Source organism: Apostichopus japonicus, chromosome 16 (genome assembly GCF_037975245.1).
Source record: "Apostichopus japonicus isolate 1M-3 chromosome 16, ASM3797524v1, whole genome shotgun sequence".
In the NCBI taxonomy this organism is placed as follows: Eukaryota; Metazoa; Echinodermata; class Holothuroidea; order Aspidochirotida; family Stichopodidae; genus Apostichopus; species Apostichopus japonicus.
The window spans coordinates 23,268,998-23,329,945 of NC_092576.1; the positions used below are offsets into that span (position 1 = coordinate 23,268,998).

At 37.4% G+C, this 60,948-nt stretch overlaps 2 protein-coding genes across 4 annotated transcripts; one reads left to right on the forward strand and one right to left on the reverse strand.

Moving 5' to 3' along the window:
* Positions 1–29,351: 29,351 nt before the first annotated feature.
* LOC139982845 (CCR4-NOT transcription complex subunit 11-like) lies at positions 29,352–46,044 on the forward strand. 3 transcript variants are annotated; one of them, XM_071995957.1, is made up of 12 exons: positions 29,352–29,370; positions 29,405–29,500; positions 32,055–32,163; positions 32,813–32,947; positions 33,577–33,693; positions 34,473–34,636; positions 35,344–35,503; positions 36,007–36,216; positions 36,761–36,910; positions 41,041–41,145; positions 43,152–43,202; positions 43,717–46,044. In XM_071995957.1, the coding sequence occupies exons 2-12, from the start codon at positions 29,448–29,450 to the stop codon at positions 43,858–43,860; spliced, it is 1,398 nt and encodes a 465-aa protein (XP_071852058.1). In that variant the 5' UTR covers positions 29,352–29,370; positions 29,405–29,447; the 3' UTR covers positions 43,861–46,044. The 3 variants fall into 3 exon arrangements, with proteins under 3 accessions (XP_071852058.1, XP_071852060.1, XP_071852061.1); XM_071995959.1 differs by having other exon boundaries at positions 35,377–35,503; XM_071995960.1 differs by lacking the exon at positions 32,813–32,947.
* Positions 46,045–50,543: 4,499 nt separating this feature from the next.
* On the reverse strand, positions 50,544–59,518 carry LOC139982590 (uncharacterized). Its single transcript, XM_071995512.1, has 4 exons — positions 59,378–59,518; positions 53,915–53,993; positions 51,800–51,990; positions 50,544–51,286 (listed from the first exon to the last, which is right to left on the reverse strand). The coding sequence occupies exons 2-4, from the start codon at positions 53,958–53,960 to the stop codon at positions 51,143–51,145; spliced, it is 381 nt and encodes a 126-aa protein (XP_071851613.1). The 5' UTR covers positions 53,961–53,993; positions 59,378–59,518; the 3' UTR covers positions 50,544–51,142.
* Positions 59,519–60,948: the final 1,430 nt, after the last annotated feature.

The following is a 60,948-nucleotide window of genomic DNA, read 5'->3' on the forward strand; positions in this document are numbered from 1 at the left end:
AAGCTGATAAGAACAATTCTTCTTCAATAGACATGCAACAAACGACAAGTAATGAAATTAATATCTAAGTAGAAGAGAAGAGAAAAGACCATGACTTTTTAAGCAAATTACAGGGTATACTAATTATGGATTACCTTCTTGAACTATAAAAAATTGAAAGTTTATTGAAAAATTTAGTCATATTTCTTTTAAAAAAAACTTTGATTGCTGAAGAAAATCACAGTGTTGTACGCAAATTTGGGCCCGGATGACCGTTGGCCCCAAATTCTTACCACTACTGTTCAAGTAACACTATGACCAACATTCTTCATAATCCAATGCAAACTGCACGAAAAGAACCTTCGGTAGTTACATACAACTTACTGCAAAAGATAAGTAGATGATCTTTGACATCCATATTTTGAACTCACCATAATTATGTCTCCATATTAAGTGAACACTATGACCTTGCATGGTGATGATCACTCAGGGTTGTCACCACGCCGGGCGGCGCCGGGCGGTGCTACCCAGCTCTCAAAATTTCCGCCCGGTACTCAAGGTCAATTTCAGCCTTACCGCCCGGCACAAATTAGCCTACAGTACCGCCAATAAGTAACTTGGTAAAAATTAGCGCGATTCAGTGCAAAAACGCAGCTTATCTGTAATTAACCCCGCTCCAAATAAAGGAACGCTACTTTCCCCGCACTCCAAATAAAGGAACGCAAATTCCCCTCGCTCGCTATTCACCACCGACACAATGGGAGTGAACCGATCGATACAACGCTATTCATAGCGTGGAGGTAGCGTAAGCCGATCGCTTGTAACCAACACACGTTATATGCAATTGTTTATTGTAAACATCCAGAGTAGCGGCCTACGAGCACGAGTACGAAGTTTACGAACTTTGACTGAAAGAAAGTTTTAAACGAGAATAGTTTCATGTTGAAGGGCAAAACCTTTTTATACATCTTTATTTTATTCCCCGATATGTTCTGGTTACCAGAAGTAATAAAAAGCAAGAAGGAAACTTCGTGCCTTATCCTTTCGGGGTTACATATTATTTTTAGTAGTAACATTAGGCCTCGCGTTTTGTGTGGACTTTAGGCACATTAGGCTAGGAAACGTTGCACTGAGTACTGTTCGAAAAACATGTCGAGACAAGACTCGGTGCCAGTGGCGGCGGAACCGGGGGGGGGGGGCTTGGGGGGCTCAGCCCCCCAATGAAAAAGGTTGAGGGGGCAAATGCATGATAAGCCCCCCCCCCCCCAATATTTACCAATGCTCCGAAACGTGCATCTGCCCATTTTTCAATGCATACTTGTCGATCTGTCCGATGCACACGTATACTATATAGGTGTAATAATTTTTGTAATTGCTGGGGAACCCTGGTCCCTCGGCTCGTCCCCTGGCTATAGACCACATTGTCACTCCAACCGCGTCTTCACGCCCCGTGAAAAGTGGAAGCAGTGAGTGTGAGTACCGGTAAGCGTAACACATCTTCGTCTTAGGCCAATGACTTGCCTCATTTCAGCCAGTTCTCCAACATCCCCTTACTTAGTGGCGGAGCGTCCATATATACAGTCAGAGGCGGATCCCCCCCCCCCCTCCTGACGGACTCAAATGGACTGCTGGCGCCCTTTTCAGCTTTCACTACTTTTAACTTATTCGCGATTATTGACTATTTTATTGCGCTCTTATATACCTATTGACATTTGTCATATTCTGTTGGTGTAATTTTCCGATAAAATGGCGACGACACCTATATATTCTCCGTTTATCTGCAAATTAGCAAGGCCCGGAAAGGGTCATTTCCTGCAATCTAGGGAGTAACTTTACTCAAAAATTTTCTGTACGCTCCGCGCCAACCTGTGGTGGCGCTCCGCTTAGATAGTGTCGAAAGCGCCCCGACAGACCATTCTTGCCCCCCCTGACCAATACCCCTAGCTCCGCCACTGCCGTTACCACACTCAAAAACGTCTTTGCGAGTACACTTCGAGTAATAGCTCTTAAAACACCATCGAATATACAAATTACAATGTTTTTACAGACTTTTACGTGCAATCTGAGAAATTGCAGGCTTGAGACCCATATTTTAGGGCTAGGTATTCGCAGCATAAAACACTCGGGAAGTGCCGTTTCCGGCCATCTGGGGGTTTGAAAAAACCCAAAATTTTCTTGTACGCTCCGCGCCAACCGATGGTGGCGCTCCGCTTAGATAGTCTCCACACATCAGCCCCCCCCCCCCAATAATTTTTCCCGTTCCGCCGCGCCTGCTCGGTGCATTGGATACTGTTCGCTGTTTAGCTATGCATGTAGAGACGTTCCACTGCCAATCGTTTCTTGGCGATTTGCCAAGTTTAACTAAGAACAAGTGATTCACGCACATTGTAAGAATGTTGTACAGTACTGTAGCATGCAAATCATCAGACGACAGCCTGCTGTACCAATGATTTCCCGCGTACACTGCCGTACAAGTAAAATGTGAATTCCTTTTTGGGGGGATTTAATGGTCATGCATACTAAATGAGAACAATGTGCATTTGGAACAATCACAATGGGGTGAGTGATGAGGGGCTCTAAATACAAAAAAATACCAAAAAAGATCCCAGGAAAATTCAGTGATCCACATGAAAAAACAAAGGTATCTCAGAAGAATTATGAGGATCAAAACCCTTTCTAAATGCCACCATTTTGCATGTATAGGGACCATCAGGATTTGAAAAATTTTCAAAAGGGGAAGGGGACACCCCTCCCTTTATACCCCTCCCCCAGGGCGCGGATCACTGTCACAAATTACCCGGCTCTAAAAATGGTCTGGTGACAACCCTGGTGATCACCCATATAGGAGAAGCATTTTGAGTGTGTTCACACAATTAACCCAGATGACCTCTGTATAACCTTTGGCATAAACTTACTAAACACCCATATGACCCACTACTCAAGGACACTATGATCTATGAATCTTTCATTGATGTGTACACATGCTCTAACTTCACTGGAATGAAAATTTAAAAAATAGCTCTTTCGACTTTTAACTATTGGTGTATCATTTAGAGAGACCTGAATCCAGGTCAACAAAACGTACCTACACAAGTCTGTGTAATCAACAACCGATGAAACCTCAAGTTTTTTGTTTCAGTCACTATCGGTTTAATCCGTACTATACCGTTAACCAACTCCTTTAAAGGGCATAATCAACAGGCATGCAGTTACCTAAATCTTGTTTTCTATCGTCGGCTAAATTCTTCAATCTCCTTTTATGTTCCAACAAAGGTACCCTCGTGATGTTTCAGAAGACATATATTGGATATGAAGGGATCAACTTGTATTTTATAAGTTACAAACGTCATATAATGAACAAAGGGTGTATGCGTGTTCCCTTTAAAGTGCACTCAACCAATGATAATGTTTCTCTACCACAGATCTAACAACTGCTGAATACAGATCTGATAAGATACACTCACCATCAAAAATACAAAAGCAGGAGCACTAATTCAATTAGTACATTTGTATCCATGCATGATAAGGTTATTTATCCCAGGTTGTGATGATCACTCTTGTTCCATGTTCTGAAGTTGCCCTTCATGAATTTTGAATATGTATTAACCAGGTAATAACGCCAGGGTTCTCGCCAGTCCGATTTAACCGGGCGGGGCTCCAGGTTTGAATTTGATTTTGGCTCTCGCCGATCGGTTCGAAAGTTGTGCGCCCTAGCTGTTTGAAAGTTGGGTGCCTGGTTTTATAGCTGATATAAATAATCAACGTTAGCAAGTACTACTGAAACATTTTGACATTTTTAATGTGAATAAAACCATCGACTAAATATTCACACTTTTCAGTTCACTCTTCCTATTCCCAACTGCAACCACGGCAAATAACACATTCCAGGTATCACGTAAGCGCTTCAGTATAGTGATATCGCGACACAAACGATCCCTGCTTTTACACAGCAAAAGGTTGCGAACGAAGTTTGTGTTTTCTGGGTACTGAGAGATGCCAGAATGTTTGTATTTAAACATCGTACATAACCTAAACCAGGGCAGGAAAAAAATGAAGTCACAACTGAATCATCGTGACACACACAAAAAAAAAATAGTCATTCAGTTTATGTAGCAGTTTATGTAATGTTGACTCTAGTCAATGGTCAGCTGACTATTTTTCTTTATACTGTAGAGTATAACTAACAGCAATGTCCAGGTTATTGCCATACATTTGCAAATTTAAGAAATCATAGCTTTGTAAAGTAGCGCGAATTTCAAGTGGCTTGGCTGCTGGAAGAATCACCAAGACTAGTTTATTTTGTCTTTATTATTCGGCAGTCATGTATAACTCTAAGTTATTGAAAAATATTTGAGCATTTATAAATCATTGCTCGAAAAAGTCAATTTCAAGCAGTTTGCCTACTTAGAAAAGACGAAAATCGCGGAGCTTCCGGGGGCTTAGCCCCTTGGACCCACACAACGAACTTTGCCCCTTGACCACACGCCGAGAGTGCGATCGCTACGCTACGCGATCGCGCGTATACCTTTGGCATCCGAATTGATCATCGGCACTTGAGACCACCCGGTTTGACAAAAAAGCGGGCGAGAACCCTGCAGGTTTTAATTTTAATGACAAATTCCAAAAGTAAGATTGATTTGTAAGCCAAAAACTGTGTTGAAAAACCGTATATAAACTGTAAATGGGACTTTGCGTCGAGTTTGGGTGTTAACACCCTAAATGATACCGTCCCCCGAGGTTTGTTGGTATGGGGTGATAGAGGGTGACGTCAGCTACTTTGGGGACCCCAATGATACTGAGTTACAGATTTGATTTGTTAGCCAAAAATCGTGTTGAAAAACCGTATATAAACTGTAAATGCGACTTTGCGTCGAGTTTGGGTGTTAATAACACCATAAATGATACCGTCCCCCGAGGTTTGTTGGTATGGGGTGATAGAGGGTGACGTCAGCTACCATGGGGACCCCAATGATACTGAGTTAGAGATTTGATTTGTTAGCCAAAAATCGTATTGAAAAACCTCATTTAAACTGTAGATGATACTTTTCGTCGAGTTTGGGTGTTAATAACACCCTAAATTATACCGTCCCCCCGAGGTTTGATGGCATGGGGTGATAGAGGGTGACGTCAGCTACTTTGGGGACCCCAATGATACTGAGTTACAGATTTGATTTGTTAGCCAAAAATCGTGTTGAAAAACCTCATTTAAACTGTAGATGATACTTTTCGTCGAGTTTGGGTGTTAATAACACCCTAAATGATACCGTCCCCCCGAGGTTTGATGGCATGGGGTGATAGAGGGTGACGTCAGCTACTTTGGGGACCCCAATGATACTGAGTTACAGATTTGATTTGTTAGCCAAAAATCGTGTTGAAAAACCGTATATAAACTGTAAATGCGACTTTGCGTCGAGTTTGGGTGTTAATAACACCCTAAATGATACCGTCCCCCGAGGTTTGTTGGTATGGGGTGATAGAGGGTGACGTCAGCTACTTTTGGGACCCCAATGATACTGAGTTAGAGATTTGATTTGTTAGCCAAAAATCATGTTGAAAAACCGTATATAAACTGTAGATGATACTTTTCGTCGAGTTTGGGTGTTAATAACACCCTAAAGGATACCGTCCCCCGAGGTTTGTTGGTATGGGGTGATAGAGGGTGACGTCAGCTACTTTGAGGACCCCAATGATACTGAGTTACAGATTTGATTTGTTAGCCAAAAATCGTGTTGAAAAACCGTATATAAACTGTAAATGCGACTTTGCGTCGAGTTTGGGTGTTAATAACACCTTAAATGATACCGTCCCCCGAGGTTTGTTGGTATGGGGTGATAGAGGGTGACGTCAGCTACCATGGGGACCCCAATGATACTGAGTTAGAGATTTGATTTGTTAGCCAAAAATCGTGTTGAAAAACCTCATTTAAACTGTAGATGATACTTTTCGTCGAGTTTGGGTGTTAATAACACCCTAAATGATACCGTCCCCCGAGGTTTGATGGCATGGGGTGATAGAGGGTGACGTCAGCTACCATGGGGACCCCAATGATACTGAGTTACAGATTTGATTTGTTAGCCAAAAATCATATTGAAAAACCGTATTTAAACTGTAGACGATACTTTTCGTCGAGTTTGGGTGTTAATAACACCTTAAATGATACCGTCCCCGAGGTTTGTTGGTATGAGGTGATAGAGGGTGACGTCAGCTACCATGGGGACCCCAATGATACTGAGTTACAGATTTGATTTGTTAGCCAAAAATCATATTGAAAAACCGTATTTAAACTGTAGATGATACTTTTCGTCGAGTTTGGGTGTTAATAACACCTTAAATGATACCGTCCCCGAGGTTTGTTGGTATGAGGTGATAGAGGGTGACGTCAGCTACCATGGGGACCCCAATGATACTGAGTTACAGATTTGATTTGTTAGCCAAAAATCGTGTTGAAAACCCGTATATAAACTGTAAATGCGACTTTGCGTCGAGTTTGGGTGTTAATAACACCTTAAATGATACCGTCCCCGAGGTTTGTTGGTATGGGGTGATAGAGGGTGACGTCAGCTACTTTTGGGACCCCAATGATACTGAGTTAGAGATTTGATTTGTTAGCCAAAAATCATGTTGAAAAACCGTATATAAACTGTAGATGATACTTTTCGTCGAGTTTGGGTGTTAATAACACCCTAAAGGATACCGTCCCCCGAGGTTTGTTGGTATGGGGTGATAGAGGGTGACGTCAGCTACTTTGAGGACCCCAATGATACTGAGTTACAGATTTGATTTGTTAGCCAAAAATCGTGTTGAAAAACCGTATATAAACTGTAAATGCGACTTTGCGTCGAGTTTGGGTGTTAATAACACCTTAAATGATACCGTCCCCCGAGGTTTGTTGGTATGGGGTGATAGAGGGTGACGTCAGCTACCTTGGGGACACCAATGATACTGAGTTACAGATTTGATTTGTTAGCCAAAAATCATGTTGAAAAACCGTATTTAAACTGTAGATGATACTTTTCGTCGAGTTTGGGTGTTAATAACACCTTAAATGATACCGTCCCCCGAGGTTTGTTGGTATGGGGTGATAGAGGGTGACGTCAGCTACTTAGGGGACTCCAATGATACTGAGTTAGAGATTTGATTTGTTAGCCAAAAATCGTGTTGAAAAACCGTATATAAACTGTAAATGCGACTTTGCGTCGAGTTTGGGTGTTAATAACACCTTAAATGATACCGTCCCCCGAGGTTTGTTGGTATGGAGTGATAGAGGGTGACGTCAACTACTTTGGGACCCCAATGATACTGCGTTACAGATTTTATTTGTTTGCCAGATGTGGTTTTGAATAACAGTATATATATGCTACGTTTTACTTTCAGTTGCCGAGTTAATTGTTAATAACCCCCTGCCCGACATCGTCCCTCACGGTTGTTGACATACTTTGGTAGAGTGTAATGTCAGCTTAAACGTTCACCCCACCCTTCTTCATGTTTCCCATTAAGCTTTGTTTCCAAATATATTATCTTTTACCCTAAACTTACGCTTTTCGCTGATATTAGGGGCAGGTCTGATATTTTAAGAGCTATAATTTTGCTTTACCACGATAATGAGTTAGGCCATACCCTGACTTTGGGGATATTTTATACCCCGTTCCATAATTACGAGTTTGTCGGGTTTGAATCTCTTATAATAAATTCTTTAATGCATGGAACATCCAAAAGCCTGTCTTTCCCTCCTAATTGCAATCGATTGAAAGCATTCGATCATTCAATTAGCTTTAAACACATCATTTTTGCCACATGGCTCATTGCGAAGGCCACTACACAACTCCGTAGTATCATTTGCACTTTCTAGCATTTTTTGGTCGCCCTTATTGGTCGCTCTTATTGTTCGCTACTATTGGTCGCTCTTAACCTGTTTGAACGTAGCAGCCACTAAGAGCAGCCACTAACAGCAGCCAATAGTGTATACATCAACGTTACACGCCGTTGGCCACTGATGTTTGTACACTGTGACGAGCGCTGGGTACGCTGTGGCGGGAAAGTTGATCCCCAGCAGCCACTAAGGGCAGCCTAAATTAGCGGACAATAACAAGACTGCTACTTTTTCGTACCTGTTTTAAAGCGATAATAATTAACGCTATGAATACTGTAAAATGCCAATAATTGCACCATATGAGAGATGAGTTGTTGCTCTTTCATGTAATATAATTTTGGAATTTAATGGTGGACGAAATCTGCATCCATATTGAACTGAAACTTGTGATCCTACCAAATCTTGTGGAGAAAGGCGTAAATGGCGGCAATTTTTATACCATTTTTTTTCTTTTTTTTTCAAATGTCTAAACAATTAATTTATGAGAATATGCAACAGTCAAGAGGGGTACAATGACGATGTTAAGTTATTCCTCTTACAAGTGGTATGAAAAAAACAGCCAGTAACACTTTGATTTATTGAAATTCGATGGCTACAAACCGTTCGATCCTAACAGGAGTGGGATGCAAATGGGAAAATTAGCTCGAAACGCGCGGTAATGTGTTATGATCCAAACGTATTATTATTTCAAAATCGGTTAATTTGAGTTATCGACCTAGTTAGGAGGTCCGGTTAGCATCAAATCAAAGAAAACAATTTCTTCTTTCACGTGTAATACCTACTATCGGTAACAAAGCCGATTTTTTTGACCAAAAGTGGCCTAAACGTTTTAAAATATTGATTTTTTTTTTCTTCTTCAAAATCAATTAATTTTAGTTATGGAGCCTACTGGCATGTCTGGTTAGCACCACATTAAAGTAGAAAGGTTCCTCTTTCACGTGTAATACCTCTACTATCGGTAACAAAAATGATTTCTTGACCAAAAGTGGCCTTAAAGTTTTAACCCCGATACGGACATCTCTAAACGCGCTGAATATACGTAATGTGTAATGATCAGAAAAATGGTTAATTTTTATTTTTTTCAAAATCGATTAACTTTAGTTATGGAGCCTACTGGCATGTCCGGTTAGCACCACATTAAAGTAGACAGGTTCATCTTTCACGTGGTATACCTCTACTATCGGTAACAAAAATGATTTCTTGACCAAAAGTGGCCTTAAAGTTTTAACCCCGATACGGACATCTCTAAACGCGCTGTATATACGTAATGTGTAATGATCAGAACAATTTATAATTTTTATTTTTTTCAAAATCGATTAACTTTAGTTATGGAGCCTACTGGCATGTCCGGTTAGCACCACATTAAAGTAGACAGGTTCATCTTTCACGTGGTATACCTTTACTATCGGTAACAAAAATGATTTCTTGACCAAAAATGGCCTTAAAGTTTTATCCCCGATACGGACATCTCTAAACGCGCTGTATATACGTAATGTGTAATGATCAGAGAAATGGTTAATTTTTATTTTTGTCAAAATCGATTAACTTTAGTTATGGAGCCTACTGGCATGTCCGGTTAGCATCACATTAAAGTAGACAGGTTCATCTTTCACGTGATATACCTCTACTATCGGTAACAAAACTGATTTCTTGACCAAAAATGGCCTTAAAGTTTTAACCCCGATACGGACATCTCTAAACGCGCTGTATATACGTAATGTGTAATGATAAGAAAAATGGTTAATTTTTATTTTTTTCAAAATCGATTAACTTTAGTTATGGAGCCTACTGGCATGTCCGGTTAGCATCACATTAAAGTAGACAGGTTCATCTTTCACGTGATATACCTCTACTATCGGTAACAAAACTGATTTCTTGACCAAAAATGGCCTTAAAGTTTTAACCCCGATACGGACATCTCTAAACGCGCTGTATATACGTAATGTGTAATGATAAGAAAAATGGTTAATTTTTATTTTTTTCAAAATCGATTAACTTTAGTTATGGAGCCTACTGGCATGTCCGGTTAGCACCACATTAAAGTAGACAGGTTCATCTTTCACGTGATATACCTCTATTATCGGTAACAAAAATGATTTCTTGACCAAAAGTGGCCTTAAAGTTTTAACCCCGATACGGACATCTCTAAACGCGCTGTATATCTAATGTGTAATGATCTAAAAAATGATTTTTTTTTCCAAAATCGATTAACTTTAGTTATGGAGCCTACTAGGATGTCCGAATAGGACCACATTAAAGTAGAAAGGTTCATCTTTCACGTGGTATACCTCTACTATCGGTAACAAAAATGATTTCTTGACCAAAAATGGCCTTAAAGTTTTAACCCCGATACGGACATCTCTAAACGCGCTGTATATACGTAATGTGTAATGATAAGAAAAATGGTTAATTTTTATTTTTTCAAAATCGATTAACTTTAGTTATGGAGCCTATTGGCATGTCCGGTTAGCACCACATTAAAGTAGACAGGTTCATCTTTCACGTGGTATACCTCTACTATCGGTAACAAAAATGATTTCTTGACCAAAAATGGCCTTAAAGTTTTAACCCCGATACGGACATCTCTAAACGCGCTGTATATACGTAATGTGTAATGATCAGATAAATTTATAATTTTTATTTTTGTCAAAATCGATTAACTTTAGTTATGGAGCCTACTGGCATGTCCGGTTAGCACCACATTAAAGTAGACAGGTTCATCTTTCACGTGATATACCTCTACTATCGGTAACAAAAATGATTTCTTGACCAAAAGTGGCCTTAAAGTTTTAACCCCGATACGGACATCTCTAAACGCGCTGTATATACGTTATGTGTAATGATCAGATAAATTTATAATTTTTATTTTTTTCAAAATCGATTAACTTTAGTTATGGAGCCTACTGGCATGTCCGGTTAGCACCACATTAAAGTAGACAGGTTCATCTTTCACGTGGTATACCTCTACTATCGGTAACAAAAATGATTTCTTGACCAAAAGTGGCCTTAAAGTTTTAACCCCGATACGGACATCTCTAAACGCGCTGTATATACGTAATGTGTAATGATAAGAAAAATGGTTAATTTTTATTTTTTCAAAATCGATTAACTTTAGTTATGGAGCCTACTGGCATGTCCGGTTAGCACCACATTAAAGTAGACAGGTTCATCTTTCACGTGGTATACCTCTACTATCGGTAACAAAAATGATTTCTTGACCAAAAATGGCCTTAAAGTTTTAACCCCGATACGGACATCTCTAAACGCGCTGTATATCTAATGTGTAATGATCCAAAAAATGATTTTTTTCCAAAATCGATTAACTTTAGTTATGGAGCCTACTAGGATGTCCGAATAGGACCACATTAAAGTAGAAAGGTTCATCTTTCACGTGGTATACCTCTACTATCGGTAACAAAAATGATTTCTTGACCAAAAGTGGCCTTAAAGTTTTAACCCCGATACGGACATCTCTAAACGCGCTGTATATACGTTATGTGTAATGATCAGATAAATTTATAATTTTTATTTTTTTCAAAATCGATTAACTTTAGTTATGGAGCCTACTGGCATGTCCGGTTAGCACCACATTAAAGTAGACAGGTTCATCTTTCACGTGGTATACCTCTACTATCGGTAACAAAAATGATTTCTTGACCAAAAGTGGCCTTAAAGTTTTAACCCCGATACGGACATCTCTAAACGCGCTGTATATACGTAATGTGTAATGATAAGAAAAATGGTTAATTTTTATTTTTTCAAAATCGATTAACTTTAGTTATGGAGCCTACTGGCATGTCCGGTTAGCACCACATTAAAGTAGACAGGTTCATCTTTCACGTGGTATACCTCTACTATCGGTAACAAAAATGATTTCTTGACCAAAAATGGCCTTAAAGTTTTAACCCCGATACGGACATCTCTAAACGCGCTGTATATCTAATGTGTAATGATCCAAAAAATGATTTTTTTTCCAAAATCGATTAACTTTAGTTATGGAGCCTACTAGGATGTCCGAATAGGACCACATTAAAGTAGAAAGGTTCATCTTTCACGTGGTATACCTCTACTATCGGTAACAAAAATGATTTCTTGACCAAAAATGGCCTTAAAGTTTTAACCCCGATACGGACATCTCTAAACGCGCTGTATATACGTAATGTGTAATGATAAGAAAAATGGTTAATTTTTATTTTTTCAAATACGATTAACTTTAGTTATGGAGCCTACTGGCATGTCCGGTTAGCACCACATTAAAGTAGAAAGGTTCATCTTTCACGTGGTATACCTCTACTATCGGTAACAAAAATGATTTCTTGACCAAAAATGGCCTTAAAGTTTTATCCCCGATACGGGACATCTCTAAACGCGCTGTATATACGTAATGTGTAATGATCAGATAAATTTATAATTTTTATTTTTTTCAAAATCGATTAACTTTAGTTATGGAGCCTACTGGCATGTCCGATTAGCACCACATTAAAGTAGAAAGGTTCCTTTTTTACGTGATATACCTCTACTATCGGTAACAAAACTGATTTATTGACCAAAAGTGACCTTGAAGTTTTAACCCCGATACAGACCCTTCTCTAAACGCGCTGTATATACGTAATGTGTAATGATCAGAAAAATTTATAATTTTTATTTTTTTCAAAATCGATTAACTTTAGTTATGGAGCCTACTGGCATGTCCGGTTAGCATCACATTAAAGTAGACAGGTTCATCTTTCACGTGATATACCTGTACTATCGGTAACAAAAATGATTTCTTGACCAAAAATGGCCTTAAAGTTTTAACCCCGATACGGACATCTCTAAACGCGCTGTATATACGTAGTGTGTAATGATCAGAAAAATTTATAATTTTTATTTTTGTCAAAATCGATTAACTTTAGTTATGGAGCCTACTGGCATGTCCGGTTAGCATCACATTAAAGTAGACAGGTTCATCTTTCACGTGATATACCTCTACTATCGGTAACAAAACTGATTTCTTGACCAAAAATGGCCTTAAAGTTTTAACCCCGATACGGACATCTCTAAACGCGCTGTATATACGTAATGTGTAATGATAAGAAAAATGGTTAATTTTTATTTTTTTCAAAATCGATTAACTTTAGTTATGGAGCCTACTGGCATGTCCGGTTAGCATCACATTAAAGTAGACAGGTTCATCTTTCACGTGATATACCTCTACTATCGGTAACAAAACTGATTTCTTGACCAAAAATGGCCTTAAAGTTTTAACCCCGATACGGACATCTCTAAACGCGCTGTATATACGTAATGTGTAATGATAAGAAAAATGGTTAATTTTTATTTTTTTCAAAATCGATTAACTTTAGTTATGGAGCCTACTGGCATGTCCGGTTAGCACCACATTAAAGTAGACAGGTTCATCTTTCACGTGATATACCTCTACTATCGGTAACAAAAATGATTTCTTGACCAAAAGTGGCCTTAAAGTTTTAACCCCGATACGGACATCTCTAAACGCGCTGTATATCTAATGTGTAATGATCTAAAAAATGATTTTTTTTTCCAAAATCGATTAACTTTAGTTATGGAGCCTACTAGGATGTCCGAATAGGACCACATTAAAGTAGAAAGGTTCATCTTTCACGTGGTATACCTCTACTATCGGTAACAAAAATGATTTCTTGACCAAAAATGGCCTTAAAGTTTTAACCCCGATACGGACATCTCTAAACGCGCTGTATATACGTAATGTGTAATGATAAGAAAAATGGTTAATTTTTATTTTTTCAAAATCGATTAACTTTAGTTATGGAGCCTATTGGCATGTCCGGTTAGCACCACATTAAAGTAGACAGGTTCATCTTTCACGTGGTATACCTCTACTATCGGTAACAAAAATGATTTCTTGACCAAAAATGGCCTTAAAGTTTTAACCCCGATACGGACATCTCTAAACGCGCTGTATATACGTAATGTGTAATGATCAGATAAATTTATAATTTTTATTTTTGTCAAAATCGATTAACTTTAGTTATGGAGCCTACTGGCATGTCCGGTTAGCACCACATTAAAGTAGACAGGTTCATCTTTCACGTGATATACCTCTACTATCGGTAACAAAAATGATTTCTTGACCAAAAGTGGCCTTAAAGTTTTAACCCCGATACGGACATCTCTAAACGCGCTGTATATACGTTATGTGTAATGATCAGATAAATTTATAATTTTTATTTTTTTCAAAATCGATTAACTTTAGTTATGGAGCCTACTGGCATGTCCGGTTAGCACCACATTAAAGTAGACAGGTTCATCTTTCACGTGGTATACCTCTACTATCGGTAACAAAAATGATTTCTTGACCAAAAGTGGCCTTAAAGTTTTAACCCCGATACGGACATCTCTAAACGCGCTGTATATACGTAATGTGTAATGATAAGAAAAATGGTTAATTTTTATTTTTTCAAAATCGATTAACTTTAGTTATGGAGCCTACTGGCATGTCCGGTTAGCACCACATTAAAGTAGACAGGTTCATCTTTCACGTGGTATACCTCTACTATCGGTAACAAAAATGATTTCTTGACCAAAAATGGCCTTAAAGTTTTAACCCCGATACGGACATCTCTAAACGCGCTGTATATCTAATGTGTAATGATCCAAAAAATGATTTTTTTCCAAAATCGATTAACTTTAGTTATGGAGCCTACTAGGATGTCCGAATAGGACCACATTAAAGTAGAAAGGTTCATCTTTCACGTGGTATACCTCTACTATCGGTAACAAAAATGATTTCTTGACCAAAAATGGCCTTAAAGTTTTAACCCCGATACGGACATCTCTAAACGCGCTGTATATACGTAATGTGTAATGATAAGAAAAATGGTTAATTTTTATTTTTTCAAATACGATTAACTTTAGTTATGGAGCCTACTGGCATGTCCGGTTAGCACCACATTAAAGTAGAAAGGTTCATCTTTCACGTGGTATACCTCTACTATCGGTAACAAAAATGATTTCTTGACCAAAAATGGCCTTAAAGTTTTATCCCCGATACGGGACATCTCTAAACGCGCTGTATATACGTAATGTGTAATGATCAGATAAATTTATAATTTTTATTTTTTTCAAAATCGATTAACTTTAGTTATGGAGCCTACTGGCATGTCCGATTAGCACCACATTAAAGTAGAAAGGTTCCTTTTTTACGTGATATACCTCTACTATCGGTAACAAAACTGATTTATTGACCAAAAGTGACCTTGAAGTTTTAACCCCGATACAGACCCTTCTCTAAACGCGCTGTATATACGTAATGTGTAATGATCAGAAAAATTTATAATTTTTATTTTTTTCAAAATCGATTAACTTTAGTTATGGAGCCTACTGGCATGTCCGGTTAGCATCACATTAAAGTAGACAGGTTCATCTTTCACGTGATATACCTGTACTATCGGTAACAAAAATGATTTCTTGACCAAAAATGGCCTTAAAGTTTTAACCCCGATACGGACATCTCTAAACGCGCTGTATATACGTAGTGTGTAATGATCAGAAAAATTTATAATTTTTATTTTTGTCAAAATCGATTAACTTTAGTTATGGAGCCTACTGGCATGTCCGGTTAGCACCACATTAAAGTAGACAGGTTCATCTTTCACGTGGTATACCTCTACTATCGGTAACAAAAATGATTTCTTGACCAAAAATGGCCTTAAAGTTTTAACCCCGATACGGACATCTCTAAACGCGCTGTATATACGTAATGTGTAATGATCAGATAAATTTATAATTTTTATTTTTTTCAAAATCGATTAACTTTAGTTATGGAGCCTACTGGCATGTCCGGTTAGCACCACATTAAAGTAGACAGGTTCATCTTTCACGTGATATACCTCTACTATCGGTAACAAAAATGATTTCTTGACCAAAAGTGGCCTTAAAGTTTTAACCCCGATACGGACATCTCTAAACGCGCTGTTATATACGTTATGTGTAATGATCAGAATTTCTTTTTTTTTCTTCAAAATCGATTAACTTTAGTTATGGAGCCTACTAGGATGTCCGAATAGGACCACATTAAAGTAGAAAGGTTCATCTTTCACGTGGTATACCTCTACTATCGGTAACAAAAATGATTTCTTGACCAAAAATGGCCTTAAAGTTTTAACCCCGATACGGACATCTCTAAACGCGCTGTATATACGTAATGTGTAATGATAAGAAAAATGGTTAATTTTTATTTTTTCAAAATCGATTAACTTTAGTTATGGAGCCTATTGGCATGTCCGGTTAGCACCACATTAAAGTAGACAGGTTCATCTTTCACGTGGTATACCTCTACTATCGGTAACAAAAAAGATTTCTTGACCAAAAATGGCCTTAAAGTTTTAACCCCGATACGGACATCTCTAAACGCGCTGTATATACGTAATGTGTAATGATCAGATAAATTTATAATTTTTATTTTTGTCAAAATCGATTAACTTTAGTTATGGAGCCTACTGGCATGTCCGGTTAGCACCACATTAAAGTAGACAGGTTCATCTTTCACGTGGTATACCTCTACTATCGGTAACAAAAATGATTTCTTGACCAAAAGTGGCCTTAAAGTTTTAACCCCGATACGGACATCTCTAAACGCGCTGTATATACGTTATGTGTAATGATCAGATAAATTTATAATTTTTATTTTTTTCAAAATCGATTAACTTTAGTTATGGAGCCTACTGGCATGTCCGGTTAGCACCACATTAAAGTAGACAGGTTCATCTTTCACGTGGTATACCTCTACTATCGGTAACAAAAATGATTTCTTGACCAAAAGTGGCCTTAAAGTTTTAACCCCGATACGGACATCTCTAAACGCGCTGTATATACGTAATGTGTAATGATAAGAAAAATGGTTAATTTTTATTTTTTCAAAATCGATTAACTTTAGTTATGGAGCCTACTGGCATGTCCGGTTAGCACCACATTAAAGTAGACAGGTTCATCTTTCACGTGGTATACCTCTACTATCGGTAACAAAAATGATTTCTTGACCAAAAATGGCCTTAAAGTTTTAACCCCGATACGGACATCTCTAAACGCGCTGTATATCTAATGTGTAATGATCCAAAAAATGATTTTTTTCCAAAATCGATTAACTTTAGTTATGGAGCCTACTAGGATGTCCGAATAGGACCACATTAAAGTAGAAAGGTTCATCTTTCACGTGGTATACCTCTACTATCGGTAACAAAAATGATTTCTTGACCAAAAATGGCCTTAAAGTTTTAACCCCGATACGGACATCTCTAAACGCGCTGTATATACGTAATGTGTAATGATAAGAAAAATGGTTAATTTTTATTTTTTCAAATACGATTAACTTTAGTTATGGAGCCTACTGGCATGTCCGGTTAGCACCACATTAAAGTAGAAAGGTTCATCTTTCACGTGGTATACCTCTACTATCGGTAACAAAAATGATTTCTTGACCAAAAATGGCCTTAAAGTTTTATCCCCGATACGGGACATCTCTAAACGCGCTGTATATACGTAATGTGTAATGATCAGATAAATTTATAATTTTTATTTTTTTCAAAATCGATTAACTTTAGTTATGGAGCCTACTGGCATGTCCGATTAGCACCACATTAAAGTAGACAGGTTCATCTTTCACGTGGTATACCTCTACTATCGGTAACAAAACTGATTTCTTGACCAAAAATGGCCTTAAAGTTTTAACCCCGATACGGACATCTCTAAACGCTCTGTATATACGTAATGTGTAATGATAAAAAAATGGTTAATTTTTATTTTTTCAAAATCGATTAACTTTAGTTATGGAGCCTACTAGGATGTCCGGTTAGCACCACATTAAAGTAGAAAGGTTCCTTTTTTACGTGATATACCTCTACTATCGGTAACAAAACTGATTTATTGACCAAAAGTGACCTTGAAGTTTTAACCCCGATACAGACCCTTCTCTAAACGCGCTGTATATACGTAATGTGTAATGATCAGATAAATTTATAATTTTTATTTTTTTCAAAATCGATTAACTTTAGTTATGGAGCTTACTGGCATGTCCGGTTAGCACCACATTAAAGTAGACAGGTTCATCTTTCACGTGGTATACATCTACTATCGGTAACAAAAATGATTTCTTGACCAAAAATGGCCTCAAAGTTTTAACCCCGATACGGACATCTCTAAACGCGCTGTTATATACGTTATGTGTAATGATCAGAATTTCTTTTTTTTTCTTCAAAATCGTTTAACTTTAGTTATGGAGCCTACTAGGATGTCCGAATAGGACCACATTAAAGTGGAAAGGTTCATCTTTCACGTGGTATACCTCTACTATCGGTAACAAAAATGATTTCTTGACCAAAAGTGACCTTAAAGTTTTAACCCCGATACAGACCCTTCTCTAAACGCGCTGTATATACGTTATGTGTAATGATCAGAATTTCTTTTTCTTTTTCAAAATCGATTTACTTTAGTTATGGAGCCTACTGGCATGTCCGGTTAGCACCACATTAAAGTAGACAGGTTCCTCTTTCACGTGGTATACCTCTACTATCGGTAACAAAATGATTTCTTGACCAAAAGTGGCCTTAAAGTTTTAACCCTGGTACGGACATCTCTAAACGCGCTGTATATACGTTATGTGTAATGATCCAAAAAATGATTAATTCCTGTGTGGGCAATTGGGCCTTTGAGGTTGCTGCATGGGTCCCGTTACAGTTAAAATATGAAGTCGTTGGTATTTTTGGATACCGCAATGTCCAATAGGGCCAACACCTCTAAACGAATTATCCTGCTTTTTGTTAACATAATCAAATCACGTGTGGGCCATGGGCCCTTGAGGCGATGGTAGAGGATAAATTTGTAGTCATAGGTTTTTCTTTTTTTAATACCCGACAACCTTATGGTCCAGCGCCAATAAAAAGAAATCATACTGCTCTCTTTTCACATGATTAAATCATGTGTGGGCCACGGGCCCTTTCTGGCTGCTGTATGGGTCCTGGTACATCATAAAGTTGTTGTTATTAGTATTTTTGGATACCCCAATTTCCAAAGGGTCCAATGCCACTTTAAGAATCACCCTGCTCTCATTTCACATAAATGAATCATATGTGGGCCACAGGCCTTTTTTGGTTGCTGCCTGCATGGGCCCATGTACATCATAAAGTTGCTGTAATTAGTATTTTGGGACACCCCAATGTTTAACTGGTGTACCGCAAAATGAATTATCCTTTTCTCTTTTCGCATGATTAATACCATTTTGATGGGCCCTTCTGCAGGGCCCGTCACAAGGTACAATTACTGTCATTGCTATGGTTCTAAAAGTATCTTACTTTGAGTTTTATCCAGCGCTTTTGCCTTGCGTCTTTCACATGATTAAATCAACATTTGAGCCCCCTATTTTAATTGAAGGCACATTTAGACTACATACACGCACATTGTGTGGCACGGCAGCAACACATAACCTTGAATCCTGGTCATAAACGGACATAAGCTGCCCATTAAACCCTCTGTCTCTTTTCAAATCTTCTGGGTTCCCGGTCCAGTTGAGTATCGAATCGATGCAGACTGGGTTGAAAGTAAACGCGGGCCAAGTGCAGTGCAATGCAATAAACTAGGCTCACATCACTGCAAGATGCGAGCCATCATAATGACGTCACAGGTCGATTTACTGCAAATTTATCCTCTACCATGGCCCAGACAACCTCAAGGGCCCATGGCCCACGCGTGATTTGATCATGTGCAAAGACACAAGGATTATTCTATAGTTGCATTGGACCCTTTATACATTGGAGAAACCAAAAAATACCATCTACGACTTTTATCTGTACCGGGCCCCAGGCAACAGCCATAAAGTGCCCATGGCCCACACATGATTTGATTATGTTAACAAAATCAGGATAATTCTTTTAGAGGTGTTGGCCCTATTGGACATTGCGGTATCTTAAAATACCAACGACTTCATTTTTAACTGTAACGGGGCCCATGCAGCAACCTCAAAGGCCCAATTGCCCACACAGGAATTAATCATTTTTTGGATCATTACACATAACGTATATATATGTTGAATTTGACATGTTGATAGACGTAATGACATATTGGTATTTTGTCTCGATATGTTCATATGGAATTGTAACATGTTGATATCGAATTGGACATATATATTAACTTGGACACTCCACTTCCTTTTTCGACATTTATGGAACGTTTGGCTCTCCGTACTCTTCGACTGTCTTTGTGTTATGTTTTCACTTAGTTTTGTATGATCTGATCATCTGATCACTGTATCGTCTCTGTATTCCAATCAAGTCTTGGTAATAAACAGAAAGTAATTCATCAATTCTTTTCATGTTGCGATCACTCAGCTGATTAGATTTAAGAACTTTCATTCTCGATTCAGCATGACCAATTGTGTCGTGGTACCGAAACTTTACGAACGTTTCTGGTAATACTACTTATATCTACATCTATATTAATATGTCGGTTCAAGTCACCGAGAAGTAACCCAGACCAAAAAGCAGATGACGGTAATAAAACAGTCTCCAATTCTTTCATAAGTACTGGAGAGTAAAATAGATTGGGATCATACATTTGTTCTTGTATTCACTGGCGGATCCAAGGGGGGGCCAAGGGGGGCCATGCCCCCCCCAAAGGTGAGCAAAAAAGTGTTTCCGAACATCCGCTAAATCGTATGATTGGAAATTTAAAAAATCGAGAGGAATAGCAGTGGTAGACTAGTCTAAACCTTTTTGTTTTCTGGTTTAAAATTAAATGCAGAGCTCCCAACTGACCCGCGATTCGCGGGAATTAGACCCGCAGTCTAACACCCAAACCCGCTGACCCGCACAAGCGTCCGAAAAACCGCATTGTAATTGTCAAGTATACATAAAAAAATTTGCATCGAATTTTGACTTAGCAACCATCATTTCTTTAGCATTTAGCATAATAGAATATAAAACCTCCTTTACAGCATCATTGAACCTTTGAATTGGGGCGAGCAGCGAACATTTTCATGCCACGGGAAAGAATGAATTATCACCTACTATTCAATTTATTGATGTTACACAAAAAAAAATGCATATTTCTCAGAAAAGTTTGGGTGACAAAAGCCTTTCTAAGTGCCACCATTTTACATGTAGGCATCACCAGGATTCAAAAAAAATTCAATAGGGGAGGGGGACACCCCCTCCCCTTATACCCCTCCCCCAGGACGGCGATTCGTGGCATGGACCAGCATTTGCCTTCTCAAGAGTTGGGAGCTATGTAAATGTATGAGCATGAGGATTTACAGTTTAACACCATTTTGCAGTTACAGGCTGGTTGTAAGAAATTTATAACCTATGAGAAATAAAATTTCTTGAGAAAGATGATCCCAACTTTGTTTCATAAATATTTTAGAAAATTACACCTGGGAAACATTTTTTTTAGAAGTAAATTAACATCACCATTGTACCCTTTTGTCGCACCAAATTGCATCTGAGGGCATTCAGCAATAGAAAATTTTCCAAAGGGGAGGGGGGCACCCCATCCCCTTAGACCCCTCCCCCATATCACTCTAATGCCACTTTGGCTCCTCCCAAACAGAGGCCCTGGATCCGCCAGTGCTTGTATTTGATATGCTACTGGATGTAACTAAGTGTGAATATAGGGTTTGTCATGTCTCATAGAGAGTCTGTTTAACTTATAAGACGTTTTATTGTTGTGATAATATTACAAATTATACTTTTACAAAGAGGTAATGAGAAGAGAGATTAATATCGTCAGTCATTCTTTAGAACCTCAAGATCATACTGCAGGATGATTCGTACTAGTTAACAAAGGTATCCGATCGTGTGTTAAATGTACAATGTATTCCACACAGACTTCATGTTGGTTATATGTGGTCTTATGGTACGATGTGAAGAATTTCTTGTAATGCCTCAAAAAGGTAAATGACTAACTTCTTTTGAAAAAAAATACAGTACGACGAAAAGTTATCAATTTTATTTGATTACATATTTTGTCTATATAGTCTGATATTTCGGTACAGGTGGAGCACAGAAGTAGATTTGATACAAACAGTAGCTATGGAGCACAAATATTCAGTTTGTTCCGACAAGAAGGACAAAATTGAATCATAATTAAATCTAATCAAGAAATCAGTTTTGTTAGGGGTCTGTATCGGGGTTAAAATTTAAGGCCATTTTTGGTCAAGAAATCATTTTTGTTACCGATAGTAGAGGTATACCACGTGAAAGATGAACCTGTTCACTTTAATGTGGTGCTAACCGGACATGCCAGTAGGCTCCATAACTAAAGTTAATCGATTTTGAAAAAAAATAAAAATGATAAATTTTTCTGATCATTACACATAACGTATATACAGCGCGTTTAGAGATGTCCGTATCGGGGTTAAAACTTTAAGGTCACTTTTGGTCAAGAAATCATTTTTGTTACCGATAGTAGAGGTATACCACGTAAAAGAGGAACCTTTCTACTTTAATGTGGTGCTAACCGGACATGCCAGTAGGCTCCATAACTAAAGTTAATCGATTTAGAAAAAAATTAAAAAATTAACATTTTTCTTATCATTACACATTACGTATATACAGCGCGTTTAGAGATGTCCGTATCGGGGTTAAAAGTTTAAGGTCACTTTTGGTCAAGAAATCATTTTTGTTACCGATAGTAGAGGTATACCACGTAAAAGAGGAACCTTTCTACTTTAATGTGGTGCTAACCGGACATCCTAGTAGGCTCCATAACTAAAGTTAATCGATTTTGAAAAAAATTAAAAAATTAACATTTTTCTTTTCAATACACGTTACGTATATACAGCGCGTTTAGAGATGTCCGTATCGGTTTTAAAACTTTAAGGTCACTTTTGGTCAAGAAATCATTTTTGTTACCGATAGTAGAGGTATACCACGTAAAAGAGGAACCTTTCTACTTTAATGTGGTGCTAACCGGACATGCCAGTAGGCTCCATAACTAAAGTTAATCGATTTTGAAAAAAATTAAAAAATTAACATTTTTCTTATCATTACACATTACGTATATACAGCGCGTTTAGAGATGTCCGTATCGGGGTTAAAACTTTAAGGTCACTTTTGGTCAAGAAATCATTTTTGTTACCGATAGTAGAGGTATACCACGTAAAAGAGGAACCTTTCTACTTTAATGTGGTGCTAACCGGACATCCTAGTAGGCTCCATAACTAAAGTTAATCGATTTTGAAAAAAAATAAAAATCATAAATTTTTCTGATCATTACACATAACGTATATACAGCGCGTTTAGAGATGTCCGTATCGGGGTTAAAACTTCAAGGTCACTTTTGGTCAAGAAATCATTTTTGTTACCGATAGTAGAGGCATACCACGTGAAAGATGAACCTGTCTACTTTAATGTGGTGCTAACCGGACATCCTAGTAGGCTCCATAACTAAAGTTAATCGATTTAGAAAAAAATTAAAAAATTAACATTTTTCTTATCATTACACATTACGTATATACAGCGCGTTTAGAGATGTCCGTATCGGGGTTAAAACTTTAAGGTCACTTTTGGTCAAGAAATCATTTTTGTTACCGATAGTAGAGGTATACCACGTAAAAGAGGAACCTTTCTACTTTAATGTGGTGCTAACCGGACATCCTAGTAGGCTCCATAACTAAAGTTAATCGATTTTGAAAAAAATTAAAAAATTAACATTTTTCTTATCATTACACATTACGTATATACAGCGCGTTTAGTGATGTCGGTATCGGGGTTAAAACTTTAAGGTCACTTTTGGTCAAGAAATCATTTTTGTTACCGATAGTAGAGGTATACCACGTAAAAGAGGAACCTTTCTACTTTAATGTGGTGCTAACCGGACATCCTAGTAGGCTCCATAACTAAAGTTAATCGATTTTGAAAAAAAATAAAAATGATAAATTTTTCTGATCATTACACATAACGTATATACAGCGCGTTTAGAGATGTCCGTATCGGGGTTAAAAGTTTAAGGTCACTTTTGGTCAAGAAATCATTTTTGTTACCGATAGTAGAGGCATACCACGTGAAAGATGAACCTGTCTACTTTAATGTGGTGCTAACCGGACATGCCAGTAGGCTCCATAACTAAAGTTAATCGATTTTGAAAAAAATAAAAAAATTAACATTTTTCTTATCATTACACATTACGTATATACAGCGCGTTTAGAGATGTCCGTATCGGGGTTAAAACTTTAAGGTCACTTTTGGTCAAGAAATCATTTTTGTTACCGATAGTAGAGGTATACCACGTGAAAGATGAACCTGTCTACTTTAATGTGGTGCTAACCGGACATGCCAGTAGGCTCCATAACTAAAGTTAATCGATTTTGAAAAAAAATAAAAATTATAAATTTATCTGATCATTACACATTACGTATATACAGCGCGTTTAGAGATGTCCGTATCGGTTTTAAAACTTTAAGGTCACTTTTGGTCAAGAAATCATTTTTGTTACCGATAGTAGAGGTATACCACGTAAAAGAGGAACCTTTCTACTTTAATGTGGTGCTAACCGGACATCCTAGTAGGCTCCATAACTAAAGTTAATCGATTTTGAAAAAAATTAAAAAATTACCATTTTTCTTATCATTACACATTACGTATATACAGCGCGTTTAGTGATGTCCGTATCGGGGTTAAAACTTTAAGGCCACTTTTGGTCAAGAAATCATTTTTGTTACCGATAGTAGAGGTATACCACGTAAAAGAGGAACCTTTCTACTTTAATGTGGTGCTAACCGGACATCCTAGTAGGCTCCATAACTAAAGTTAATCGATTTTGAAAAAAATTAAAAATGATAAATTGTTCTGATCATTACACATAACGTATATACAGCGCGTTTAGAGATGTCCGTATCGGGGTTAAAACTTCAAGGTCACTTTTGGTCAAGAAATCATTTTTGTTACCGATAGTAGAGGCATACCACGTGAAAGATGAACCTGTCTACTTTAATGTGGTGCTAACCGGACATGCCAGTAGGCTCCATAACTAAAGTTAATCGATTTTGAAAAAAATAAAAAAATAAACATTTTTCTTATCATTACACATTACGTATATACAGCGCGTTTAGAGATGTCCGTATCGGTTTTAAAACTTTAAGGTCACTTTTGGTCAAGAAATCATTTTTGTTACCGATAGTAGAGGTATACCACGTAAAAGAGGAACCTTTCTACTTTAATGTGGTGCTAACCGGACATCCTAGTAGGCTCCATAACTAAAGTTAATCGATTTTGAAAAAAATTAAAAATTAACCATTTTTCTTATCATTACACATTACGTATATACAGCGCGTTTAGAGATGTCCGTATCGGTTTTAAAACTTTAAGGTCACTTTTGGTCAAGAAATCATTTTTGTTACCGATAGTAGAGGTATACCACGTAAAAGAGGAACCTTTCTACTTTAATGTGGTGCTAACCGGACATCCTAGTAGGCTCCATAACTAAAGTTAATCGATTTTGAAAAAAATTAAAAAATTAACATTTTTCTTATCATTACACATTACGTATATACAGCGCGTTTAGAGATGTCCGTATCGGGGTTAAAACTTTAAGGTCACTTTTGGTCAAGAAATCATTTTTGTTACCGATAGTAGAGGTATACCACGTGAAAGATGAACCTGTCTACTTTAATGTGGTGCTAACCGGACATGCCAGTAGGCTCCATAACTAAAGTTAATCGATTTTGAAAAAAATAAAAATTATAAATTTATCTGATCATTACACATTACGTATATACAGCGCGTTTAGAGATGTCCGTATCGGTTTTAAAACTTTAAGGTCACTTTTGGTCAAGAAATCATTTTTGTTACCGATAGTAGAGGTATACCACGTAAAAGAGGAACCTTTCTACTTTAATGTGGTGCTAACCGGACATCCTAGTAGGCTCCATAACTAAAGTTAATCGATTTTGAAAAAAATTAAAAAATTACCATTTTTCTTATCATTACACATTACGTATATACAGCGCGTTTAGTGATGTCCGTATCGGGGTTAAAACTTTAAGGCCACTTTTGGTCAAGAAATCATTTTTGTTACCGATAGTAGAGGTATACCACGTAAAAGAGGAACCTTTCTACTTTAATGTGGTGCTAACCGGACATCCTAGTAGGCTCCATAACTAAAGTTAATCGATTTTGAAAAAAATTAAAAAATTACCATTTTTCTTATCATTACACATTACGTATATACAGCGCGTTTAGAGATGTCCGTATCGGGGTTAAAAGTTTAAGGTCACTTTTGGTCAAGAAATCATTTTTGTTACCGATAGTAGAGGTATACCACGTAAAAGAGGAACCTTTCTACTTTAATGTGGTGCTAACCGGACATCCTAGTAGGCTCCATAACTAAAGTTAATCGATTTTGAAAAAAAATAAAAATCATAAATTTTTCTGATCATTACACATAACGTATATACAGCGCGTTTAGAGATGTCCGTATCGGGGTTAAAACTTCAAGGTCACTTTTGGTCAAGAAATCATTTTTGTTACCGATAGTAGAGGCATACCACGTGAAAGATGAACCTGTCTACTTTAATGTGGTGCTAACCGGACATCCTAGTAGGCTCCATAACTAAAGTTAATCGATTTTGAAAAAAAATTAAAAATTAACATTTTTCTTATCATTACACATTGCGTATATACAGCGCGTTTAGAGATGTCCGTATCGGGGTTAAAACTTTAAGGTCACTTTTGGTCAAGAAATCATTTTTGTTACCGATAGTAGAGGTATACCACGTAAAAGATGAACCTTTCTACTTTAATGTGGTGCTAACCGGACATCCTAGTAGGCTCCATAACTAAAGTTAATCGATTTTGAAAAAAATTAAAAATTTAACATTTTTCTTATCATTACACATTACGTATATACAGCGCGTTTAGTGATGTCCGTATCGGGGTTAAAACTTTAAGGTCACTTTTGGTCAAGAAATCATTTTTGTTACCGATAGTAGAGGTATATCACGTAAAAGAGGAACCTTTCTACTTTAATGTGGTGCTAACCGGACATGCCAGTAGGCTCCATAACTAAAGTTAATCGATTTTGAAAAAAATTAAAAAATTACCATTTTTCTTATCATTACACATTACGTATATACAGCGCGTTTAGAGATGTCCGTATCGGGGTTAAAAGTTTAAGGTCACTTTTGGTCAAGAAATCATTTTTGTTACCGATAGTAGAGGTATACCACGTAAAAGAGGAACCTTTCTACTTTAATGTGGTGCTAACCGGACATCCTAGTAGGCTCCATAACTAAAGTTAATCGATTTTGAAAAAAATTAAAAAATTAACATTTTTCTTTTCATTACACGTTACGTATATACAGCGCGTTTAGAGATGTCCGTATCGGGGTTAAAACTTTAAGGTCACTTTTGGTCAAGAAATCATTTTTGTTACCGATAGTAGAGGTATACCACGTAAAAGAGGAACCTTTCTACTTTAATGTGGTGCTAACCGGACATCCTAGTAGGCTCCATAACTAAAGTTAATCGATTTTGAAAAAAAATAAAAATCATAAATTTTTCTTATCATTACACATTACGTATATACAGCGCGTTTAGAGATGTCCGTATCGGGGTTAAAACTTTAAGGTCACTTTTGGTCAAGAAATCATTTTTGTTACCGATAGTAGAGGTATACCACGTAAAAGAGGAACCTTTCTACTTTAATGTGGTGCTAACCGGACATCCTAGTAGGCTCCATAACTAAAGTTAATCGATTTTGAAAAAAATTAAAAAATTAACATTTTTCTTATCATTACACATTACGTATATACAGCGCGTTTAGAGATGTCCGTATCGGGGTTAAAAGTTTAAGGTCACTTTTGGTCAAGAAATCATTTTTGTTACCGATAGTAGAGGTATACCACGTAAAAGAGGAACCTTTCTACTTTAATGTGGTGCTAACCGGACATCCTAGTAGGCTCCATAACTAAAGTTAATCGATTTTGAAAAAAAATAAAAATCATAAATTTTTCTGATCATTACACATAACGTATATACAGCGCGTTTAGAGATGTCCGTATCGGGGTTAAAACTTCAAGGTCACTTTTGGTCAAGAAATCATTTTTGTTACCGATAGTAGAGGCATACCACGTGAAAGATAAACCTGTCTACTTTAATGTGGTGCTAACCGGACATCCTAGTAGGCTCCATAACTAAAGTTAATCGATTTTGAAAAAAAATAAAAATCATAAATTTTTCTGATCATTACACATAACGTATATACAGCGCGTTTAGAGATGTCCGTATCGGGGTTAAAACTTCAAGGTCACTTTTGGTCAAGAAATCATTTTTGTTACCGATAGTAGAGGCATACCACGTGAAAGATGAACCTGTCTACTTTAATGTGGTGCTAACCGGACATGCCAGTAGGCTCCATAACTAAAGTTAATCGATTTTGAAAAAAATAAAAATTATAAATTTATCTGATCATTACACATTACGTATATACAGCGCGTTTAGAGATGTCCGTATCGGTTTTAAAACTTTAAGGTCACTTTTGGTCAAGAAATCATTTTTGTTACCGATAGTAGAGGTATACCACGTAAAAGAGGAACCTTTCTACTTTAATGTGGTGCTAACCGGACATCCTAGTAGGCTCCATAACTAAAGTTAATGGATTTTGAAGAAAGAAAAAAAATCATTTTTTGGATCATTACACCTTAGATATACAGCGCGTTTAGAGATGTCCGTATCGGGGTTAAAACTTCAAGGCCACTTTTGGTCAAGAAATCATTTTTGTTACCGATAGTAGAGGTATACCACGTGAAAGAGGAACATTTCTACTTTAATGTGGTGCTAACGGGACATGCCAGTAGGCTCCATAACTAAAGTTAATCGATTTTGAAAAAAAATAAAAATTAACCATTTTTCTGATCATTACACATTACGTATATACAGCGCGTTTAGAGATGTCCGGATCGGGGTTAAAACTTTAAAGCCATATTTGGTCAAGAAATCATTTTTGTTACCGATGGTAGAGGTATACCACGTAAAAGAAGTACCGTTCTATTTTAATGTGGTGCTAACCGGACATCCTAGTAGGCTCCATAACTAAAGTTAATCGATTTTGAAGGGGAAAAAAATCATTTTTTTAGATCATTACACCTTAGATACTGCGCGTTTAGTGATGTCCGTATCGGGGTTAAAACTTTAAGGCCACTTTTGGTCAAGAAATCATTTTTGTTACCGATAGTAGAGGTATACCACGTGAAAGATGAACCTGTCTACTTTAATATGGTGCTAACCGGACATCCTTGTAGGCTCCATAACTAAAGTTAATCGATTTTGAAAAAAAAATCATTTTTCTGATCATTACACAATTACGTATATACAGCGCGTTTGGGGTTTTATTTTCGCCAATCTAGCGTTTTTTCGTCAACTGTTGCTGGTAACACTGGTTATAACAAACACACACGACCGCAGTTGTAGTACTGTGTGTCATGTCTTACTGTCCTTTTTTTCTTAGTGGCTGCTGTTAGTGTCTGCTCTTAGTGGCTGCTACCTTCAATGAGGCTCGCTCTTATTGTTCGCCAACTTCAGCCAGATCCGTTGTTTTTCTGTTCCGTACATTTGGCTAGTGTACAATATTTATGAAATCAATCAAGATGTCTCTTTCTGCGAAAGAATTGGTCTTCATTACAAAGTAAGCTTTGCGTGTTAGAGGCCTATCTATTTAACTCTCATGGTTTGTGAGCAATTAAACTGTTTACTGTTTGTATCCCGAATACGCGTACAATATTACTAAGATTGCTACAACACCGGTCATATTGTACTGTGAGTGTTACTTAGCCAACTGTAGCTTAGGCCTATACCCGAGACCTGTTGCGCGAAAACAAAGAAGGTTTTAACTACAATCACCGGATATCAGTAGAACATAAAAGTAAATGTCAGTGTAATTTGTAGAAACGTAATCTGATGTGGAAAAATGTATATGCGTAGTTAAGGGAGTCAATATCAGCACTTCGCTACATGAAACACACATGTATTGCTGATTTTGTATTCTTTAGCCTAGGCTCAGTTTGGATATGCACAGATTTATACGTGCAAGTAGGGGGCTAATGTAAGCACTTCTGTAGACAACACATCCGTGTATTGCTGATTCTGTATTAGCCTAGCTCAGTTTGGACGATCTCTGGGTCTGACAGTCAGGAGTTCAAACCAAGGCTTGGAACAAAGCCAAATGTAATTTTGTAAATGTTCTTGATTTTAGAGATCATATTTCAATCGGCAATTGAGCATCATTTGAAAGTCTGCACAGAATAACTGTCCTCAATTTTAAACTTGGAAGTATTGTCAGTTCTACTAATGTATCTATTGAAGTTCAATATGTTAAATTATCTAATAAAATGAGTTTGTTGAGTGGTCGGCAATAATTTAGTATCCAACTGTTGTGTAACTGTTTTTGAAAGTACTAGAGCTGAATTTTGATTCTTTCAGATTACTACAAATGGGTCCTGTGTAAATAAGCTACCGTGCTATACATCTTTGGACTTGTATAGCAATTCGACCATTTTGTATAATACTTTGCATTAATTGTGATACTGGATAACTCATGCCGTGGCTGTTAGATTGTACTAAAATTTGCCTTACTTATGCCAATTTTAATGTCTAAATGCAATTGAAGTTTCGCTATCACTATTAAGTACAGAAATATGTTACTTAATATACAATATGACTATGGTAGGAGTTCCCACTCATCATCATTTCCATAGCGTCAGATCTCCAGACATTGTGCTAGGCCTAGCCTCTAGAGGTTATTCGTAGGGCAGTCAATGGAATAACAGAAACTAACAATTATGCTAGGCCTAGCCTAGGCGATTTGCCGGGCAGTCAATGGAATAACAGAAACTTACATTATGCTAGGCCTAGCCTAGGCTGTTCTCTGGGAAGTCAATGGAATAACAGAAGCTCACATTATGCTAGGCCTAGCCTAGGCTATTCCCTGGGCAGTCAATGGAATAACAGAAACATACAGATACATGCTATAAACCAAGCAAGCAGATCCGTAAAGTGAAACGCCTGCACTATTGATTGTGAAAAAATACATTAACTGATTCCTGCGGCAGCCGAATGAATGAGGACTAAAACTTGCACTAATCCCCCTCTCCCCTACCCTATCCTACCCTTTCCAAGTCTTGCCAAGTGAATTAGAAAGTGCAACATGTTATTTACCAGGAAGCAGCTTAAATAAGACCTACTGTACAGTACTGCCCTCCTTGTTCCTGCAACCAGAGGAATAGTAAAACTATTCCCTTAGTCCCTTGGCAGCTGGACAAAGATGAAAGATGTCACATGTTGAAAGTTGCATATGTTCTGTTTATCAAAAAGCACACTGTATTTTGTTAACTTGTTATTTGTCAACCTATGGATTATAAAAGCCAGTTGAGATATTCTCATCATTCCAATGTTTTGAATTGTTCATGTGGTTGATCTGATATTCCCCTACAAGTTTCCTACAGTAGTCTTTTGTTGAAAAGTGCATTGTTGAAGTTCATTGAAAAACTGACTACGGCTGTTTTTATACTTTTTCAATGAATGTAAAGGGAATTATGATCACTTTGAAACCTAATTGCTAGCAATTCATCAACAAGTGTGCAAACTGTGTTACTTTACACCTTCTAAGACCTGCACTCCTGTCTGGTTAATTGTACAGTACTGTAGCAGCCTGGCATAATTTGCCATTCACCTGGGAGAATAGCCATGATTACTCGATTGATTTCTGAATATTTCATGTTAGAATTGGCCAGAAGTCTACCAATTGCCGATGTACTGTAGGCTTACAGTAGGCTAGTGCAGTACATTGTGTCTTGTTTTAATTTCTCAATGCCTTAGTGTAGTATAGTGGAATACTATAGAAGAGGTTGCAAAAAGACAAACACAAAACAGAACCACAATGCATTGCTGTATTTAGCCTCTTGGTTTGTGGGAAAACAGCTTTGACCCTATTTCAACTTTGACCCTGGTAGCCTGGTGTGTATGTTTACATTTTACACAGTATGCAGTGCAGTTACAGTAGTTGTAGTTATTGTTAACAGTTTCTTTACTAAAATTCTTCTAAATGCAAAATATACAGCACAGTAGTTCTACAAATTGACATAATAAACTTGAATTAATAAGCACTAGACTCTGTACTTCTCTTGACTGTATATATAATAAATTATATTCTAAAAACCTTTTTGACTCGTTTTCATTTCCAGCCTCCTTGCGGAGAATGCAATGAGTACTTCAACTTTTGAAAACCTGGCTGACGGTTTTCATAAACATTTTCCAAGCAAGAATGACCACTTCAAAGTAGGCAATGCACTGGTGAGTACATTGTTTTTAGTCCTGTTGTGGAATAATGAACCCTACGGTACCTCTCTATTCCACAGTCCACACATGTACAGTACAGGTATAGAATTAAATTCTGAATGTTACATTTTGCTAAAATGACATGCTACCATTTATAATAACAATGATGCCGATGCCTTTGTTTGTCTACTGATGAGTTTGCAGCAACATCCAGGGACATTAAATCAGTAAATAGCCAGCAGAATGTTGATGCGTGGCCGATGTAATATGACAGTGCTGACTGACCTGTTTGTGATCTGTTAATAGACTGTTCTACTTTAAACTGTACAGTACTAATCTTCAGTCTTTTTCTAGCCTAGTGCTTCTTACGTTATCCACCCAGGGCGACCCAAAAGGTCAGATCCAAACGACATGACAAACCTAATCTGATTCCCACAGACGCTAAACGCTTGAAACAACCCAACAGTCAAACCGCTCCAGCCCCCCCCTCCCTCCCCATACAGAACTGAATTTCGAGCTCTACATAAGTATATAGTTAATATGTCGCCCTACAGAGCCTCGACCCCAAACATAAATAGCCCCGAGAAAACGTTGCTAGACAAATGCCCATAATCCTCAATTTTGAAGCTCAGCCTAGCCTAGCCTATATTCATCCTTTTGGTAGGTTTTACTCTTGAGGAACCAGGATCTTTTACCTCAGCCAGAGCAGCGACTGGCAGCTTTATTCTTACTCTGGGAAGTCAACAAAGGAGAGACAATGGGGAACAATCCATTTGCTCCAGTATTTGCACACGTACTGGTAAGGACGGTTTCTCAAATTATCACATATGGAAATGATTTAATTTCCATGTCCAGAGATATAAATGTTGTCGTAATCATTCCTGGTACCTGCGTACTGTATATCATTACTAGGGAATACAATTAGCTGGATGATCATTTGACTTCCAGGAACTGCAGTTTAACTGGTGTTGTATACGTATGCAAGTACAGGAAAAAAATAAGAACTTGGATGTATGATTTTAGCTATACTGTATTATATGGTTTCAGACTGGATGGTTGTGTTTTCTGGTCACTGCTGGAAACTTCGGAAGAGTACACACTTATTAAGTAGAAAGACAGTGATTGTGTTTGTTCCCTTGGAGTTTGAATCCGTGAGCAAATTTTTAAATTTCAAAAACAAAATATTAATAAGTGATAAAGGCCTACAGGACTTTCACAGCTGATGTATGAGCCTACTGTAACCCACTCTTTCTAAACGAATTTGTGACCCATAAATAAGTAAATACTTTTTATTTCTCAGTTTATCAGAGTTACTCATTCTTATAATCTCAAGAGTTACATAAAACTACAGATATATTTTTACCCATTTCCTCATCTCATTCTATCTTTTTATTGTTCAATTAAATCCTTCTCTCCCAAACTTCACAGCTCAGTGACAATGACAGAAACTCCATCGTCAACTTGATATCTCCAATCGGCAAAGGGGAGAAGGCTTTCCTGTCCCAACTAGCATCTACAACCATCCCCCCCAGGGATATCCTAATGGTACGTACATTATAAGGTACTAGAAATGTGAATGCAATAATTTTCTCCAGATTTCAGTATTTTTTCTGTTTTTCTTTCGTAGTTCTAAGTCACTAGTTTGCATTAATTCCCTACTCTCAAGCTAGCCATATTCTACACATAAGAAGATTCATTTGAGTTTACTTGTACAGTTGTCTGTGGTATTACTATAGTAAAACATATTTTCTATAAAGTAACACAATTTTACTTGATACTTATAGTAAAGTATTTTTTAATTGAAGTATAGTTAAAGTGTGGAAGTATGGACTTCTTGTGTTGTTCATCCTGAACTGAGGAGTGGATGTTATTATCATTGTTGCATCAATCAGTACATGAACAAACATACCAGTCATCGCACTCTTCTGTTAGGTAGTATATTTGAAGTGTGGAAGTATGGGCTTCTTGTGTTGTTCATCCTGAACTGAGAAGTGGATGTTATTATCATTGTTGCATCAATCAGTACATGAACAAACATACCAGTCATCACACTCTTCTGTAAGGTAGTATATTTGAAGTGTGGAAGTATGGACTTCTTGTGTTGTTCATCCTGAACTGAGAAGTGGATGTTATTATCATTGTTGCATCAATCAGTACATGAACAAACATACCAGTCATCAAACTCTTCTATACGGTAGTATAGTTGAAGTGTGGAAGTATGGGCTTCTTGTGTTGTTTAAACAAGTTAAACCATTACACACCAGTGCCAAATTTGTACATAAAGTTACACATTACGATCATCATTTGTACGGTCTTCACTGCAGCAACTGAAGAAGACCCCCAGGCAGATAGTATCGACTGATCCAGGACCAAATGTTGGCGATTGGGGAGGACTGAAACTGTCTCTAGCAGAGAAGCATAATGAATTACCAGCAGAGGGTAAATCAGGCCTCTCCTGTATCATAACAGACCCTGAAACAGATTCAAGGTAAGGCCATACCTAGAGCAATAATGATAATAATAACAATAGTAATATTCAGGAATATTATTGATATGTTAATTGGATTGATAATTACCTAGATCAATACATGTGCATTGGTATCCTTGTAAAACCAGACCCTGAAACACAATGTTAATGAGGTGGAATGTCAGCCATTGTGCATTGGTATCTTTATAAAAGTGTATTTTAATATAGGCCTGACCTGTATAATGCCCAATACCCGCTACAAAGACCAGAAGTGAAGTAATTATTATTCCACTGGCCAGTGTCAAATGAACATATGACTACTTTAAATGATCTATTTTGTATCAAAATATGTCGAGAGAAAGAAAATTAATGGTGTAGAGCAGATCTTTATTACAAGTGTAAGATAGGACCAGACCTTGGATCAACCTAAAGGTAAGACCTTATTGACATATTGTCAAATGGAGAGAATAAAGTAACAAGGTATGCAATGATGTTATATACGTAGCAATGAATAATATACTTTGAATGGGTGATTTTGCAGTGCTCTTGGTGAAGGTTAATTACTGTCATTAGTTACCGCTTTTTATTACTGTATTATTTCTGAGTCTGAGTCAACTTTTGAGTTAAGTGTTAGGTGATATTGAGTGCAGCATTAACTGGAAACTTTCAAGCAGTTTGTTCTAGAATTTGTAAGATAGACTGGTTGATGACATTTCGTCTTTGGACAGACGATATGTAATGTCGTTCATTTCCTCACTTAGCTATAATCCGAGCATAGCCACGACTGTGATGGAGAATCTAATGTGTGGTAATCGGTCACCGATCAACAGTCACTTCAAGCCAGAGTTTATCAGAATAGCACCACCATTACACATCTGTGACGATGAGGTACGGTAAAACACACACTCATATATAGCTGCAATGTGTGTTGAATATATATCTAGTGATAGCATGCTCAAGTGTATTATGGCTCAGTTTACACTCTCAACTGAACTATCTGTACACATTGTGAAATTATTTTCCCAAATTCTACATATTTTTGTTGAATTATTTCTGAAACATGGTATGGTGCACGTGATAAATGAGTGAAAGACTGTACATCCTGACTGCACATTGGTCTAAGTAAGTAAGTAGGCATAAGGCTTACTAATAATAGCACCATATCTAATACTTGTTGTGGTGCAGTCCATGTAATAAATTTATGAATAATAAGCATCAAAACTTCACATGGCCACAAGCATACAATATAATATGCAAGTCTTAGTTTAAATGACTTAGTGAAATAATGTTTCAACATTTTTGGCAGTAAAATATTAGACAGACTAATATTGGTTTAGGTCAGTTGTGTTTAACAAAACAACTATCAAATTATCCCCTTCGCATTCGTTTAGTTGGTATGGTTACACCCCGGCGAGAGGGACCACTTTGTCGCATGGGATAATGGCATGGGAATCAACAACAGTGCTGGACTTCAAGAAGTAAAGAAACTGATGGCTAAAGCCTTTAAGGAACCTCTCTTACTAGCCAAGCAACAGCAGTTATTAAGTGAACTGGAGAAAGATCCAAAACTAGTCTACCATATTGGACTTACCCCAGCAAAAGTATGTATGAAAGTGTTCAGCAGTCTGGAACTGCATTATTAACTGCTGCAGATTACTACATGGTCTACGGGAAATTCATATATTGGTTACCGGATTGGAAACCAAGTAAAGGTCATTAGTTTCGATTCATTCAAGGACTGTGTGTAACATACAGTGCTCAGCTGTTTTGTAACAAGAAGAACTTGATGTAGGGAAACTTTTATTATAACAAATTTTTTTATTCTACCGTACTGGACTGAACCCCAGCATGGGTATTTACAGGAATGTGCAGTCCTTCAAAATGGTGATAGCAGATGACTAGCCTATTCCAATTTAGCAGAATCATATGAAACTAGTTTGGTCGCAGAGTAGAGTAGACAAGTGGAAACAAGGAAGGGGATTATCCATGAAATAAGATTACTTCAGCAAAAGTGACCCTAGGTACAGTATTATGAAGCCTGTACACATGGACTCATTCAACACTGCGTTGTGGCTCTTTATATTCCAATATATATATATATATATATATATATATATATATACATATATATTTTGATTCCTGCAGTTTCCTGGGCTGGTGGAGAATAATCCGATACCTGCAATAGAGATCCTACTGAGGTTGATGCAGTCCAACCAAATCACAGAATACTTCAGTGTACTTGTCAATATGGATATGTCGTTACATTCCATGGAGGTGGTGAACAGACTAACAACAGTAAGTCTGTTATTTATGAAAAAAACATTAAAATGTTTGTATTATATTCTTCAGTGTACTGACAGTTTGCTACCCAACATTGTGTGAAGTTAGACAGGGCGAAATACATATAACTGAATCATTTTGTTGTTTCTACTTATTGTTCTGCAGCAGGTTGTAGGAAAATATTATAGCACGATTTTTAAATTTGTTGTACACAAATGTCGTTGTTGTAAGCCTATTATGAGCCTATCATATCTCTGTACACATAATATTAACATTAGGACACTAAATGTATCATGATCATGACACATGCACTAGCGACCAGATGTGACATAATAATAGTGAAGTGCATTTCCCCCACTCAGGCAATACTAGTCCATCATTTACAATTAGGGATGGTAGTGTGAAGAGAATGTTTCAATATTGTTTACTTGTTATTCAGTGTGCGAGTTTAACAAAGACATCTGCCTTGGAATAAGTCTGCACAATGAATAGCTATTATTAGAACCCTACTGCTGTAAGGCTGCCGTGTAAACTATTATTATAAACCTACTGTTGTAAGGCTGTAGTGTAAAACTATATTTAGAATTTCACTGCTATAAGGCTGCAGTGTAAAAAACTACAAATATAGTCTGGCATTCTCTATGGCACCTTAAATGAACACGACATTAGAACACTACTGCTATAAGGTTGTGGTGTAAAACTATTATTAGAATGCTACTGCTATAAGGCTGCAGTATAAAACACCACAAATATAGTCTGGCATTCTCTATGGCACCTTAAATGAACTCGACATTAGAACACTACTGCTATAAGGTGGTGGTGTAAAACTATTATTAGAATGCTACTGCTATAAGGCTGCGGTATGAAACACCACAAATATAGTCTGGCATTCTCTATGGCACCTTAAATGAACTCGACATTAGAACACTACTGCTATAAGGCTGTGGTGTAAAACTATTATTAGAATGCTACTGCTATAAGGCTGCGGTATAAAACACCACAAATATAGTCTGGCATTCTCTATGGCACCTTAAATGAACTAGACATTAGAACACTACTGCTATAAGGCTGTCATGTAAAACTATTATTAGAATGCTACTGCTATAAGGCTGCGGTATAAAACACCACAAATATAGTCAGGCATTCTCTATGGCACCTTAAATGAACTAGACATTAGAACACTACTGCTATAAGGTTGTGGTGTAAAACTATTATTATAATGCTACTGCAATAAGGCTGCGTTATAAATCACCACAAATATAGTCTGGCATACTCTATGGCACCTTAAATGAACTAGACATTAGAACACTACTGCTATAAGGTTGTGGTGTAAAACTATTATTATAATGCTACTGCTATAAGGCTGCGGTATAAAACACCACAAATATAGTCTGGCATTCTCTATGGCACCTTAAATGAACTCGACATTAGAACACTACTGCTATAAGGTTGTGGTGTAAAACTATTATTAGAATGCTACTGCTATAAGGCTGCAGTATAAAACACCACAAATATAGTCTGGCATTCTCTATGGCACCTTAAATGAACTCGACATTAGAACACTACTGCTATAAGGTTGTGGTGTAAAACTATTATTAGAATGCTACTGCTATAAGGCTGCAGTGTAAAACTATGGTTAGAATGCTACTGCTATAAGGCTGCGGCATAAAACTCCACAAACATAGTCTGGCATTCTCTATGGCATCTTAATGAACTCGACATTAGAACCCCACTGCTATAAGGCTGCAGTATAAAACTATTATTAGAATGCTATTGCTATAAGGCTGCAGTGTAAAACTATTATTAGAATGCTACTGCTATAAGGCTGCAGTGTAAAACTATGGTTAGAATGCTACTGCTATAAGGCTGCGGTATAAAACTCCACAAACATAGTCTGGCATTCTCTATGGCATCTTAATGAACTCGACATTAGAACCCCACTGCTATAAGGCTGCAGTATAAAACTATTATTAGAATGCTATTGCTATAAGGCTGCTGTGTAAAACACCACAAATATACTATTGTCTGGCCTTCTCTATGACACCTTAATGAACAAGACATAAGAAACCTACTGCTATAAGGCTACAGTATAAGACTATTATTAGGATGCTAGTGCTATAAGGCTGTGATGTAAATCTATTATTAGCACCGTACTGCTATAACACTGTGTTGTAAAACTCCACAAATACAGTCTGGCATTCACTCTGGCACCTAAATTAACAAGACATTAGAACCCTACTGCAATAAGGCTGCAGTATAAACTATTATTAGAATGCTACTGCGATAAGGCTGTGATGTAAAACTATTATTAGAACCGTACTGCTATAGGACTGTGTTGTAAAACTCCACAAATATAGTCTGGCATTCACTATGGCACCTAAATTAACAAGACATTGGAAACCTACTGCTATAAGGCTACAGTATAAAACTATTATTAGAATGCTACTGCTATAAGGCTGCAGTATAAAACTATTATTAGAATGCTATTGCTATAAGGCTGCTATGTAAAACAAGACATAAGAAACCTACTGCTATAAGGCTACAGTATAAGACTATTATTAGAATGCTATTTTTATTAGGCTGCTATGTAAAACTTCTCAAATATAGTCTGGCATTCTCTATGGCACCTTAATGAACAAGACATTTCAGGGCAATCTTCTGCACAGTGCAGTAACATTCAGCCACAACTGTAAAGAATCACACCTTGAAATTGGATTTAGAGTATTGACTTTCAGTTACATTGCTTCACTGAACATGTAATCTATTTAAGAAACTATACCATGCCTGTCATGTACTCTTGAAATACTACAGTTACATTGCTTCACTGAACATGTAATCTAATAAGAAACTATACCATGCCTGTCATGTACTCTTGAAATACTACAGTTACATTGATTGACTGAACATGTAATCTATTTAAGAAACTATACCATGCCTGTCATGTACTCTTGAAATACTACAGTTACATCGATTGACTGGAACATGTAATCTATTTAAGAAACTATACCATGCCTGTCATGTACTCTTGAAATACTACAGTTACATTGATTGACTGGAACATGTAATCTATTTAAGAAACTATACCATGCCTGTCATGTACTCTTGAAATACTACAGTTACATTGCTTCACTGAACATGTAATCTAATAAGAAACTATACCATGCCTGTCATGTACTCTTGAAATACTACAGTTACATTGATTGACTGAACATGTAATCTATTTAAGAAACTATACCATGCCTGTCATGTACTCTTGAAATACTACAGTTACATCGATTGACTGGAACATGTAATCTATTTAAGAAACTATACCATGCCTGTCATGTACTCTTGAAATACTACAGTTACATTGATTGACTGGAACATGTAATCTATTTAAGAAACTATACCATGCCTGTCATGTACTCTTGAAATACTACAGTTACCTGTACATCGATTGACTGAACATGTAATCTATTTAAGAAACTATACCATGCCTGTCATGTACTCTTGAAATACTACAGTTACATTGATTGACTGAACATGTAATCTATTTAAGAAACTATACCATGCCTGTCATGTACTCTTGAAATACTACAGTTACATTGATTGACTGGAACATGTAATCTATTTAAGAAACTATACCATGCCTGCCATGTACTCTTGAAATACTACAGTTACATTGATTGACTGGAACATGTAATCTATTTAAGAAACTATACCATGCCTGCCATGTACTCTTGAAATACTACAGTTACATCGATTGACTGGAACATGTAATCTATTTAAGAAACTATACCATGCCTGTCATGTACTCTTGAAATACTACAGTTACATTGATTGACTGAACATGTAATCTATTTAAGAAACTATACCATGCCTGTCATGTACTCTTGAAATACTACAGTTACATTGATTGACTGAACATGTAATCTATTTAAGAAACTATACCATGCCTGTCATGTACTCTTGAAATACTACAGTTACATTGATTGACTGGAACATGTAATCTATTTAAGAAACTATACCATGCCTGTCATGTACTCTTGAAATACTACAGTTACATTGATTGACTGAACATGTAATCTATTTAAGAAACTATACCATGCCTGTCATGTACTCTTGAAATACTACTTGACAGTTATGATCACTGGTTCCTTCTGCAGGCTGTAGATCTACCTCAAGAATTTGTTCATCTGTATATTTCTAATTGTATCTCAACCTGTGAGGCTATGGAAGACAAATCAATGCAGAACAGACATGTCAGATTGGTAAGTAACCATCAAAATCATGGCTTTGAGAAAGTTGCTGTGGAAAAAAAGCTATGTGACATTCATGTAGTGAGAAACAAAAGTTATTCCAAAACTGTTATATGAATACCCAGATTGCTTGAAATGTCCTCCTTACTCAAGATGTGACTCTTTGCAGACACAGTTCCTTATTTTTCCATAGTATTCCTCAATGGTTGCTCAATGTTGATCTGTGATGTCTCCGTGGCAATTGTTTCTGCAAGTTATTAAGTTTTCTGATTTGTAGATTGCTTTTTATAAGTGATTTATTTGATACTTTTTCTGTATAACTCTTTATTGTTATACAAGCAACTGAAAGGTGTAATTTCTCCAGGATATTATTTTGTGTTACATTTAAAGAGGAATTCCTCTAAAGGTGATACTTTGTTGTTGCGACTTGCTTGAACAACTCTTGCATATAGTGTACAGTCATGGTAATAAGTGTGGTCACTTAAACTACACCTTTCTTAAGGTTCTTTTGAGTGTAAGCCATCTTTTCTTTTACGACTGCATAGGTCTATTTTTCGGTTTCTTGCTATAGCAAAAGGAACCTATGTAGTCAGGTTCGCGTGTGTGTCTGTTAGTGCATCTGTGACACTTGCTTGGGTACGCTCTATCTCAATAAGGGAAAGTTGGATCGAGGCCAAACTTGGACTATAGATCTGCTATATCATGAAGGTGTGCCATATTATTTTTGATGCCCACAAAGGTCACCAAAGGTCAGTTGTGGTCCAAAATACTATATTAAAATAAAAATAAAAATATTAAAACTGCAATAACTCGCAGTGCCAATGTGTGACGAAGTTGATATTTTGGGGCAAGTTGTGAACAGGTAAGGGGAACATTAATAGGTCAATTAATGTTAAAAAACTAGTATTTTGTTGGGAGAAAATGGGCAAAGAAAAAATGTTTGAATTTTTATAGTTTTTGATGCTATATTCACGTCTCACCGATCAAAAAAATGTCAATGGGTTGACCCCAGGTGACCTTTGTGTGTTAAGTTATATGAGGTCAAAGTTAATTTTCAGACATTTAATGCAATAACTCCCAATTCCAATGTGTGACACAGTTGATATTTTGGGACAAGTTGCAAATGGTAAAGGGGAATATTTTCAAACTTAACGGTCATGTGATCCGAGGTCACCAAAGGTCAATTAATGATAAAAAATAGTATTTTTTTTGGGGGGGTGGCAAATATAAAATGTTTGAACTGTTACAGTTTTGATTAGTCTCTAGTTAGGTCTCACCGATCAATAATGTCAATTGGTTGACCCCAGGGTGACCTTTGTGTGTGAAGTTATGTATATAAGTTCAAAGTTAATTTTTAGACATATAATGCAATTAATTCCCAATGCCAAGGTGTGACATGGTAGATATTTTTGGACAAGTTGTGAATGGGGTGGTGGAACATTTTCAAACTTAACGGTTATGTGATTTGAGGTCACCAATGTTATCATATCTGTTGACCCGCTTGTAAGTGACCTTATATTTCTTACATTTTCGACGCCATATTCAGGTCTCAAAAGTGCCTTCAGATCAAAAATCCGATCACAGTTTGTGATCACAAAAGTGTTGGCTATAGTGTTGGCTACTTTATGGGCACATATAGGACCACAATTACTTGGACTATTTGAGCCCATTATGTGTATTGTCATAAACCCCTACGCAAGGAACCACAGTGCCCTCGGGCTCTTGTTTTTTAAAGAAATGATCTGCTGGTTGATTAAAAAGTTTGATCAAATAGTACATTTCTTTGTTCAACAATTCAGCAGGATCTTAATCAGACCAATATAATTCTCTGTCAGCAAATCTGTTCTCCTTGGACTAACTGCAAATATGGCTGCTTGGTTTTTTCAAGAAGATATCATTGCGACATTCCTGTGATCCTTACATCATGACACACACATGATTCTGTGACAGAGTTTTGATTTCAGCAAGAATGAAATAACTGTCTATGGATTTTATTCATATTTCTGTTTGTCCATTAGGTCTGTGTCTTCTTGCAGTCTCTTATCAGAAACAAGATTATCAATGTAAAGGTATGTAGTACTTCTTGAATAATTAAACACTTACAATAATAATTAAACTTAAAGTGGTGAAAGTGTCTGGTCTTTCTAGTACTTGTAACTTTTCGTGCCTGTGAACGTTGCCCACAAATCTTGCGGTTAATTGACAAGTTCATTTCTTATGTTTTGCCTTGGTGTTAAACCTTGCCTACAACCATGCAGGTCTTCAGTTAATTTGGGGTTATTTTTGATACTATAAGATACAAAACAATCTTGTTAGTTAGCTTGATTGGTTATGAAATGTCCAGAGACAACTAAAAACGAAATTCACCCGCATTTTCAAGTTTAGATTTGCTTCATCTAAGAGATTGACAGCAAATAAAGATTGAAATTTCTGAATAAGACAATTTTCAAAATCAGGTGGTGAGCGTACAAGATTGGAGGTTTTGTTTAGTACCTTATTTGGTCATTGATCAATATCTGTCATCTTAACTCCAATCTTGCTGTAGTTTTACTGACTATTTAGTGAATTCTGCCATTGTTTCAGGATCTATTTATCGAGATGCAAGCATTTTGTATCGAGTTCAGTCACATCAGGGAAGCAGCAGGATTGTTCAGACTCTTGAAAAATATGGACAGCGAACAGCAACAACAGCCTCAGCCAAGCACCAGAAACACCAGTAACACTTAATAGAACTCTCGCCATATGCAGCCAGTGAACAGGAACTACAGCTCCCAGTACGGCATCACAGAAATACATGCACATTGTTGATGACCAATGAAAAGATAATTATTTGAAACTTATCTAGAAGGTTATCACATTTGCCAGATGATGTGAACACAGCAGGTTGGTACACTGTCAACATATAGTGTTAAAACTTTCATTTGTGTGATATCTGAAATATCCACTCTTCAACTAGAGATGTAAGATCTTGATGAATCTGCTTAAAACTTAAAATTTCATAAAGCAGCCAGTTAGTTCAGCCCAATCTTAAATTACATCAAATATAGGCAATCGAAAGGCGATTCATGGTATCGTTGGAATTCTCATAGATTATTCCCAAATAAGTAATATAAGATAAGCCAGGTGTTACCTATTAGCCAGTTGGCCGGCCCATGGGTCAAATCCAGCCCTCATACAGTTCATCAGATTTCATGTGTCCTACAATAATAAATTTGCCCAACCTTTGGTACTATGCTGGTATGCAGGCTCTTAAACCCTTACTTATACTTTAGTCTTGAGAGCACCTACTGATCTGTCCTACATTTTGCTCAAATCTAGGTGTAAAGTGGGACATGGTGTACTCTGACCCTTTTCTTAGCTCCAACCTTTGTTTTCTATTGGCAAACATAGATTTATACAAGTATAAACCCTGATATATATAGAATGCACTTGGAGCAGTGTGCCTAATGGTAAACCTGACTACAGCATTCAACAACAACACATTGCAACCTTCTAGCATGTACAACAGTTGTTTAAAACTTGCAGTATTCACAGCTGTGTGGGAAACTGTTGCATTAAGTCCATCGCACAGTATAAGAAGCTAGTCCGGTAGCCCCCATGTTACCACCTTTTCTCAGGGGTAATTTCAGTCAAGCAGAATAAGTTGACTTAGAGAGATTGCACCTCTCAAACTGTTTTGTGCACAGCATCTCTTTAGTTACCGTTGAGTTTTCCACTCAGTAATGATATACAGTATGTTAACATGAGAACTTGCAAGTAGTTCCAATTCAAATTTCAGTATATCTCCCCTTATTAAGGTTTGGTTAAAGTTACAGGCTTGTGGTTATACAGCACAGCTTAGACAGTGTGCATTAAGGTATTAGTCCAGTTAGGCAATCAGAAGGAAATAGATAGGAGCATGGACGGAAAAGCAAAATGATCTATATCTCAACTATAGTTCATTTCCTACAAGCAAAGTAATATTTAGCTATAATACTATGAATCCCTAGAAGTTTCCTAAAGAGGTTCATATCACATGAACTGAGGATTTAGCTATAATACTATTACTCTTTGGAAGTGTACTGAAGATGTTAACTGTCACATGATCTGAGGATTTAGCTTTTATAATATTAATCCTTAGAAGTGTTCTGAAGATGTTAAATGTCACATGAAGTGAGGATTTAGCTATCATACATTTAATCCCTAGAAGTGTTGTAAAGATGTTAATGTCACATTATCTGAGGAATTAGCTATAATACTTTTAATCCTTAGAAGTGTTCAAAAGATGTTAATGTCACATTTTCTGAAGATTTAAATATCATACTTTTAATCCTGAAAGGTGTTCTGAAGATGTTCAATGTCACATGAACTGAGGATTTAGCTATAATACTTTTAATCCCTAGAAGTGTTCTAAAGATGTTAATGTCACATTTTCTGAGGATTTAGCTATCATACTTTTAATCCTTGGAAGTGTTCTGAAGATATTAAAGTCACATGAACTGAGGATTTAACTATATATAGTACTATTAATCCTTAGACGTGTTCTGAAGATGTTAAATGTCACACATGAACTGAGTATTTAACTTTCATACTTTTAATCCCTAGAAGTGTTCTGAAGATTTTAAATTCACATGAACTGAGGAATAAGCTATATTACTAATTCCTAGAAGTGTTCTGAAGATGTTCATGTCACATTTATTAAGGATCCTCTTTTGCCTTCTCAAATGTATGTTTGAAATAGAAAAGACTAAAAGTTAATTATCACAACTGCAATGTATTGGACAAAGTACGCCATGACAATTCGGTAGAAAACCACCTGAAAAAAAAACAAAGAAACAGCAGTTTTAACTAAGTTCAAAATTTACTCAATGTTGAGTTTAATTGTTTTTTTCTTCGTTACTTTGTAAATATAACTTGAAATTAACATGAAAATATGTCTCCTCTCTGTTATCTCTGTAGTTGATCTTTAGAATAGATATAATTTGATAGATAGGGAAGGGAGGGGTCTTGGGAGAAGGTGGTGGGGGGCAAAATGGTGTCTTCTGAGTAAAAGAAACACATTGCCTGCAGAATTCGACTGAAACAGATGCCATGCAACTAGACTTCTGTTAGTTTTTGATGATTGTCTAGAATCTTGGTCGCACAACTTGGCTTCCTACACTGCACGACTAACAAGCACATAATCAAATGTATTCCAGCTCAAATACAATCCTACTTCACTGTGATTAACCTGGGAGCACTCGCACCGGCACACTTTTGCTGAAAAAAATTCGTGGTATTTTTGTCTCCCACACATTTTTGAAGACTATGTAACAACTGGCATCTTTTTTTTATCTTTCATCTGAGTATACAATTATTGCATTCCATTGCAAACATAAATCGCATTGATTTGTTAAGAAAACCAAGTTTGTACCAAATTTGCATCTAGTACAAATTTGCATCTGGCAACACTGTCCTGTTATTGCTGATGACCACCAGGGTACCACGGCCAGGTAAGGCTTCACTAGTCATCCGATCTGATGACATTGTTAACCAAACTAGCTTGAAGTTGAAGAATTGCAGAATAAAAGTGGTTTGTCAATAATTGTATATGGCAAAATAATTACTTGTGCAATGTGCATGACAAAACTTGATTTTATCAAAGATATTTGACCTCTCTAAATAATTATCCCAGTATACATTAGTGTATGTAGCAGTTGTTAGGCTAGCCTAACATAGGCCTAAACGTTACTGGCAAGCATGCATTCAATAACTTACAGCATGGGGGTCACTGGCGTAGCTAGGTGGTGGCCAAAGCCACTCCCAATTTAAAGACAAAAAATAATTCATCCAAAATAAAGGATTTAGTTTAGATGCAACCTGCAAGACCTGGGAAGTGCCAATTCCGGCGATCTAGAGGTACCCTTTCACAAATGTCTACGTTCCGCGCAAACTGATGGTGGCGCCCTACTTAGATAGTAACAAACTCAGGATTCGACCACCTCAACCAAAAATCCTGGCTACGCCATTACTGGGTAATAACCCCCCTCCCCCCACAACCTCCGCTTCCTAAAGTCGTACGTGAGTGGGTAAGGGGGGGGGCTTCTCATGTTTTTTTTCCAATATAAATGCTCTGAGATGTACTTGATCTGCGGGCAAGAGCGGATCCTTGATTTTATGAAAGGGGGGCCATATAAATCATCTTGTGATCTCCGTGATGGGGAGAGGTGGTTTCCGAGTCCCCTTCCCCATTTGAGAATTTTGAATAATTAACTTCCCGCTTCCTGTTCGTGTTTGGTAGAGATGGTTTAGGGAGAATCCCTGATCTGAGAGAATTTTCTGGTAATTTGCGTGGTTTTTAGTTTTTACCCACATCACGGTACTACTATACAAACAAATCTCTAAGAAAACAGGCCTATATAAAGTGCGCATAAAAAGTTAGGGCTCAAATGTGATATGAGGTGTATCTGGAGCTCTAAAATCATGCCCCAAAATTTTGGTTTTGATAAAACAAAATCTACAGAAACTAAGTTCAACGTTAGACAACATTGAGGATTTACATTAGTGTGAAGGATTGGACGACTCTGGCGTACTGTAGGTCTAGGATATCACCTTAGCCTAGCCTAGGCCTTCTACTAAGTACTGATCCCTAAATCAATGTACTTTCTAGCTAACTGCATAAAACTCCCCCTCCCCCCCCAACCCTAAAAAAAAAAAAATTGAAGGGAGGAACATTTCCCCAGTCATTTACAATCCTAGTGTGAACCCTGGCTGCATTAGGGTATAGTAGACCACATCATGTTTTTAAAAATAGATGCCGACTGGGTTAAAATTCATTCTATGACAGGAGGCACGGGGTCTCCTGGGGATTGAGGTTCTGCCCTAGATTGTTTAGCTAGGCTAGCCAGGGTGCATTTAGTTAGTCCACAAAAAAAAAAGGTTTCGGCATGGAGTTGATTTTTGTTGGTGTGTCGATGTGCAAGCAACGCCTTGCCGGTGTAGAAATATGCCATGCTAGCCTAAATAATGTTTCCAATAAGCTGGGCATGACGTTACTGAGGTGTATAATAGCTAGGGCCTTGGTGTAACATATGGCGCAAGGCATACATGGAATGCACCCTGCATCAGGCTATGTATATCTGTGTGAGCAAGAGCCTTAAAACTACATGGATTGTAGCTTAATTGCAGTTAATATATAAGACTCATGAGAATAGTCGACCATGAGGAGATGTGTGGGTGTGGGTAAGCTATGATAGGATGGGTTATGAGCTGGGACTGTGATCCAATTTTATTTAACATTTATTTATTTTGTTTCAGTTTCTTGTTCACTATTTTTCTTTTTCTTGTTACAATAAATAAGAGGTAAACTGAAGTCAAATGTGATGTACTTAAAGTGATACAAACCCATTGTTTGTTTTATTAACTTGTATTTCATAGAGAAACAGAGTCACATAGTTTCACGTACATTGTCCTATTGGCATTACCCTGAACATCATTTCTGACTTAGGGTCCAAATTTTGTCTGAATTTGTCTATGCTTATCGTTGGAGGCTCTCTTAAAGGAAGGCTTCCCTAACCACATTTGTTTTCAAAAATTAGGTTACATATGCAAACTGGCTGAGTTTTCCACCACCCTCCCCACACCCCATCCTTAAATTAAACATATGTGACAAAGTTTGGGAGTATCACTTTTATCTTTAGGAAAATGTATTCCTCATGTAATTTCCTTTCATTTGATACCCATTATGCCTTACTTTCATAAACTTCAGTTTTTATTTTTAACCCCTCCCAGCCCCACCCACCCACGTTGCCCACCCGAGCCAATAGTGGGTGTAGATTAATATTTTCGGTAAAGGGTCAGCTCTACAGCATAGTTACATGTAGATTAATATTCCTTGTTTTTTTCCTTTCATTTGACAGTCATATCTAATATCTACATTATTCATATATTACATGAAAACCCATTTTTGAACTTACCCTGGGTTCCCCTAATTCATGGGGAATATGAGAGCATCTAGGGTTCCCCCTCTCAGAATTGTGAAATATGGATTCCTGGTATCATTTCCTTTCATTTGATACCCACCATGCCATACTTTAAATAATCGAAGACTTACCCCTCCCACCCAAAGGGGTTGGGGCTGTGTGAACATTTGAGAGTGAGCCCTTTCAGATTTTCATCAGGGCACCCTGGGCTATCTTTTAGATACAACATATAAAATAGCACAAGGAATGAAAAAAATGTTCCGGTACTCCCTAGTTAGATTGGTTACATTTATGCACAGACTGACCGCCAGTTGGGGGGAATGTCAAACATGATTTGGAATGTCAAACATGATTTGATATTACTAAACACTGGCTTTTCATATTTCCGAGCTGTGTTTACACTGAGACATATCCCATCATAAGTGTATGTTATCAGCTTGATTATGTTAGATTTAGCTAATTTGAAAACCCATCACCATTACAGGAAATAGACATGGTAATAAATGAAAGGAAACACACGAAGTACACGTTTCCTAGATGATAATGATGACTATGACAATGATGATGTCATATTAAGTCTTGCTTGCTTGTTGCTTGTTGGGTTTCTGTCTCCTTTAAGAAAATAGCCAAGTAAAAATAAAGTAAATAAAGAGAAAATAAACATCGTATGGGGGCACAGTAATATCTATTGAAAACAAAATATTATTTTTTTTTTTACAATTTTACAGTACAAAAACTTTTATTAAAATTTACTTGTTCTAAAGCCAAAGAACTAAGGTAGCAAAAATTGGGATTTTTACATTTCTTGTGTTCGAAACAAAATATTCTCACAGCTCAAGGGTCATATCATATACGTCTATGGAGAGTAAGAAAGGAAAACAAGGTCATAAAATATAAAGAGTGAGATTTTAATGTTTGATCTGCCATTGCATTTTGCCAATGTTACGCAAAGTGATTGGTCATCTACCACACATTGCATATGCCTGACTGCCTGCTTGTGGTATTACAGAAATCGGTCGTCATTTCTATAAAAAAAAAACGGGAGAGGAAGGGGAAAACCAATCAGAGCACTACGATGTGTGAAACGGTAGGGGAGGGGGGGGGGAGTGAGGCGGGACAGGAAACGAGATTTGAAAGGAATGAAAATAACAATTATACAGCACTTGGCCTCGCACATGTCGTCATTCCTACCAAATGCTGAAATAATTAATCATATAAAAATGTCAACGCGTTATTTGATAGAACATATGTTGTTTAAAGGGAAGTGTGTTCAAGTAATTAAAATTTACATCTTCAGCCTCATAAAAACGTAGTTTGGAAGCAGGAGGCATTCACTCTTATATCACAACGAATTGTTTGTTCTTTAACATGCACAAAATTTGACGGAAAAATATGATGTCTCCTTTGTATGTTCAGGAAATAATTCCGTTGCCTTTGCTGTGTCTCACGACCTCGCCGATTTTATTCACACACACACACACGACGCCGCCTCCCTAAGCATTATAGAGTCCGTTGAATATTCATTATGTTTATATTACAGGTAGGTCTAGTGCTAAATATTCATTTTGGAATGAATATTTACTAATTCTATTTCTAATATTCATAACTTCCAATGGCTTGGCTATAACACAGAGAATTACAGCTTAATTGCTAGGCTTCCATAGATTACAGCAGCCAGCTCTGTGATCATTCTCACCTCTTAATACCACTGTATATTGTCCTCTTGTATGCTTGAAAAGCACTTTGTACTGACAGCATGAACTATTCCTGACTAGTACTATATCTGATAGAAATATGTACTTACTATTCATATTGATCGTACTATGTCGATACGAAAGGTTTCAAACATGACATGAAAAGTACAGTAAAAGCAAAGCTTGTCCCCTGCTGGATCTTACCATTAAAGACTACAGTACGTTTTTACATTACTAAATATTTATAGTTTAAACTGAATATTCAAAAACAAATACTTGATAACATCGACTGTTACTAGGAGAATTACAGCTTTCTAGGTTACACTAGTGTACAAACGAATAGTACTGAATATCCATGCACGTTCAAACGTTGGTTTAGTTACACCTGTTGGTATCGCAACAGCTGAAGCAACTACGAAAGCCTGCAATAGCCTCGGTACAATAATCCTCACAATACTGAGCGCATCCCAACCCTCGGAAGAGTAAGTCGCCATTGGTTGAGTTGTGAGTAGTCTGGACCTGCAAAGAGAGAGAAGAGAAAGGAAAACCAAATAACATATTAATTAAGATGCAAAGCAAACAATAGTCAAAATGATATCTACCAACAATACGATATTTAACAAAATTAGAACCTAAATGAATACATACTGAAATATAAAAAAATAACAAAAATAGGAATGCTTATTCTGTCTAGACTTGTTTATATATCTGCATAATTATGTTAACCATGTAAAACCAACAAATGTACGAACTACTCTTTTCAAAATGAACGTTCTGATAACGTCGGCCTCTCCACACCTCTCTCTCTCTCTCTCTCTTTTCTTGATTGCTCAATAGTATCCCGAGGGCTAGACGTAAAGGTTTAGTGATAATAATTACTTTTTAATTCTGGTCAGGTGTGAGATTGCAAATGGGATGTGTGGCCTGAGGATTTGGTTCAATATTATTGCCTCGACGTACAATTTAAAATGGGATACGGTCACACCTCCACACTCTCTCTTTTGCGCACGTCACCGCGACCGGCTTTCTTACCAAGCATACTCCATAACATGATTCCGTCTTGTTTTGTTCCACGTAGTCTTTATCACATACGTTAGTAATCGGTTCGACAGCACCATCTGCTATTAAGCATTCGTATTCCTTATTACACTCCTTTAAGGTTCTTGAAGGGTTTTTGTAATATTGCCCACGTAGGTTTCTTGGCGGTACGACCAGCAGGTGCACTGTCAATTTCAAGATTAGAAAGGAAAAAACAAAAAGTGAAAAAGTTGTTATATCAACTGTTATGAATACGACGGTTTAAGAGAGTAATATTTTATGCATTTGAGTGAATGCAGATGTAAAAAGCATGTACGAGGATTGTGGTGGAGGGGGTGGTTGTATAGCGATGTGGGGATTATCTGGGAGTTTATACCGATTAAGCAGGTGACAGGGTTGAGGATCAGGGTGTGGTTGTATAAGCAACATTCAAACGGTTATACCACCCATACTTTTATGAAGGATATATACCATTCACACATTATAAAGGCTATTTACCACTCAGAACGTTTTGTAGGCTATAAACCACCCAGAACGTTTTGCAGGATATGTAACACCCAGACCCTTACGTAGGCTATAAACCACTCAGATCGTTTTGTAGGCTATATACCATCCAGACCATTGTGTAGGCTATATACCACCCAAACCATTGTCTAGGTTATATACCACCCATACCATTGTGTAGGTTATATACCACCCAGACCATTGTGTAGGTTATATACCGCCCAAACCATTGTGTAGGCTATATACCACCAATAACGTTATGTAGGCTATTTACCACTCAGATCGTTTTGTAGGATATGTAACACCCAGACCCTTACGTAGGCTATATACCACCCAGACCATTGTGTAGGCTATATACCACCCAGACCATTGTGTAGGCTATATACCACTTAGATCGTTTTGTAGGCTATATACCACCCAGACCATTGTCTAGGTTATATACCACCCAGACCATTGTGTAGGATATACCACCCAGATCATTGTGTAGGCTATATACCACCAGACCATTATGTAGGTTATATACCACCCAAACCATTGTGTAGGCTATATACCACCAAGAACGTTATGTAGGCTACATACCATCCAGACCATTGTGTAGGCTATATACCACTCAGATCGTATTGTAGGCTATATATCACCCAGACCATTGTGTAGGCTATATTCCATCCAGCCCCGTCAGTAGGGTATATACCACCCAGAATGTTATGTAGGCTATCTACCACGCAGATCGTTTTGTAGGCTATATACCACTCAGAACGTTATGTAGGCTATATAACATCAAGAACGTTATGTAGGCTATTTACCACTCAGATCGTTTTTATAGGCTATATACCACTCAGACCGTTTTATAGGATATATAGCCTAGCACTTAGACCGTTTTGTATGCTTAATACCACTCAACGTTTTGTATGCTGTATATACCACCCAGAACGTTATGTAAGCTATATACCACCCATACCGTTTTGTATGCTATATACCACTCAGATCGTTTTGTATGCTATATATACCACCCAGAGCGTTTTGTAGGATATATACGAAGTAGATCGTTTTGTAGGCTATATACCACTCAGACCGTTTTGTAGGCTATATACCAAGTAGATCGTTGTGTAGGCTATATACCACTCAGAACGTTATGTAGGCTATATACCGAATAGATCGTTTTGTAGGCTATATACCACTCAACGTTTTGTAGGCTATGTACGTACCACCCAGAACGTTATGTAGACTATATACGTACCACCCAGAACGTTATGTAGGCTATATACCACTCAGATCGTTCTGTAGGCTATATACCACATCTAGGCCAATTAGGTATAGCTATTAACACCCATGTCGTTATGTACGTAGCATCTTTGCCTTTTAAGAAGTCTATATAGCACCCCGGATGCACATAACACAAGTCCGTTATGTTTATATCGTTATAAACAAACGGACTTGTGTTACACCAGGACGTTATGGTCAGTATAGAACCCTGAAGTTTTCTAAAATAGAGGCCTTTCCACGTCATTATACATATACAGTACCATCCACCGCACTCAGGCCGTTATGTGTATATAAGCCTGTTGAACCCATGTCGTTATTGAAACCTAGTCGATGAAAACTCACGGTAAACCACAAAGAGGATGATGATGGCACCGATGGCGTTCTTCATGGTAAGTTTTAAGAGATCACGTGACAGATGAAACTATAGGAAGAACAGGAAACGAACTACTTTATTGAGGTGAATATGAATTAACTGCATACAAAACAAACTGCAGTTTAAAACACATGGAAAACGTAAAACAATATCAAAATATAAACATATATATATATACATATAAAAACACATATAAACTAAGGAAGCAACATGTTAGGTACTACTTCAGTCAAGGGCGTAGGAACCGGGGGGCTGGGGGCGCCAGCCCCCCCCCCCAGTGAAAAATGTGGAGGGGCGGAAGTATCATTCCGCCCCCCCGGTTCGCAAGTCAGAAAACCCCTTTTTCATTTCCAAATGAGAAAAAAAAAAATCTCATTTGGAGCACCAAATTGCATCTAAGGCCAGGTGAAAATACAAAATTAAGTTTACAAAATGGAGTGGGTGTTAAAGTGTGCTATATTGCACCAAATTGCATCTGAGGCCACCTGGAAATGCAAAAAAATTCCAACCCCTCCCCCAGGCTGGCCATCAGTCTTCAGCCCCCCCCCCCCACTCAAAAGTACCTTCCTACGCCACTGACTTCAGTCTTGAAACGTCTCACTCACTGACATATTCACCACGTTTCGGGACATTGTTTTGCTAATCAAGTCAGATATTGATTAAGGGGTGGGGAAAATTACTGAATATTCATATAAGCGACTCGATGAAATAAAGTCCATTGTTGTTGTTGATCTTAGTCAAAGACCACGAATGATAGTAAACATGCCTTGGTTTATCGGGAATGTCCCGAATTTACGATTCCGTGTACTGACGTAGCTTTAATAATCGGTGCCTATTTGCATAGTAAACAAGACCGTTCCGATGCCAATGTTACTCTAATAGTCGTTGTTTGAACTGTAAGATAACAGGCAGGTAAGCTACAGCAATCATTGTATATAATATCCCTAGTATGCCTAATACAGGTAATATGGTTTCCTCTCTGGTTTCCATGTAAAACGGTTCAACAGGAAGTTCCTGGTTTCGGCATGGGTACTGCAGTGTGCGAAGCACTTCGTGTCGTGTAACTATGTATCAACCTATACAAGATAGTAACCATACGGTGAACACTATACCGTATATGTAACATAGTTTCGCATACGAGACTGTTTTCTCACCAATATACTGTACGGTAGGACTTGCGCGAAGTTATTGTTTTAATATACATTTAGTGGAAGGCAATTGGGGTGGGGTTGGGGTACACTAATCTAATGGGGCAGGCTATGAGGTTGCCTTAACACTTCCCCGACAAAAATGGATACACTGTGCATTTTATTCAACCAAATGTCACTTCTTAACTTTTGTTTTCGATTAGTTTCTGAACAACAGGGAACATTTTAAAAACCAAATTTGTAAAGAGCTGCTTTTACTTATGTATCAAAAAAAGGGCATTTTCAAGTTTAAAGGGTTACTAAAAAACCTTGGAGGTTACGCGTACCCCCTTTCAACCCCACACCATACGCCTATGCTGCCCTTTGTGTGAAGGCACCTCGTCATGATTATGTTTTTTTTTTGTACACAACCATATTGTTTGACTTTTTTTTTTTTTTGCTTACATTTTTTTACCTAGTGTTCGGTTTTGTCTCTAAAGCATTCGTAGAAAAAATAAATACCCCCGGCGTTTGGCTCTAATGCACAACGATGTAAAACTTGAATAGGAAAAGGTATTTGGCCAAGTAAGGCATTTCAATTCAAATCTAACTTTATGGCTGATGAATTCGTAAAGAAGTAACGATGAGTATGCAAACGTGTGGTCTTGTTTAAAGGTCACCCGTGACGTCACCGTGATACAGCAAAGCAAAGGAAAACCAACGAAGCAGACGATTAGCAAAGACAAACAAAGTACTTTTTTTTTTTTTTTGGGGGGGGGGAGTGGTATACAGTTCAATATGCAACACCAGGTTACTGCTGTACAGTATATATTCAATAGTAATTGCTATTTTAGAACAAGTATGTATAACGTAATTCAAAAGGTGTCAGAACTGGGGATATGGCCATGCAAGGACACTAATGTCCCAATCCACATGAGAAAAGGGGATATGGCCATGCGAGGACACTAATGTCCCAATTCACATGAGAAAAAGGGATATGGCCATGCGAGGACACTAATGTCCCAATCCACATGAGAAAAGGGGATATGGCCATGCGAGGACACTAATGTACCAAACCACATGAGAAAAGGGAATATGGCCATGCGAGGACACTAACGTCCCAATCCACATGAGAAAAGGGGATATGGCCATGCGAGGACACTAATGTACCAATCCACATGAGAAAAGGGGATATGGCCATGCGAGGACACTAATGTACCAATCCACATGAGAAAAGGGGATATGGCCATGCGAGGACACTAATGTACCATTCCACATGAGAAAAGAGGATATGGCCATGCGAGGACACTAATGTACCAAACCACATGAGAAAAGGGGATATGGCCATGCGAGGACACTAATGTACCAATCCACATGAGAAAAGGGGATATGGCCATGCGAGGACACTAATGTACCAATCCACATGAGAAAAGGGGATATGGCCAAGCAAGGACACTTATGTACCAAATCCACATGAGAAAAGGAACCATGCACAGGTGCATGTGTGTTTGAGGTATTTATATCAGTCTCGTTCCTCCCCTCCCACTCCCCCCCCCCCTGTATACCCCACCCTTGTCCATAATTACATGTATGCAGAGCTACAGTATATATAGCACAGTTAATGATGAGTCTTAAAGAAGCGATTTGTGTTCAATACGGAATTATTTTTCGTCCGATAAATCAAATTACAGTACAGCAGTGATTTAGAGGGCACTACACTTCAAATTTCATATCAAATAAATCAAACTAAATGAACGGTAAACCGAAGAGAGTTATTCAGTAGCGTATAGAGAGTTTATGACCCATAGAGCCCTACATGTTTCTTAAGATTCTACTATACATACAGTGCATGTCAGAGCTTTTACATACTGTTTTTTTATTTTTTTTTATTTAAAGCACTGGTATACATTATATGATATAAAGTTTTTGATCACTATCAACTTTGAGAGCGCTCATTACCGAAGCAGATGCTGTATATATACTGCAGTAATGCATGGTAATTTTACGAGTCAATTGCAATTCCGAGTTTCACGCACGTAGCTATGACTGCGATCACAAAGTAACTTCTTATAACTGATTGTTTAATGAGATTCAATAATCACTCAAAGTCATTTAGACATGATGAACGTTAATGAAACGAAACTGAAATCTCTAAGTGCGTTTGAGGACTGAAAGAGAGGAATTTGGATTTCTCTTTCAGATGGGTCATCATAAAGCAATCAAATTCGTAAAGGTGCCAATTTATATTAGCCTATATTATTATTATTATTATTATTATTATTATTATTATTATTAGGATAATTATTATTATATTTATTAAAATTATTATTATTATTAACATTTTTTTCTATTATTTTAATTTCTATTATTATTTTTATTATTATTATATTTAATATGTCTCCCCCCCCCTCCCCCCAAACACTGTATTTATTTATTTTGTTTTATTATTCATTATTTATATATTTTTTGGGTATTTATTTGTATTTATTATTCATTACATTCCCTTACTTGTTTCGAGCAACAAAAAAAAGGATCCTGCCACTACCAGATTTCACTATAATTATGAATAACAACAATGAATATTAATAGACATTTTGGCTGTCCTTTTTGGCATGTGTGTGACTTGGGTGGCAAGAGGGTATAGGAGCAATGTGACTAGCGGGGACGAGGTTGTCGGCTCTGACGGGTATAAAACAAGAAGCATACATAGCGAGGGAGGGAGGGGGAGGGGGTATGACGTGTGAGACTGCTGAGTCGAAAGGGATGTGGTAGTCTAAATAATGTTTCCCATGCAGCACTGACTCCCCCCTCCTTTTTCACACCTCGACGGATGGCTTACACAGGCTGCTATAGTGCGGCCAAATTATCGTATAGTTCTGGATACTAGATTATATGCAGACTGCATATATGCAAGCTGATCAACTGTGACTAACTAATCGCTGACTAACTACAGCTTGACTTCCCGATACTGAGATAGAATCAACAAGGAAACCGTATATGTCAGCCAATGATACTAAATAATATGTATATGGATAATATGCGTTATATCATGAAGAGTAGAACGGCACACAAATATATATGGAGATAACATATGTGTGGTGTATTTGCACGTTAAACGTACGAGTACTACATATACTGTACACAATAACATTGTGTCTATATGCAAGGCGCAACTATCTCAAGAGTCAAGTGGGATGAAAGTTCATGCAATACAATGCCGTTAAGAGTCTTTCCTAGAACAAGTTGAGAACTCTTGTTAGAACGGTTCTATAGTTAGGTTCTCGATACTGGTCCATATTGCTGTTGCGGCAAGTAAGGGGGAGGGGGTAGGGGGTGGGAGGGGGTACTTGGGAGTTTAATATTAAAGACGTTTGAATTTGAACGGAAGAACCTATGTACCATGGGACACAACTTGCTTCCGCTCAAGTATACCTGTGTGTGTGTGGGGGGGGGCGGGGTGGGGGGGTGTGAGAGCACAATATGAGAGAAACGAATTGAATAAGTGTTCCACTATTAAGGTATTGTAGTTGAGACCTGTAATTTCATCCTATACAATCCACTACCCTCGAAATTGGCATGTGTTGAAAATACAGACACCATTCGCCCATCAAAATAATTTCGTTTTAGTAACATTTATTCTGGGCTTAGTTAAGTTTTGTGGGGTTGCTTGTCTCGTAACTAGCTGCCTTAATGACATGTTAATGATGCCTTCTCTACTCCGCTTCCTTTTCTTTCTTTTTTTCTCCCTCCCTGTTAAAAAGGGGTTACGAGGTTTGTATATTGTTAATACCATAGTTGATTTGTATTCAAATTACCGGCCTGCATTAAGTAGTCTTCAATCTATCTATTATTCATTCGAGACGTTGCTTCAGTCAATATGACCCAGGTACAGTAGCCTTACTTTAGGTGTGTGCCACTAATCACGCCCTGTTATAATATACAATAGGTTGCAATTAAAGAAAACCGTAAATATTATAGCTTATTCCACTGCGTAGGAACAGCGCCTACAAAACTATATATATATTAAAACGGGAAACTCCACCTATTTCTTATTACCAGCCGTATAGTGTGCGCTGTATCAGGTTACATATGAATACCTCAACCAGGAACTACTGCTCGCACGGTATGATATACAGTATAGTAATTTATGGGTTGAAGCAAAGTTAATATGATTTTGATTTGAACATGGTTACATATAAAGAACAAAGACTCAATTAAACGCCATGAAAGCCAGTTAGAAGTAATCAAAGTGAGAAACACTTACTTATGAAAAGTAACTTAATGAGAGTGTTTTTGTTGTCTTACCTTTCTTTGCTGTTCCTTTCAGTTCAGTGATTGTACAATCCCGTAGCTTAATGCAGTCTTTTACACTATGTATCTATAGGCTACAGTATCGTTCTGTGCGGTGAATCGAAAGCCAACCAATTGCCCCCCTATCAACTGTGAACTCAATAGGAAACGATGAACAGGATACTGGAGGACAATACCTCATGTTTATTCATAATTCAGTCAGGCGTAACGTTGCTATTGAGCTTCGAGTGCAGTGCGTCAGGTGCAGTGCGTCACAATATAGGGTATATAGTACGTATTACCAGCACTGACGTAAATAACTCATTGGAGTTGAACGGGTACAGACTGCGGTCATAAGATCTTTGTAACCGTTGTATAGTATTATTTTTGTTGTTAAAAAAGAATACAAATAACATAGCGCTAGCTTATACAGAACAAAATATTAGTAAGCTAATTAGTAAGTAAGTAAACGTCGAAAACGATCGTAATACGTTCTTAACACGATGTAAATACAATGTAGCTTAAGACTTGTTTATCCTGTGTTCTGCCATTCTTGCATTAATTGCATCAAGATTGAAATTCGAACTTGTTGATATACTAAACATGGACGGCGGAGCCCATTTTGATGTGGTTGGGGTATGTGGGGCTTGGAGTGGAGGTAGCGGGGCGGATATGACATGGTATCTCTTCTTTTACTCTACAAAATAGAGAACCAACGACATTAGGATATCATAACGGAACATAGCGCTCACGGCACTCCGAGAGGGTCCTTAACTGTGTAGCGCAAGAGCCATTTTGTGTGTGTTTTGACCTGTATCTTCATGTGTATTTAGTCAATCATTTTGGACCATCCACATTTTGAAAGCTTAAACTGTTAGCTTTCTGGTGGTGTATGCCTTAATCCATATATATTTTGGTAACCTTACGCCAATTTTTAATTAAAAAAGTGATTTTAGGACATTTTCAATGAGAGTACACTTGAAAACCCTAGTTTTTCCGCACTGTGTGGGCTATTTTTGCCCCGTAACTTTTGTTTGCTAAGTCCTAAAATCCCAGTTCAAACGGTGAATTAACTATGAATATTCATCACGTTTTCTACCGATTCTTAACTAAATTGACCAATGAGAACCTTACGCCAAATTGCAAACTAAAAAGAAATCAGGGATATTCCTTCTGTTTCCCTTTGTTCTCAATCGACATGACGTCACAATACTGTACTCAGCACACGTTGGTGAATGTGCATTCAAGAAGTGTTGTCGTTTGATTGTGATATCTTGAGTTATTGTTAGATTTAACTCAAAATGCTTCTCAGTAACTTTCAGAAGACTTTATTCATTCAATTAATCGTAATTTCGGTTGAAAATAATACCTCCAAAGTGACATTTTCTGTATCCTTTTGAACCTGTTTCTGACCACGCGATGAAACGACTAAGTTGGAGCGTACCAAACCACAGTTTGTGGGGTATGTAGTTGTTCTAAAGACTATAGTTCTGTACTGTTTAGCACGCAATATAGCCTTGCAGTGTAATGTCTATACTAGCTGCGTATAAAACAGTATTAGTGATACTGTAGCCTATAGACTTATT

What these genes read in the sequence shown, in the direction of transcription:
- LOC139982845 (XM_071995957.1), top strand. Translation starts at nt 29,448, where the DNA reads ATGAAATCAATCAAGATGTCTCTTTCTGCGAAAGAATTGGTCTTCATT. An exon ending in GAATTGGTCTTCATTACAAA is followed by an intron (nt 29,501 to 32,054) that starts GTAAGCTTTGCG and finishes TTTCATTTCCAG; the next exon opens with CCTCCTTGCGGAGAATGCAA. An exon ending in GACCCTGAAACAGATTCAAG is followed by an intron (nt 34,637 to 35,343) that starts GTAAGGCCATAC and finishes GTCTTTGGACAG; the next exon opens with ACGATATGTAATGTCGTTCA.
- LOC139982590 (XM_071995512.1), bottom strand. Translation starts at nt 53,960, where the DNA reads ATGAAGAACGCCATCGGTGCCATCATCATCCTCTTTGTGGTTTACC. An exon ending in CATCCTCTTTGTGGTTTACC is followed by an intron (nt 51,991 to 53,914) that starts GTGAGTTTTCAT and finishes TGAAATTGACAG; the next exon opens with TGCACCTGCTGGTCGTACCG. An exon ending in CATGTTATGGAGTATGCTTG is followed by an intron (nt 51,287 to 51,799) that starts GTAAGAAAGCCG and finishes CTCTCTTTGCAG; the next exon opens with GTCCAGACTACTCACAACTC.